The 67249-nt window shown below is 56.8% G+C and overlaps 6 protein-coding genes across 9 annotated transcripts; 3 read left to right on the forward strand and 3 right to left on the reverse strand.

Moving 5' to 3' along the window:
- The first annotated feature begins 17961 nt into the window (after nt 1-17961).
- On the forward strand, nt 17962-20395 carry METTL27 (methyltransferase like 27). Of its 2 annotated transcripts, XM_061375781.1 has the most exons (5): nt 17962-18104; nt 18180-18308; nt 18403-18538; nt 18611-18703; nt 19092-20395. In XM_061375781.1, exons 1-5 carry the CDS (start codon nt 17997-17999, stop codon nt 19328-19330), a joined length of 705 nt encoding a protein of 234 aa, XP_061231765.1. In that variant the 5' UTR covers nt 17962-17996; the 3' UTR covers nt 19331-20395. The 2 variants fall into 2 exon arrangements, with proteins under 2 accessions (XP_061231765.1, XP_061231764.1); XM_061375780.1 differs by having other exon boundaries at nt 17962-18308.
- A 327-nt stretch (nt 20396-20722) lies between these two features.
- LOC133224342 (claudin-4-like) lies at nt 20723-24889 on the reverse strand. The gene is made up of 2 exons (XM_061375782.1): nt 24764-24889; nt 20723-21525 (listed from the first exon to the last, which is right to left on the reverse strand). Exon 2 carries the CDS (start codon nt 21517-21519, stop codon nt 20875-20877), a length of 645 nt encoding a protein of 214 aa, XP_061231766.1. The 5' UTR covers nt 21520-21525; nt 24764-24889; the 3' UTR covers nt 20723-20874.
- On the reverse strand, nt 24288-26114 carry LOC133224344 (claudin-4-like). The gene has a single exon (XM_061375783.1). The coding sequence runs from the start codon at nt 25745-25747 to the stop codon at nt 25118-25120; it is 630 nt and encodes a 209-aa protein (XP_061231767.1). The 5' UTR covers nt 25748-26114; the 3' UTR covers nt 24288-25117.
- Nucleotides 26115-32305: 6191 nt separating this feature from the next.
- Nucleotides 32306-33581, forward strand: LOC133224316 (claudin-3-like). Its single transcript, XM_061375745.1, has one exon. It carries the CDS (start codon nt 32677-32679, stop codon nt 33319-33321), a length of 645 nt encoding a protein of 214 aa, XP_061231729.1. The 5' UTR covers nt 32306-32676; the 3' UTR covers nt 33322-33581.
- Nucleotides 33582-33812: 231 nt separating this feature from the next.
- ABHD11 (abhydrolase domain containing 11) lies at nt 33813-37047 on the forward strand. Of its 2 annotated transcripts, none has more exons than XM_061375748.1 (6): nt 33813-33831; nt 34782-34917; nt 34993-35166; nt 35505-35675; nt 36045-36226; nt 36530-37047. In XM_061375748.1, the coding sequence occupies exons 3-6, from the start codon at nt 35044-35046 to the stop codon at nt 36666-36668; spliced, it is 615 nt and encodes a 204-aa protein (XP_061231732.1). In that variant the 5' UTR covers nt 33813-33831; nt 34782-34917; nt 34993-35043; the 3' UTR covers nt 36669-37047. The 2 variants fall into 2 exon arrangements, with proteins under 2 accessions (XP_061231732.1, XP_061231731.1); XM_061375747.1 differs by lacking the exon at nt 33813-33831 and adding an exon at nt 34527-34627.
- Nucleotides 37048-37672: 625 nt separating this feature from the next.
- LOC133224306 (caspase-1-like) lies at nt 37673-41777 on the reverse strand. 2 transcript variants are annotated; one of them, XM_061375723.1, is made up of 9 exons: nt 41537-41777; nt 40813-41088; nt 40370-40488; nt 39938-40114; nt 39542-39776; nt 39293-39445; nt 38589-38695; nt 38153-38258; nt 37673-37877 (listed from the first exon to the last, which is right to left on the reverse strand). In XM_061375723.1, the coding sequence occupies exons 1-8, from the start codon at nt 41541-41543 to the stop codon at nt 38166-38168; spliced, it is 1167 nt and encodes a 388-aa protein (XP_061231707.1). In that variant the 5' UTR covers nt 41544-41777; the 3' UTR covers nt 37673-37877; nt 38153-38165. The 2 variants fall into 2 exon arrangements, with proteins under 2 accessions (XP_061231707.1, XP_061231708.1); XM_061375724.1 differs by lacking the exon at nt 37673-37877 and having other exon boundaries at nt 37900-38258; nt 40813-41085.
- Nucleotides 41778-67249: the final 25472 nt, after the last annotated feature.

Genomic DNA, 67249 nt, shown 5'->3' on the forward strand with positions numbered 1-67249 from the left:
AGCCTCAAAATCAGGGGGTGGGAGCAGGGCCAGGACAGGCACAAGGTTAGCAGGGTGGGGGACCAGGTGGGCAGCTTGCAGCAGGGCAGAGGCTGGGGGTGGAGGCAGCTTTGTGGGTTCAGAGACAGGCCCTGGCAAAGGGAGTCAGCAGGGAGAGGTGATGGACCTTCTCAGTGGTGTTGAACAACTGCCCCAGGGCCATCAGGAGAGGTCCAGGAGCAAGAGAGGCCTTGAGGGCTGCTGGCAGAGGGAAGGAGATGCACCAAGGAGGAGAGGAGATGATACAAGAGTATAAATGCGCCTAAAGAGGTGCAAATAAGGACAGCAAAGCCCAGACAAAGTCTCAGGAGAAATTCCCAGACAGTGAGATAGAGCAGGCAGTGGACACCTCTCCCCAGGGCTGGAATGGGCTGGATGGGAGCTGTGGAGCTGCTCCCCAGGGAGGTCAGTGGGATGGAACCGAGCACAGCCCTGCTGGGCTGGGCACCAGGTGGTGGAAGCCACCAGCCGAGCCCTGGGGAGCCAGGCAGGGACATCCCAGCACCACCGTCAACAGAACCATCCCCAGGTCCCAAGCCAGGCTGAGTGGCACGGTGGGGGAGCACAGCCCCAGGCAGGGAAACAGGCACTGTGGGAGGCTGCACCCACAGCTGTGAGCCGGCGTGGTGCTACCACTGCCCTGGGAGCCCTGCTACAACCCAGAGCAGTGATGTGAGAAAGGAGACTTTTCCCAGCACATTTCCCCTGGGTCCACCACCTAGTTTGTCTGGAGGAGAGGCACTGCTGCAGGGTCACAGTCCCACTCCCAGCTGTTCCTGTGCTGCCAGGACATATTCCCAGCAGCAGGGCAAAGCTTTCAGAGCAGCAGGTACCGTCCCCTGGCACTGGAGGCTCAGCTGGTCCCATCCTTGATGGAAACTGGGAATAGGTCCCGTTATCCCACTTGCTGGGGTGATTCAGTGACAGCCAGTGATCCAGTGCAGTGAGCTTCCTATAACAGTGCCATACAGGGCTCAAGTACATTGGTGGATGTTCCAGGGAAAGAGATGCACCGAGTGCCTGATCCTGCCTGTGCCATCTTTTGGGCACCCCTGACACACAAGTGGATGGAGACTGCCTTTCACACCAAGTGAGATCCTTTTGCAGATACACCGGTGGGGCTCAGCACCACCAACTGTACCCTCATCCCTAGCACTGTCTGCTGCTTATCTGAATTACTGTGTTTGGTGGCTTGTATCTCTATCCCATAGCATCCTCCATTACTCTGCACTGTCTTCTCCATCACCTGCATCATTTCCAGTTTCCACCACCATCCTGGTTTCATGGTCCTCTGGGTAGCCTGTGGCCCAAGCAGCTCTTTGCTGCTGGATCTGGACTTGGACCTACTCTCCTTCTGAGCTCCTTCTGAGCAGTGTGACTCTTCGCTTAGCTGGATACCCCCTACCAAAGCTTAAAGCCCTTTTCCCCACATCAAAACTGCTCAATCCCCTCTTGGTAGCCTGTCCTTACCAGGGAGTTTAGGAACACGAGCAGGCACTTGTTCCTGCTCTGAGAATCTTCTCCATGCATGCTCTTGCTGGTCCTCTTGGACAACCTGGAGTGTCTCTCAGTGATGTGATGCTGCTGTGGCTTGTAAGCAGACACCGTGCCTCCCTCTCCGGTGCAGCGTGTAGCCTTGCAGTGACCTGGCTGAGGCACTCCCATGTCTTCTACCCTGCTGCTGCCTGGAACCCTAAGGCTGATGAGAAATCTGTGCAGACCATGAGCACACCAGCCAGATCCCCACAAGGGTTATGGAGGAACAGGATGAACACCATGATTTGATCCTTGTCAGTAAAGGTTACCTGGAGGATTTCTCCTACAAAATGGACCGAAGCCTGCCTTGCAGGAAGACCTTGTGGTGCAGCACCAAAGCTCCAGGCAACAATGAATACTCCCAGCATCTAAAAATCTCCCCTGGTGCATGACAACCCTCGAGGAGTAGGAAACTGCAGCTTGTTTCGAGGCTGAATTTGTCTAAATTAGGTTTCCAGCCACTGGACCATAGCATGCATTTGTAAACATTCCCAAAGCCTCCCCCACCAGGAAGCATCTTTATGCGTAAGTACCTATAAAAATGATCACGTCACCTCCCAGGCTTCTCTGAGTGAGAGCAATAAACTGAGCCTTGTATCCTGCAGCTCATTTCCCAGCCCATGGGATCAGGGTCCACAATGAGTGGACACTACACTTGGTTGCACACCCCCTCCCCTGCCTGGGCCATCAAGCCCTGGCTCCTGGCAGGTCTCCATCTCTCAGTATCGCCCTGTCTTTCCAAGGCTTGTTCATTGTCAGCGTCAGCATTTCAGGGACTCTTCCAGCAGCTCATTCCTAGCTCGAGGGTGTAAGTTAATCTTCCCTGTTGGTCTGTGCTTGCACAGCCTCCTCCATTGCAGATGCTAATTTCTTAAACCCCCACAAGGATTGAATATGTCTCTGTGTTTTGACTCAGGCACAGACTGAATACTTACAGGTTTGCTTGTTACAATTAGACTCCATTTGTTTTGCACAGGGCTGGGACTGAGGGTTTAGCTTATTCTAAATCCAAATTTTCAAAGACTTTTCCCTGCCATTAGCTAGTGACAGTTCATTTATTTATTTGGCTTCCCTTTTTACCATCAGCAGTTCTTCATGTGGCTTCTGACATCCCTTTTCACCAACCTCCCTGGGGTGCTCCACCTTCTCCAGCCCATGGGTTGGACACTGGGTTTTGATACATCCCAGGCTCTCAGCAGGAAGCATTTTCCATGTAAGAGTTGTCTCCTGCCTCTCAGCACGAGATGGCAGCACATATGGGAGCGGGTTTATCTAGCTTATCCCGTGGACCAAAGGGTCTTTGCTTGAAATGCTAACCCTGGGTATTTCATCACCATACCTACAACGATCATCTGTCAACAACCTTCCCAAGCTGGATGGAGCAGACCAGCCAGGCAGCTGGTGGCTCTGCTGGGTCTAAGGGCAGGCTCTTTCCAAGGTCTTCACTAGCTGCCATCGTCCTGTTGTCCCATGAGATGCCATAAAGGTCTCTTTTCTCATCTGATGACCACTCATTCCAGATCACTAGCCATCCCATCATCTGGCTCTGCCTGGTCAGCATGAGTCACCCCTCCAAATGCATGGTTGAAGCAGAAGGAAGATGAGGAAGAGGGGAAGGCACACTGCCTGCTCCAAGGTAGTGCTCAGCCTTTGTTCAGCTTCCTTCCCGCTACCCAAGATGCTGGCCAGGCTCCTGCCTGTTTCCCACCTGCTGCATCACTGGGGGCAGAGTGATCCTTCCACACATGCAAACCACCTCCAGCAGCTTCTGCCCTTGGAGAATCATTTTGGTCTATGAAATCATGGCTTTGGGGGCACTGCTGGGATATCCTTGAACAAATCCCAGTTTTTGGTAAGAGCCCCCACTCTCAGTTTAGAGACCCAGCTGGTCATGCCAGTGATTGTTTTGCATTTAAGCAAACTGGTCTTTCAGATGGCCAAATAAACACGATGCACACTGTGCATTGGTACCCAAGGTGAGCGCACCTACAGACCCCCCATGCCTGAGCCCAGCAATCAGCACATCATTAGCAAGGCAGAGCTGCTTGATCCTCACCCTGACAGTGTCCAGAGCTTTCCCTAATGACCACCTCTAATCTGTGACTTTCAGAAGCTCCCAAACAAGAAGTTATGTTTCTGGCTGCACATGACATGCATTCAGACCCTACCAAGCATCTCCAGGTAAAGACCTCTCTCCCTCCACGAGCCTTTTCTGTAAGCCGCAATCACATTCCCTCTGAACAACCCCGTGTCTCAGGAAGGAAGCTAGGCTGTGTGCAGGGCTGTGTGCAGATGCCAGAGCCGTCAGCAGCAGTGTCTGCTCCTCTTCTGCCCCTTGGCTGAGCCAGAACATCTCCCCGCAGCCACTGTGTGCTCAGGGTCACGGTGCTCATCAAGCCTTTTTATCAGCTGTTCCCCTGCTTGAACAGCCCCTCCTGGCAACAGCGCTTCATTCATTCTTCATCCCATTTTTCCCTCCCTGTGAGGCAGTAAATACCTTTGGGTTTTGTTTTCTTTGTTATTCACCACAGACAGTTCTGAAAACACCCTGAGTTCAGACTCGTCCTTTGTCACATATTGGGAATCCCAGAGGACCAAGTCTCTCCCAAGCCACCTTTGTTCAGAAAGAGCTGGTTTGTTTGCCATAACTCCCACTATTTCTGGCAATAGTTTCACTCAACTGACTGCTGCCACTATATTTGTATCCAGTGTTGGGTAATAGTATGAGAAGACTTCATGTTTCTAAAACCAGCTATTTTTGGGACACGTGTGTAGTGATGCTGCAGCTGAGGTCAGACACCAGCCACGTGCATACACTGACCTCCTGGAGACTCCCTTGCCCCATCCCACCTCATGGGACATGCTCTGGCACCCCAAACCTGTGCCAAGGGGCTCAGATCTCTCACAGTGGGGACCATACAGCAGCATCCACCCCAAGGTCCTGTGCACCTGGCTCCCCTCACTCATGCATATGGTCCATGCCAAGCTCCCAGGACCTCCTTGATCTCCCAGGTGGTGGGACCATCTGCAGAAGGAATGTTGGCAAGGTTTGGGTGCCAGATTTCTGAGGTCTCCACAAGCAGTTGGGCACTGGACATGCTTTATTAGGCATTGGAGATGATGTGGGTAATGCTTTCTTGTTGGTCACACGAAGAACCACTGCTCAAGGAGGTGCCCATCCTGTCTCCCATCCTCATGTTACCAAACACAACATGTCACTCCATCAGCAGTGCTCTAACCTGTCTCCAAGTACAAACTGCATTGACCGTTCCCTCTCAGCGCTCATCTGGGGTGTCTAGATGCCTTTGTGGGGATCAGCCAGGACAAGGGGATGGTCACCTCCTTCCTCATGTAGCCACATCTCCACCATGACGGTCTACATCAGGCCAAAACTTCTGCATCATGCAGGAGAGCCACCCACCACACCAAAATGGACCCTGCTGACAGATGTTCCCACAGGTGGAAGGAAAAGACGCTATGACATCCCTTGGATCTCTTTCCCACCCACACAGAAGGGATGGGAAATGCCACTGGCTCCAGCACAGTGCTGGCCTCTTTCAGGAGAGACCTTGCCCCACAGGACAGACCTTGAAGATCTGCAGCAGGTGCTCTGAGGGCTGGAGCAGCTCTGCTCTGGAGCCAGGCTGAGAGAGCTGGGCTGGTTCAGCCTGGAGAAGAGAAGGCTCCTGAAGGGGAGACCTTAGAGCAGCTCCAGTGCCTAAAGGGGCTGCAGGAAACCTGGAGAGGGGCTTGGGACAAGGGCCTGTAGGGACAGGCCAAGGGGAATGGCTTGAACCTGCCCGAGGGGAGACTGAGCTGAGCTCTTAGGCAGAAGCTCTTCCCTGTGAGGGTGCTGAGGCGCTGGCACAGGGTGCCCAGAGAAGCTGTGGCTGCGCCATCCCTGGCAGTGCTCAAGGCCAGGTTGGACACAGGGGCTTGGAGCAAGCTGCTCCAGTGGAAGGGGTCCCTGCCCGTGGCAGGGGTTGGGGCTGGATGAGCTTTAAGAACCCTTCCAGTCCAGACCAGTCTGCAATTCTATGTCACACTCTCAGACTCAGGACTCTGGCAGGATGACCCAGGTCCAAAGGTGGTGAGTGCTGTTAAGGCTGTTGCTGGCAGCGGAGATGCCCAGGAGGTCTCGTCAATCCTGGCAGACACTGGTGCCCATGTCCCCATGGGTGTGGAGCAGCGCTGCTCCGGGTGTCCATGGCACATCCAATGTGGAGCAGTCCCTGGGCCACCACGCAGGGTTTTGGAGGAGCCGTCAGCAGCAGTGCAGGCGTTGGTGACTCATGGAGTGAGAACAGGCAGTTCTACAGGACTGGGGAGCCCGGGGAGACAACAACAGTCTGAGATTTATTCCACAAAGCAGCCTGAAAACAAACCCAAGGAATGTTTATTATTTTTCCTATGTGGCAGGGAAATAAAAGCACAATTGTCTCTCGCCTGGAAATGCTGGCATCCCCACAGACAGCTCCTCCGCTGAGATAGCGGCCGCAGCTGGACACTCCCAGCATTGAGTCAGGGCTGCCTCGCTATGGTCTGCGCTGCGGAGGAAGGGAGATTTATGGAGTGACCGAATCCCTGGGATGGAGCCCACCGGGAAAGGTCATCCCAAGCCACAGGAACACCTGCCAGGGGGTTTGTTTCCCTCTGGCATAGCCCCTAGGCTAAGAGTGATGGGTGTGAATCAAGGAGGGATGCCATCATCCCAGTTCCCAGGGCTGCTTCCCCCCTGACCAAGAAAATGGTGTGATGGCACGTGAGGGCTGGGACCTGCTGTGGGGCTGCTGCATTGGGATGCTCCTGTCAACCCCACAACTTGTGCACCAGCTTCATCCCCACAGCCCGCTACCTCTCCTCCCTGGACCTGGACGCACACACCCTCCTCGCTCCAGCAAAGGCCAAGCAAGGTAACACCTGGGACATCACCACTCAAACAGCACCCACCCCAGCCCAGGTCCTCTGCAAGGAGCAGACAGCAGTGCTGGAGGCACTGGGCAAGATGTTAGAGACTGTGCTGTCTAGGGCACATCCAGCTCTAGTGCCCAGACACCACACAGACAGCACAAATTCACCCCAAACTCCAGCTGGTCTCGCCCTACACCACATCCCATCCAGATGCTCTCTCTGAATCTGTTAACACACCACTTCCAAGGGACACAAGCCTTTACATCCCTCCCTGGGTGCTGTTCCCCAGCAATGCAAGTGCAGCACCCTCCTGGGGTGCCTTTCCCCAAACTTCCCTTTCTCAGGATGATCTAGTAGCACTGAGGCTGGTATCGATGGGGTGTATGTGGGCATGTGGTGGATACACGGCCCTGGGAAGGGCAGGGATTGGCAGCACTCAGATTAGCAACCCATCTGGATGCTCTAACACATCTGTGTGCAGCCTCACCAGGCACCCAGGCTGGGAAAACAGAGGACAGACTGTCCCGAAAGATGAACTGAACCCACTGGAAGAAGATGGCAGGAACGGTGGGGAGACAAAGGACTATGAGCCCACCAGCAGCACTGCTGCTGTATGATTCCCAGAGGTGGACAAGGACGAAGAGAACCAAGGCTGTGGGCAGTGCGGCTCTTGCAAGTCCTTGCAGCTTTGACCCCAGTCCTGCTGCAGTACAGGCGGGCTCGGCAGGCTCAGGAGGGCTGGAGCCAGCCCTGCTCCCGGCCCTTCACCGATGGAGAGTGTTTGTTGAAAACAATCAAAACCAAACAAACACCGAAAAGAGCCACACGTAGAGCTAGGGAAGCAAACGGACACGAGTGTGATCCTGAGCTTCAAAAGGGCAGGCAGAACCGGGCTGTGCCTCATAAAATAATGAGTGACTATTAGGAAAAGATCCTTAAATACCACAGATAAAAAAAAGCAAAAGCATCTGGCACAGACCATTTGCAAAGAACATCTCTTGCCTGAGAAACTTAATTGTTTTGTCAGGAAGAATTACTGGAAGAGGCCAATTAGAGCTGGATTTTGGTCCCATGCCTGGTCTGATGGCCCTGAAGATTAGCAGCCACACGCATCTCAGTGTCCCGAGCTGTGTCACACCAGCACTGGCCCAGCATATGGAGTAATGCGGGGGACTGCCAGGGGGCAGAGATGTGTCCTGGTTTATGTGGCCAACAGCTGCCCCGGAATGGGGTCAGGGTCCGTTCCTGAGCCCAAGGGCCACCAGGTCCAGAGAGGCAGGACTGCTGCTGCACAGGGAGATGTAAGAGCAGAAAAGCAAAGCCCTTGAACGCTGGGATCCCATAGCTGGTCATCCTCTGAAGGGTCTGAAAAACTGAGATGTGGACATTGGAGAGCTGGAGAGTTCAGTGTGGAAAGAAGTTTGCAGTGTGATGGAGAAGCAGGATCCTCCCTGGGGCACAGGCCACATCCACAAGCAGCCCATCACGACCTGGGAGAGGATGTGCAACTCCAGCAGCAGACCTGTGCTGAAGGGTCAGAACCATCCAGGTGCCAGAGCCAGTGGGAACATCACATCCCAGGCAAGTACACTGGAAAAACAGCTTTAACCAGTCTGCATTGAACAGCCCAGGGCTGGGTAATGAGGTCCGGGTCCCAGGGCACCCACAAGGAGCAGCCCCCATCCTACTTCATCTCTGCACCTTGTTTGCAAACCTCCTTCATGGTTTGCCCCTTTTTCGGCAGCCCCGTTGGCCGCCGGCCCTCAGTGCCGTCAGCCCCCCTGGCACAAGTGTCTGCTGGACCAGCATCCCTCTGCACTACCAGAAAATTACAGAGTGACTGAAGCTAAGGGGCTTGTGGAGGTGCCCAGTCCAGCCCCACTGCCCCCAGCATGGTAGGTCCAACAGGATGATGTTGGCTGGGGCCACATCCAGTGAAGACCTGAACATCTCCAGGAGTGAGTGTCCCACCAACCACTGTTCCCGTTTTTGACCACCTTTTGGTGCGAAGGAAATTTGCATCAGGAAGAATTCTGAGGATTCCCCATGTTGCAACCAGTAGAGCCATCCGCTCTGGTCATCCTGCTGCACAACAGCAGGATGGGAGGCTACCACATCATGGAATGGTGTAGCTTCTGGCACCCATTCCTGCCTGCTCCTCTCCTCCTCCTCATCCTCATCCTCATGGGCCTGCTACACGCCTTTGCCAGGGCATGGGTGGCTGGTGAGGACCACTAGGTCCAGGTCTGCAGGTCCATGCTTCCTGGGAGCCTTTACCCTGCCTGCACTGCTGGGGCTGTTGGCTCAGCACCGAAGGGAGCACAGAGGTCTGTGAGGGCAGCACATGAAGTGGGAAAAGGCAGAGACAGGGAAAGCTTTGGAACAGCCCTTGCTAACAGAGACATCCATTCAGCAACCAAAAGCATGAGTGAAACCAGACCCTGGCAGAGAGATAACAGCACAATTACAGTGAAACTGGAATGCAAACCACAGCTTGCTCTTGTCGGGGGTGAAAGAGCAGACAAAATAACAAAAGACCTACCACACACATAGGGCCTCAGGCACCATCCCCTGCCCCCTGGACACTGCCCCAGAGAGCCAGGAGCCAGGGCCAGGGTCATGCCCATAGTTGAATAGGGCTGGTAGCACCTGAGGATGCTTCCATGGACCTCTGCAGAGCACTGCCAGCCTGGGGCTGGGTGAGCATCCTACCCCACCCCAGGGCTGTGCCCCAGTGCCCCACAGGCTGTGGGAAAGAGGGGTCTGAGACCTCTCACACTTTCCCAGCATTGCCCCTGCAATGGTGCCCAAGTCTTTGGTATTTAATTAATGCCTGGGGTTGTTTTGCAAACTGGCTGCAGTGATGGAGTCTGACCCTGCCAAGACACAGCCCTTTTGCTGCACAGCTCTGGCCACGGCGGGTGACCTGGGGCAATTCACCCTTTCAGGTTGCACCCCATAACTGTACAAATCACTGCTCTGCCTTCTGCACAACCAGGATGCTGAGGGCCAAGCCAGGGGATCCAGGGTGGGCCCTGAGCAGGAGCACAGGGGCAAGCAGCCAGGGCTGGCAGAGTGGGAGCTGAAGGCACATGGATGACAGAGCCTCAGAGCATCCAGGGATGCAGCTCTGAGCTCAAGCCTGCCTTGGCCTTCCCACTGTCTCAAGCCGGGATGGATGTTTGGCAGGGCTGGTGGGAAATCAGCTGCTCACACCCAAAGCCCCATCAGAGAGCTCACAACATTGTCAGCCCCAGTGACCATCAGGTCTCCAGGACTTACTCCCCACCACCCTGCCATTGTGTCCTTTCCCCCACCAATACCAGCCATGCTTGCAGAGGGCAACCAGGGACAAGCATGAGGACAGCATGAGGACTCATTGACTCATTGACTTTGCTCTGAGAGAGATGCATTGACCCGAGCTGTACATCACTGGCACATTCAGGCTCTCGTGACACCATTCAAGGACACGTGTCTGTGCCTACCAGCCCCACACCCCTGCCCAGCACCCTCATAGCAAAGGTCCTGGGATACAGCCCTAACCCCCCCCCCCCCCCCCCATCCCAGCAGTGACAAACCCTGCAGAGAGCTGTACATCAAGGATGGGTTTCCCTGCCTGGGCAGGTTTCTGCTCTGGGAAGCACTCATCACACCAGCCTTGGAACCGGGCAGTAAGGAGGCTGCAAATGTGGGATTATGGGGTAGGATTATGGGGTGGGATATCAGACCCCCGGCACTCTCCTCACAGGACAGAAAGAATAAATTAGACCCTGAAAAAATACATTGAAGAGGGGGCTCCTCATCACCCCTGAACCCCAGGCTCTCAGGGCTGGCAGGAGGCTGCCCATGAGCATTGGCAAGGGGGTGAGGCAGCTCTATGGGACACTGTTGGCTCCAGCCGGCACGAGGTCCCCGCTGCCGCTCAGTGCAGAAGTGCACTGTCCCAGGATGTGCTTGTCAGGAGGGGGAAAGCAGACTATAAATCACTGCAGCAGTGACGGGAGCTGGGTTCAGGCCATGACCGTGGCAGCCCCTCCTGCTCCCCTTGCCAAAGGGAACAAGCAGGGCACTGGGGTGCTGGCTGTGCTGCCATGAGACGCAATCTGTCTGCAATGCCGCTTGTCCAGCCAGGGGGCCGGGCAGCTGCAGTGTGTATTTATATCAAACTGGACTGGGTTACTTATTTTTTTTTAGTACAGCAGGAAATAGCTGGGATAGTTCCATACCTGGCGAGATGGTCAAGGAAGCAGGGGCCAAGAAACAGATTTGGCATCACTCAGCGCATCTGTGCTGCGCTCAGCTTGCAAGCTGTGTGTGTATCTGCATGCCTGACAGGGGAGGAATGGGTCACAGCAAGGACCCCCATGGATGGCCAACACTTTGGGAATCGGTGCTGGGTGGCTTGAGGTGAAACACCGAGCTCCATCCACCCAGCAAGGAAGCTCAGCTCTCTAACAAGCTGCAAGGAAGCACACAGAGCACAGCTACATTCTCACCCTGGGGCAAGGCTCAGACACGTCCTCAGCATCTGCTGACCCACACCCCAGCAAGGGACAGGGCTCCTCTGGAGCCCATGGGGACTGTCAGAGAGAGGTCCAAACCAGGAGCTGCCCTTGTGCTCCTTCCTGTCCCAGCCAGGAGCTAGGGCACTGCCAGTTCACTGCTCCTGCTGACCACAGCCCACCAAGCCCCAGCACAGAGCCTGGTATCAGGCTGGCCTCTGGTGCTGGCAGTAGTTGAGTTCAGACTAGGGACCTCCTGGGGTCTCTTCCACCCAGCTCTGCCGTGGTTTATGTCAGAGCCGAGGCACATGAAGCTCAGCGGTCCTGAGCACCCCATGGTGCACCCCAGGCCAGACATCCTTCTCCAAGGCCCGGCAGAGACTCACTGTTTGCAACCAGACCTGGTGAGGGTCACTTGGCTGTAACACCAAGGGTTGACCTCCCTGTCTGAGCCTCCTGGCAGGAGAGCTGCAGCAGAGAGCAAACATGAGTACTTGTTCTGGAAGGGGAGGGCTGTCTCTGGCTTGGCCAGGTATGTGATGCCAAGTGAGCTGTGCGAGAACAACCCTCAAAAGCAGGGATAGGGCAAACATGGAGACATTCTCCTAGGGCTTTGGGCACAGCAGTGTCCTCTGACACTGGTACTTCCTGCTTGTCATCTTGACTCCCAGATTTAAGTCCTGCCAGAAGAGCAACTGCCCTTCACTTGATGAGGCTGATCAGAGCAGGTCCTTCCCAATGCAGCTCTCCAGCCCTGCTCCGTTCCAGCACGAGCAGCCCAGCTACATCTCTTCTTGTCTGGGAGTTCCCTTCATAGCATCTCCCTTAATGAGGTGGGTCATGGGGTTAATATTTTTGGAGGATCATTTCTTCCACGCATCAGGACTATTCTGAGCTCTGAGTTGGTCCTTCAAGGCTTCTCAAAGGGCTGTGAAGTCCACAGATGCATGGTCTTCATTCATGGGGTGTTGAGGCTTGCTCTTTGGGAACCACATCTGCACAGAGGTCATAATAGTCCTGGGTGATTCAATGTGAAACAGCATCAAATGCCTTCCTGCAGCCAAGGATCAGCCATGGGGATTTCCACACGCCTTGTCCCTGGCTGCAGAAGGAGGTGTGTTCATAGAGAAAGAACACTGCGGTGCCCCAGGTGCTGCATCACCAGTGGAGGTGAACAGCAGAAGCACAGGACCCACACAGGGTGACACATCCTCACATGCTTTCCCAGCTTACATCAGTTCATGGACCTCCTGAGCCAGAGCTGAGCCCTTCCGTGTGATAATCCCTGCTGGATTTTTCCTCCATGAACTTGAGCTGAACCCACTCTTTGAACCCATGTGAGCTCCTACTTTGCTTGTTCTCAAAGGTAATCCACAGGCGTGGATTTAGTGTTCAGAGTGCTTTAAGACAAAAGCCCACCATCCAGCATCTGAGAATATGGGCTTTATCCCAAGGCCCTTTGCCCAGAGCTCCAGACTGAGCCCTCAGCCCTGCCACCATGGTGCCAGCTGCGTTCCCCAAACAACGCCTAAGCAGAAGAGAAAAGGAACCAACCAGCCATCCCAGAGCCGTGGTCACACCTCCCCAGGACCACTGGGACCATCAGGGACCACCTTCACCTTCCCTGCAGAGCCTTGGAATGCATGAGCCATCTCCAGCAGGTCATGTTGCATCTGCCCATGCACTCATGTTCCTCTGTCTCTAATGATTCAATGCTGTTTCCGCTGTCTCGCCCCCTCCTCCTTGTTGTTCAGATAATTGCAGAGATTTTCACTTTGACAGATTCCTAGCCTCTCCCTTAAAGCTATTTCTAAAGGACCAGGCAGCTGGGCTGCCCCAGGGGTTATTACATAGCAGTTCTCAGTCCATAGACTTCATTTTGCTGCTCTCCTTCCTTCCTTTTCCAAGACATTAATTGCACATCCTTTTCCAGCTGCAACTAAGTTAGGATAGACTCACCACTAGACTGCCTAACTAGGTCATTTGGATCAGCATGGACTGGAGAGCATTCAGACAAGTAGCCCAAGCCAGGAAATCCAAAGATGCAATCCTGAGGCAAACCCCTCCAAACCTGAGATCCTTCAGCAAGGGGAGGGCAAAACTCCACAGCCAGGAGTGTTTGGTTGACATCGTTTCGACCCTAAGAGAACGTGTCACCAAGCTCTAGGACAAACAAGCTCTCAGTCCATGGTCACCATCATCCAAAACTTCTGAGCCCATTGCTCTGCTGGTCAGTCCAGGCTCAAAGACACTTCTTTATTTTCTGTGCATGCTTTCCCTGACTGTGATACATGGGCTGTGTGTTGTGACTTCGTTCCAGTTGGAATTGGTAAAGTTCAGCTCCGGTTCAGCCCAGTACAAGAAAAAATAATGGTTTGACCTACTTGGCTCCACTCCCCAAGCAACCCCACAGTCCTCATCGGCCAGGATGGGCAGGGGTTGAAGCGACCAAGGGATCCTTGTCCCTCCTACCAAAGGCGAGCTTGTGGGCTCGCAGCAGAACTGGAATTCACATACCCCCCTGCCTTGGCTTCAGGAGATAATGCAAGAGCCTGGGGATAAAATAAATAGGGGCAATTGGGTGCAGCAGATCTTCCTCCTTCCTGAGTATCTGTAGATACCACCACTGAGTGCTGGTGGAGGGAATTACAGAGTTCTTTTTAAGATTCAGATACTCAAATGCCACCTAAGTACTGGTGCAGGCAGAGCTGAAGTGGCTTGACTTCACCAAACGCCCAGAAGTGCTTCAGGATCATCGAGATGGACCTCAACAGACTCAGCAGGGCTCACCACGCTGCGTGCTTGGGCTACAGCCAGCCCCACCAAAAGCACTGAGTCATCCCTTAAAGTCACAAGAAATCCTTTGTTTATTTATGGCCACTAATCCTCTCATTAACTCCTGCCTCAGCGAAAGTTTGCACCTTATTACTGAGCTGAGCTTTACTGACTCCCACCTCCAGCCCCTGGATCTCCTCCAGCCTGTGCCTGGTGCTTCCCAGGAGGTGGCAGTCACTTCCTGAGATACAGGGGCAAAGCAGGGAAGTCAGCGGTGAGATCCTGTGGTCCCCTGAGCCAGGAGCTGCCAGAACCCAAACCTGTCAAGCATCTCTCCCCCTGCCTGACACCCCGGCCCCCCCAGGGAAAATGTCCACCCCATCGCCGGACCAAGGGGCTGGAAAACACCCAAGTGCCAGGCTCTGAGTACCCACGGGTGCGCGTATTTTCTTCCCACCCCGTCGTAGTGTCTGAAGGCTACACGCAGAAGCATGCAGTTCACTCTCAAGTGCTGATGGAGGCAGCATTGTGCTACTCTAGGGGGCTCTTTTGGTCATCGTGGTACCCAGGACCTGCCAGGCCCTTTGTTCCAAGAGGCTGTGTGGGGCAGAGCATCTCCAGGGCAGGGTGATGCACCAGGCTGTGGTGCTGGGATGAGGGAGGCAGGTGGGAGGCACCTGGGAGGGCTGGCAAAGTACAAGCTGAAGGGGTCTGATTGCTCCATAAACTCTGGGGATGGATGTGGGTGCCAAGGCAGCCCTGGCAGAGGAGCAACTGGGCTAGGGCTGGTGCCTCTATGGCTCCTGTGAGCTCCCAGCAGCCAATGCCAGCAGGAGCTGCTCAGAGCAGGAGCTGGACACCCACAAGGAGCTAACAAGGATGCTCATTGCAGCCTCCAGCCATGTCCCATCCCTCACCCCACAAGCAGAGCCATCACTGATACTGATGGCCCAGGATGCAGGGGCATATGTGATATGGATATCATCTCAGACCACCTGGACATATCAGGGTGCCCACAAAAACACAAGCCTCGTGCACATGCCTCCCTCTGTGGTCTTGCTTGGAACCTGCTGTCCATCTCAAGTGATGCCACTGGGCTTATGTGTGGCTGCGTGGACAACCCAGCAAGTCTCTGGGGCACGCAAGATCATGGGACCCAGCATCCTGTGGCTCCGGAATGAAGAGCCTTAAGGACTTCCCTCCATAGAATCATAGAATCACAGTCAACCAGGTTGGAAAAGACCTTTAAGCTCATCAAGTCCAACCACTTCCCAGCACTGCCAAGGCTGCCACTAACCCGTGGCACTGAGGGTCTTGTCTACAAAGTATGTGAACACTTCCAGGGACAGTGATTCCACCACTGACTTGTGCAGCATGTTCCAATGCCTGAGCACCCTCTAGGGAAGGAATTGTTCCTAATATCCAAAACAAGCATTGGTTTGCCCAGCAGCAGCATTAGGCCCACCCTGAAGGCTAGGGGTGCCCTGCACAAGCCCTGAGTAATGCAAGCACAACCACACATGCCAGGTGCACCAACTGCCACCCCACATCTTCCCCAGGGGTCCACCATGGCGGGGATGTGGGTCCGCAGGCAGGGGAGAAGGCAGACAACGTTGCTAGAGCTGGCAGAGCCCAACCTGGAGATGCTTGGCCCCACAGAGGACACAAACTCAGCTCAGACCTGCTGTTTCCCATCCCCTGTCCCAGCTGAGTGGCAGGTTCAAGGGCAAGAGACCTGCCTAAACTGCCCTTCCACCTCTGCTGAGCGGTAATGGGAGCACCCCATCAGAGTGGTGGCACTGGCCCAGCCCCAGCTCCAGGGTCCCAGCAAGACACGGCAATGCACCCCACACAGCTGGCACAGCCAGGGCACACCCAGACCCGCTGCCCCCAGGTACGGGACAAAGCACCCCAAGAAACTGCACCATGGCAGCAGGGTGGCACGTGCCCGAGCAGGAGCAGGGCCACATGCCAGGATAAAGTCCAGTCTCAGCACTGGCACTGGCCACAGGGAAGTTCCAACCCGATGCAACCTGCTGCCAGCCCTTGCAGGGGTCCACACCGCCCTTGCCCTGCATCCTCAGGGGACACTCCAAACCCAGGCTGGCCAGCGCTGGTTCCAAGCCAGCCCAAAGCTGCTGTGACATTGGGTGAAGCTGTTTGTACAGCTGCGCACTGAACGGCTGAGCCAGCCCTGGGAAGGTGATGTTTGGAAAAGCACCAGCTTATCTGGGACTGGGTATGTGCAGATTGAGGCTCGGGGAAGACACGGCCCAGGGGCAGCCTGATGGGCAGGGGAGCCCGGGCAGGGGGATGCTGGCCGTGTATCCTGCCTCTAGTTTATTTTGTGAATGAAGGTTGGACTCCAATTAGTGGTAGAGACCATCCTGGGAGTCTGAAAGCCATTACCAGAGGCCCAACCCAGCCGTCTGGTGGTCACCGCCATGCCAGAGAAGGGGATGCCCCCAAGCTCGGGGATGGGGGGGGGGAATCCTGAGTGCCTGTGGCCGCAGAGGGGACAAAGTGCCCATGAAGGTGGCAGGAGCTGCCGCGGGGCGTCCGCCCCTCACAGGCACGGTCCGGGAGTCCCCCGTGTGTCCTCGGCATGCTTCCGTGAGTCCGACCCCCGCCCGCAGCCCCTCGCATCCCCCCTGCCGCCCCCCCGAGCCATGCTCGGATGGCACCGAAGGCAGCGCGGGGCCGCGCCGGGGTCCCGGCAGAGGTACGCGGAGGCGCGGGCGGAGAGCTCCCTCTCGAGGGCCCGGCCAGCACTGCCGGGCCCGGGCAGCGCCCCCGATACGGGGCCGTGGACCGGTCCGCGCAGGACTCGCGGCCGTGAAGCGGCCACGGTAGGGGATGGCAGAGGAGCAGCAACGAGCTGCCCCAAGGGGTGGTGAGAGCCGTCGGAGCTGCCGCGGCAGCCTCCGGCTCCTTCAGGTCACCCCCCTTTTCTTCCTGTCATTGGTCAGAGCCAGGTTTGGCTGCTTCGCTCCTGGAAGAAGCCAAAAACCAAGTGATGGGTCATAGCAGCTGAGGGGTGGCCCCCACACCAGAGCTTGCCCCTAAATCAATCGACGGTTGATTTAGCAGAAGATGAGAGTGACTCCCAATGTGGCTGAGACTCACCCAGCAGTAAGTGTGCGGCCTCCCATGGAGGCACCTCCAGCTGGCATCCTGTCTGCCCCAGAGCTAACAAACATCTCCTTTCAATCATCTGGGTACAGTATGTTGTGAATGCTGGGCACCTGGTCAGGCATTCTACAGGATGACCCAGAGAAGACATCTTACCCATGCATCATGTTGGCACGCACTGACGTTTCTTGTCCTGCTTCCCATGAGCAGAACTCAAACTTGATCTAACCAAGATGTTCCTCCACCTTCCCAGCCCGAGGTCCACACTCCTGTCCTCTGTCTCTGACCTTGCATCTTCTCCCTGGGCAAGGGGCAGCACAGGACAAGCACCCACGGGAGCAGTTGGGTGGCTGGAGCTAGACAGATGGAGCAGGACATGAAGGACCAGTGGTGGGTGCCCTCTTCCCCAGGGGATGGAAAGCTGCTCAGTGTCATGATGTCACTTTCACACATGGCGGGACAGGATTGTCCAGGTGGTGGCAGAGGAGCTCAGTCACCACTCAGCACCGGGTGAGGGTCGGAGCGTCTGGAGAAGACACAGATGGGAGCACAGAGGTGACAGCACAGCACCACGGAGCAGTGACCCTGCCCAGGACAGCAGTGACCCCCACCCATGACAGAGCAGCAGAACTTGAGCAGCAGTGGGGTGGGACAAGGCCAGACGACACTTCAGGCAGCAGGTGGTGGCCATGGCGCGCTCGGTGCCATAGTCACAAACACTCGATCATCCCCCAGGGCACTTGGTGATACCGCCACGGCACCAGCTCATTCCCTCGTGCACTCAATCCACCTTGGGACCCTTGGTGCTGCCTCCCCCAGGACACTCGGTGCTGTCACCCCCGGGGCACTGCTGCTGACCCCGCTTGGGGCACTTTGTGGACCTCCGGCGCACTTGGGGGCGGTGGCCAAAGGGCGCTGGGGGGCGTGGCAGGCGCGGGTACACGGAGCCAATAGAGCGCGGGGGGAGTATCCGGCACGGAAGAGGTTGCGGAGCCAATAGGGCGCGGCGGGCGGGGCAACGGAGCCAATGGTGTGCTGAGGGCGGGGTCAGGGCGGGGTCGGAGGGCCAATGGGGGTTGCGGGGCGTGCCACGCGCGCGGGATGCGACTGCCGGCGGCGGTGCGGGAGCGGGTGGCTGCGGTGCACGGCGGCGCGGGGCTGTCCGAGCGCTTGCGGTTGTACGACGGCTGGGCCGCCTGCTACGAGCAGGTACCGGGCCGGAGGGCCGGGAGGATGCTCCGCTTCCCTCCCCTCCCCGGCGCCTCTGACCGCCGTGTCCCGCAGGATGTGGCGGCTCTGGAGTACCGGGCACCGCACCTGGCCGCCGCTTCGCTCGCCTTCGCCTTCCCCGCGCCGCCCGCAGAGGCGCGACTGCTCGACGTGGCCTGTGGCACCGGGGTTGTAGCGCGGGAGGTACCGGCAGGAATGGGGATGGGGATGGGGATGGGGATGGGGGGGGGCAGTGCGGTGCGGCGATGGGAGATAACGGAGCCGTCTGTCACCGCAGCTCCACCGCCGCGGCTTCCGATGCCTGCACGGCGTGGACGGCAGCGCGGGGATGCTGGAGCGGGCGCGGAGCACGGGGCTCTACCAGGAGCTACGGCAGTGCGTCCTGGGCAGGGAGCCCCTGCCCGCGCCCGCAGGTAACGGGACCGCACCGGTGGGAACAGGATGCCCCGGAGGGCCCCCCCGGTGATCCACGCTTGTCCCCCCAGAGCACTACGACGCCGTGACCGTGGTGGGGGCCCTGGGCGAGGGGCAGGTGCCGAGCGCGGCCGTGCCAGAGCTGTTGCGTGTCACCAAGGCGGGTGAGGGGGTGTCCCCCATTGTCCTCTCCCGGCCGGGACCCCACGACAGGGACACGAGTCCCGGTGGATCCTGGTCCCCGGCTGGGCGCTGGCCCCCATGCGCAGCCAGGACGTGCAGCCAGGACGTGGCCTTGTCCCTGCGGCCGGGGACAGGCAGGGACTTGCAGTGGCACCCTGGCCCTGCCTGCTGGCAGGGGGACGCAGCAGGAGGCGGAGGTGGCACTGCTGGGCAGAGCGGCCTGGGCTCAGGCCTGGCGTCCCGCCTGCCCCCTGCCCGCAGGCCTGGCAGGGTCTCGCTGCCTCCCCGTGCTCCCCATTTCCGAGGGGAGCCATACCCAGCAGGGAACACCCGGCGCCAGCGTCATTCACCCGTCCCCTCTCTCTGCAGGAGGCTTTCTGTGCCTGACAACCAGGAGCAACCCCTCGAACCTGCGGTACAAGGCAGAGCTGGAGGCGGTGCTGGAGGAGCTGGAGAGGCAGGGAGCCTGGCAGAAGGTGCTGGCGCAGGAGGTGGAGCGCTGGGAGAAGGCCACCTCCGAGGAGGAGAGCACCCAGGGCACCGGCTACATCTCTGGGGTGGTCTATGTCTATCGGAAATGCCCCGTGCCCCCCCCCGAGGAGGGCTGAGAGCCAACGGCCTCTGGGCTAGGGGTGAGCACTTGGCCCCTTGTGAAACCCAGTCCTGGAGCAGGGCAGCTGCTGGGTTTGACAGCGGTTTTGGGGAGTCCCCACATCCCCTTCCCTGGCTCCTTCCCCCAGAGGTCTGGGCCCTGGGGACCTTGCCTGCTTTTCAGCATGGAGAGGGTCTCCCAGGCTCTGACATTCAGGTGCTGTCCCCAACACCCTGATGTCTCACAGACCCACCTGGATGTCCAGAACCAGCTCCAGTTCAGGATGTCTTCTCCCGCATGTCCACCTCTCAGCCCTCGTGGTCAAAATCTGGATCCTTCTTCATCTTACCCACCCCAGACCCCTGTGGTCTTTACCTGGGGACTGCTGGAGGAGGGCCCTGTGGTTTCCCATCCTTGTACCCCCAGGAGTTAATCCAGCACCCAGGAGAACTCCACACCCAGACAAGGAGCTGCTGTGCCAAGATGACACCCAGCCAGAGAACCTTTCAAAGTGCCACATCGGCCTTTCATCCTACAGCAGTTGCTTAAGTTTCTCATTTTCCTACAGCTTTGTAGTTAATGATCTGGGTGGGAAATCAGGCTGGAAGGGACTTGAGGAGCCGCCCAGCATCTCCTGCCCAGCCTGTTTCCCAAGCCCCTCACCATGCTGCCTCCACTCTTCCTCCTCCACTGCTCCCTTGGGAAGTTTTTTACCCAAATCTCTTGATGGGAGATTTCTTTTTTCCCTTGTCTGTTCCTCCAGACCTGTTCCTGCTCGTCTGGTTCCCATGGCCCTGGGGAACAGGTTACTTCCTTCCCCTCACAAGCTCTTGTGCCTGTATCTATCCCCATCTGCCACCCAGAGCATCCCAACCTCCCAAACTCATGCTGCCTGTGGCTCTTGTCATTCCTCCACATTGCCCCCCCCTCCCCCCCCAACCAAGTCTTGGGGTCCCCTTCACGGGTAGCTGCCTTGCTTCCCTCTCCCCCCTCTTTGTCCCCAGCACTGTCCCCTGGGCGTCTGGGTGTTGTGGCTGTCCCCATCCCTGCACTTGGCTGTTTAATAAACCCCTTGTCTGCCACTGCACATTGTTCCTGGAGCAATGGGGCTGTGGACCCTGTGGGGAGGGCAGCCAGGAGCCAGGGAGGCAGGGGTTGGCCTTTCCCGGGGGTCCCCTCCCAGTCTCTGGGGGCCGAAAGGATGGAGCTGTGGGAGCCTGGTGTCCCTCCATCCCCCTTTTGGCTCTCAGCACCCTCTCCCTGCCTCAGTTTCCCTGCTGGGAGCATGCAGGGAGCTCTCTGTCTGACTGGTGTCATGTCCTCCCGCATTGCGCCGCTTCAGAACCAGCCCAGGCAGCCTCAGTGGCACCAAGATGTTTATTGCCCGTGGAAAGCACAGCCCCTGCAAGCCAGGGTAGGGCACCCATGGGAAGGACTGTGCTGGGGGTGCAGCAGCATGGGGATGGGCAGGAGGAGGCAGATCATGGGCAGGGGTTGGGGTGTGTATGCAGGATGGGGATGGTGGTGCTGTCCCTTGGGCAGGTACCCAGGCACGGTGGCTCACACGTAGTCTTTCATGGCATAGCCCATTGGAGTGCAGGTTTTCACAGCTCTGTACTTCTTCTGGTAGGGGTCCTGCTGGGACGGGGGTCCTGTACAGCACAGGATGCCCCCACCAAAGAGCTGCAGGGCACTGGAAGCCCAGCCAATGTAGAGGGCAGCTCCCAACTCTCTCTTGAGGGCCTGAGGCACCATGGGGTTATAGAAGTTGCTGACAATGCTGTTGGCAGACCAGGAGACAGGGATGAGGAGCAGGATGCTGGCCAGGACAAAGGTGGCACCTGCCACCACAGAGATCTTGGTCTTGGTGCTCTTGTCATCCACACAGCGGGTGCAGTCCGCTCCTGAGATGGAGGTGAGGAAGGCAAAGAAGGCCACGAAGATGGAGGTGACCACCAAGGCGCGAGCCGCTTGCAGGTCAGAGGTGAGCTCCAGGAGGGAATCATAGCCCTTGCACTGCATCTGCCCCGTGCTTTCATACACGCAGTTCATCCACAGCCCTTCCCAGAAGACCTGGGCCACTACGATGTTGGAGCCGATGAAGGCCGTCACCTTCCACATGGGCAGTGCGCAAGCGAGGATGGAGCCGAGCCAGCCCAGCACAGCCAGCATCAGCCCAGCCAACTGCATCGTCACTGTTGCCATCAGCACCTGTGGGGACAGTCACAGCCGTCACTTGCACGGCCACAGTCAGGGGCTTCCCAAATAGAGGGGGTGTCCTGCTGGGTGCATCCTGTACCCATCTGCACGGGAACGGCTGAAGACCAGCATGAGGACGTGTGTGGCATGGGGGATTGATGGCAGGTCATGTTGACCTGCCTGGGGACACCGTGGCATGGGGGATTGATGGCAGGTCATGTTGACCTGCCTGGGGACACCATGGCATGGGGGATTGATGGCAGGTCATGTTGACCTGCCTGGGGACACCGTGGCATGGGGGATTGATGGCAGGTCATGTTGACCTGCCTGGGGACACCATGGCATGGGGGATTGATGGCAGGTCATGTTGACCTGCCTGGGGACACCGTGGCATGGGGGATTGATGGCAGGTCATGTTGACCTGCCTGGGGACACCGTGGCATGGGGGATTGATGGCAGGTCATGTTGACCTGCCTGGGGACACCTGTGGGGTGTGGGTGTTGTGTGGGGGTGGCATGGGGGATTGATGGCAGGTCATGTTGACCTGCCTGGGGACACCATGGCATGGGGGATTGATGGCAGGTCATGTTGACCTGCCTGGGGACACCGTGGCATGGGGGATTGATGGCAGGTCATGTTGACCTGCCTGGGGACACCGTGGCATGGGGGATTGATGGCAGGTCATGTTGACCTGCCTGGGGACACCGTGGCATGGGGAATTGCTGCAGGATGGCACGAGGACACCATGGGGTGTTGCTGCAGGTCAATATGGGGACACCTGTGGCAGTAAGCACCCAGGTCCTGAGGAGGCCGAGATGCAGGAGCCCCCATGTGTCATGGAGCCCATACAATATCCCCACAGCTCAGGGCAGCCCTTTGCCATTGCCCCATCCCCGACAGGACAAGTGCATGTCCGGTGTCAGGGACAGGATGGCTTACAGGGAGTGGAATGATGGGCTCATTGTGTCCATCCTGGCATGCTCTCACCCCATATCCTGCTATGCGCAGCCCCTGCCCTGCTCCACCACTGGTGCTTCAGCTTTCTTGGCCATGACAAGGACATGGTATATTACATAAAAATAGACATTATGAAGAAGCTCTTCCCTGGGAGGGTGCTGAGGCGCTGGCACAGGGTGCCCAGAGAAGCTGTGGCTGCCCCATCCCTGGCAGTGCTCAAGGCCAGGTTGGACACAGGGGCTTGGAGCAAGCTGCTCCAGTGGAAGGGGTCCCTGCCCATCACAGGGGTTGGAACTGGATGAGCTTTAAGGTCCCTTCTGACCCAAACCAGTTTGTGTTTGTATGACTCTATGAGCATCACGCTGAGGGCCACAGGCAGCCCCTGCCCTCACTGCAACACCGTCTGCTCCCTGTTCAGGGGCAGGTTTTGCTTTGCCCTTGGCAGCCACGCTGCAGCACCCTTTGGACCTGGGATTTCCTCTGTGGGGTGCTGGAAATGGGTCAGAGGTCAGGCCTGCCTCTCAGCCTGGCTGTGGTGCTCAGCACTTTCAGCGATACCTGAATCCTTTATACCAGGAGCAGCACCAAGAGCCCCAGGAAGAGGCTGCAGAGCCAAGGGTCATGCAGGCATCACCCCTGTAAGAGGGGTGGCCAGTACAGGAAGGGGGGATACACTGGACACAACAATAGCTCCAGCACAGTCACACACAGGCACCATGGACCCTGGCTCAGCCCAAATCCCGGTTCAGTCCCACATGGAGCGGAGCCCAGTGCTGCCATGGGGCAAAGTGCACCCTGCGCCCATGGGTGCTCGCGCCCGCTCCTGGCAGCTGCAGCCAGCGGAGTTTTTATGAGCCCCAAGCATCAGTGGGGTATCGGCTGAGCCTGGCACACCCTGCGGCACACATGGCAGGTTTCACCCTCCTTTCCCTGATCCCAGCTTCGGTTTCTCCCATGTCTCCTTCCTTATTGCAGCACCGCTCCTTCCCCAGTGCCTTCCATCCCTTGGCATCCTGATGGATACCCAGTATTGGGACTGTCTCTGCTGGTCCATGAAAGCCCCTTTGGACCAAAACTAAACTCACTCTCCCCAAGAAAGGGAGACCAGCCTCCAGGCAGGCCAGGGGGCCAGGATGACAGGAAGCCATCCCAGGCATCCTTCCCCAGCCAGCTGGACTTGGACCGCAAGAGACACCCAAAATGGGGTGCACTGTCCCTCTGGATCCTGGCAGGGATGCTCGCAGGAGCATCACAGTGACATTTCCACCCAGCCACCAGCACCATTCCCATTCCAGGGATAGGGGAGCTGGGAGTCCTCCAGCCCCCACACCCAGATGAGACGCCCAGAGCCAGGCAGCCAACATTGCCCCACATTCCAACATCCCCCAATGCAGAAGGAAGATGTTCCCAAGCCTGCACCCCAGCACAGCTTGCAGTGCTGGGAGCGAGATAGGCAAAACACCCAGCGTTGCCCACGCCGGCCCCAGGGTGCTCCCAGCCAGGGCCACTGGATGGCCCAAGGGCCAGTGCTTCCCAATCCGCCCTCACCAGTGCCCATCACCTTCTTCCTGCTCGTCAGGAAGATCCTGCCGGGACAAGCATGCGGCAGCCACAACGGGCACCACCATGGCACTGTGCCACAGAGGCACTCATTGACTTGAGGAGGGGAGCAGTGGGTGATGGCAGGGCTGGAGCAGGGGTCAGCACTGTGGGAGACTCCAGGGAGCGGATTTGGGGATCTCAGAGGGATGGGGATCCGTGGCACCATCACCAAGGTGGGTTTGGAGAGGGTAAAGAAAACGAAGCACAGTGAGGTGTGAGCAGCTGCCGTTTAATGTGGGAAGGGATAGAGGGCAGCAGGGACGGGGAGCATCATGAGCCACCCACACCTGGCCCGAGCACCCCACTTGGGGAATGCCAAGTGGGGCCATGGGGCTGGGTGCACCCCACAGGACTGGGTTGGGTTGGGGAGTCTTCCCACTCTGTGCGGGTGCACAGCCCTGCTTCACTCCCTGACCGGTTCTCCCAGCCCAGCCACTGCCTTCCCACTCCCAGGATAATAATGCTCCCACCCCAGGGAGCTGCTGCGAAAATCCCATCAGTAGAGCCACTGCAAGCCCTAAAAGTAGGTCAGTCACAACACAGGGTACTGGCAGGAGAGAGCCTCTGCTGCCCCTCAAAACCCTGCTGGGGTTTGCAGAGCCACCATGTCCCCACGACCACCGGGACGGGTTTCCTGCCCCACCACCACCGCCACCCCGCCACGAGGGATGCATCCCAGGGGAGGTTTTACCCGTTGAGAGTCCTGTGCCACCCGCAGGACTGGCCCCGGGAGCTGCGTCACCACGCGGCACACCCCGATACCGGGAGATGCTCCAGGGAGGGGATCGGGTGGTGCCTCGGAGAAGATGCCGCGCTGGGTGCTGTGTGGGGAGCGGGACCCCCACCGAGGTGGGCAACCAGGGCAGGGTCTCCTTGTTCCCCGACTCCACTGAGATTAAAGAACCAGCTTCAATCCCCCGTGGAACAAAGGCAGCTCTGCCTGCCCGTCCTCACGGCAGCGCGGCTCCCCGCCAGTCCCCAGCCCGGCCAGGAGGGTCCCAGCTCCCTGGTGCAACTCGGCGGGTCCAGGCAGGCGCAGCGGCTCCTAGACATAGTTGCTGGTTGGCAGCGAGCGGGCGGCTGTGAACTTGGCAGAGTAGGGCTTCTCTCCACGGGGCGGGCAGGAGCAGCAGAGGATCCCCCCCCCCAGCAGCAGCAGCGCGGAGGCTGCCCAGCCCACGTAGAGGGACGACCCCAGGTCCCGCTTCTGTGAGTTGGTGACCAACGGGTTGTAGAAGTCCCGGATGATGCTGTTGGCTGACCAAGAGATGGGGATGAGGATGAGGATGCCGGATATGATGAAGATGATGCCAGAGAGGACCATGACCCTGGCTTTGGCGGTGTCGTCCTCCACGCAGTTGGTGCACTTGCCACCAGTGACGGCGAGCAGGGTGCCCAGAATGGCCAAGATGATAGACACCACCACCATGGCACGGGCAGCTTGCAGGTCCTGCGGCAGCGCCAGCATGGACTCATAGACCTTGCACTGCATCTGCCCCGTGCTCTGCACCACGCAGCTCATCCACAGCCCTTCCCAGATGATCTGCGCTACCACAATGTTGTTGCCGATGAAGGCCGTCTCCCGCCACATGGGCAGCGCGCAGCAGAGGATGGAGGCCAACCAGCCGATGACGGAGAGGGCAATGCCCAGCACCTGCAGCCCCATGGAGGCCATCGCTTGCTGCCTGCACCCCTGCCCGCCTCCTACAGCGCAGTGCCGGCTGTGGGACCACAGCAGGCATTATATGCCTTTGCCGAGGGAGGAGCACCACCACTGCCGCCGTCCTGCCGCCGGCACCGGACAGAGGGGTAAAACCAGTTTCCCAGGATTCCTCCGCTTGCATTTCTCCCTGCAGCAATGACACTTAATATCCCGGCTGCTCCCATGGAGGAGGATGCCAGGGACTGGGATCAGGCCACCCAGGCAGGGGAACATGTCCCACTGCTGCCCGCGGGTGGGCAGGAGATGCCAAGGGCAGCCACCAGGGCTCAGCCTGGGGTGCTGAAGGAGAAACGCTGGTGTCCAGGCACCAGGATGTCTCTGCCATCACTGCCAGCCCCTCCTGCCCCACCACTTGGATAGGGTCTCTTCATGCTTTTGTGCCTCAGTTTCCCCCCAGCTCGTGGGGCACCTGCTCCAGCAGCAATCCCATCTCCGGCCCCCCATGTCCCCGTGCTAGGAAGCAGCATGCTCTCCCGGCCCCACTGCCGGGCTCCATGCCCAGGCAGGACACAAGCAGCTCTTGTTTGTTGCTTGGCGTCTGCACCAGTGCTTCCCATCCCTCCGTCAGGCCTCGGGCAGGAGATGTCACCGCCCAGACCCACAAACCGGTTGGAGCAGCTGCGGGCTTCCCACAGAGGAGAGACAGCGCTGCCCGGGGCCATGGGGGGCCAGACCCCAAAACGCATCCTGCCTCATGCTGTGCTGCACACACCCACGGTGGCAGGGCTGCAGCACCCCTCTGCCTGCACTGCCTGGGCTGCCAGCCAGGCCTGAGGGTCAGGGCTGCAGGGGACAGAGGCGGCTTTAAGGTAGAATGGTCTGGTTTGGAAGGGACCTTAAAGCTCATCCAGTTCCAACCCCTGTCACAGGCAGGGACCCCTTCCACTGGAGCAGCTTGCTCCAAGCCCCTGTGTCCAGCCTTGCCTTGAACACTGCCAGGGATGGGGCACCCTGTTGTGTTGGTACATTTGGGTACAACCAGCCATACCCGCTGGCCAGGTTGTCCTGATGCCAACTCTGACACCAATACTGGTGCCAATGTTTCGGCACTGCCCAACCTCTCCTCCTTTAAACCATCCCACTGCACATCCCTGCCCTGCTCTCTCTGAAGCCCCTCCAGCACCAACATAAACACAGAATGAGGCTAGACACACTGCAAAGGCGGACATTGCACTGTTTCACCAGCCCAGCTTAACCCTGGCCTCTGGAAAAGATAAGAGGGCCTGAGATTATCTCAGTTCTCCTGAGCACTGGCGTTACTGATAGGATCCACTTGCCGTGCTATTTGCAGCTGCTGCTGCTCGAACCAGGATGTCCCTGGGCAATGTGCCCCAGCGGGATGAGCCAGGTGGTCCAGGCACTGCAGTGCTGTGAGGATGCCAGTGCCCAGTGCAGTGGGAGCAGGCATGGCAGAGCCCAGGCACTCGGGGACACTCGGGTCTCACTGCAGACCCTGACTCATGGGGACGAGGCAGGGTCCTGCCTGACCTGTGCGGGAGCAGCCACCCAGGCACCAGGCCACACTGGGATGCTCCATCCATCTGTCCTTCTGGAGCACCTGCATTGCTTGCATTCCAGCATTCCCACCCCAGGGCCAGAGCCTCCTGGTCAAGGGCTCCTTTTAATCTGCAGGCTCCAGCGGGGCCTGAGGCTGAGCATGGCTTTCACCTCCCATCACTGCCATAACCACCACGTTATTTGGGGCTGAAGAGGCACGCGCCCTCATGGTGGGTGTGTGTGCAGCGTGCATGGGCCATGTCCCCACAGGCACATGGGGACATGCCTCTGGGCTGGGGACAAATAGCAAGGTGGGGACAGGGACTTCCCCGCATGCAGGGCATCAAAGGTCTGAGCTGCTCCTGCTCCCTTTCAGAGCCAGGGCAGGCGCCAGCAGGGCCCTTCAACATCCCATTACTGTAATTAAAGCCAGAACGTGACATATATTCAAACTGGCGTCTGCCACCCAGAAATAGTCCCCACTCCTTTCCGCATGTCCCCTGGTGATGCACTCACCAGCCAGCACAGCTGGCCCCACGTCACCAGCAGGACAGATGGACGCAAGCCTGGAGGGGGACAGAGGCAACAGCCAACCCTTGGGGCAGCATCCCATGCCCAGCGCCAGCACCTTGTCCCCAGCACCCACCAAGCCAGAGGATGCAGCGCTGGTGGGACCAGGCACCACACAGCCACTGGGGCCATCACTGTGTGGGCACCAGCCCCACAGCCCCATCCCGGCTGCCTGTGCCTGGTGCATTGTGCAGGACATTCACCCCAGCTTTGTCCAGAGGCACCTACAAGGAGACACGGCACACGCATGTGTTCTGATGGAGTACAGCCCCCTGCTCAGAGGGGATCTCCTACACCCCAGAACGGAGTGCTCATCCCATACCAAGCCTTTGTGATACAGTGCCTGCCCCAGCACCCATCTGGTTGCCCACCCTGCCCCAAATCCAACAGGATTTGTAGGATGAAGGGGTTCCGAGCTCCCATCCCTTCTCCACTGCACACTAATGGGTTTAGTGACAACAGAGCTCCAGTCATGGCACATCAGCCACCAGCCCTTTGTGGCCAAGAAATGCCTTCCACTGATGGGCTCTGCTTCACTGGGATGGGGACGTGCTGCAGCCCCATGGCTGGGCAGGGACGCCATCCCCAGGCAGGGAGGTGGCATTAAACCCAGCATCACTGGGCGCACGGCACAGGCTGCACCACCCTGACCTTGCTCAGGGCAGAGGACACGCCACAGGGAATGGGTTCTGGGGCACATATCCTCTGCCAATAGGCTTGGGGACATCCCCACCCAGGACACAGGGGACGTTCCCACCTCACCCGTGCCCAGCTCTGGCTCAGACCCATGCTTTGCCCAGAGCCACTCACTCGCCAGCACCCACACATGGATTCTCTGCCCCGGCTACCTTGAGGTCCCGAAAAGGCGGCTGACGCTCACCAGCAGCAGTGATCCGCCAGGATCCTGGGTTTCACATCAGCCAAGTGAGGCACGGCCACCACCCCTCCCCCTCTGCCAGCAGCTGGGGATCAGTTACCTGCAGCCCGGAGCCTCAATGTTCCCAGAACATAGTCCTTGCCCAACACCCCCCCCCCGACCAGCTCAAATCTGTGGAGTCAGGTTGTTTCCCACTATGGGAAAGCAGAGTCTTATCGGCGGGGCAGGAGAGGAGCTGCGGGGTCCCTGGGAGGACGCTGCTGCAAGAGATGGGACCTTCAACCTGACGTCACTTCGAAAATCAGAGCCCAGCCCAATTTGCTGAGCAACAAGTGGCTCTGAATGGCAAAAATACACCCGAGTGCTGCCACGGTGGTTGTCAAAGGGGTGGGGGAGACAACGGCCATGGCTCAGGACAGGGGATGCGAGCGGTGCCATGCGGGTTCCCCTGCAGGCGATGCTCAGAAGAAGCAGGATGCTGTGGCAATGATCTGAAGCCATAGGGGTGCACAGGCCCCCGGCACACTGAGGTTCCAGGTAATCCAGCATATCATGGGCGAGTGGCCACCCCCCTGCCATATCCCGCCAGACCACAGCCCCCACCACCCTCAGCTCCATCCCCACCCCGCCAGCAGACAGAGCCACCATTGATGGTCGGAGTCTCCTTACCTGCTCCTCGCTGCCGCCAAAGGGGCTTCAACAATGGGCTCCTTGTGTGCCCTGGCCGGGGCAGAGCCAGCAGCCCCACGCCTGAAATATAAGCAGCCAAGGCAGCACTTACCGCCCCTGCCCTGCTCCCTGGGGGCAACATGCCGTCACTGCCCAGACCACAGGGGAGCGGGAACACCCCAAACTCTGTGCCGATTCTGGGTGCACGTGAGCGGGACGCAGCCCCACAGTGCCCGGGGCAGTTTCTGCTGTCACCTCCTGCTCATGCTGGGGTGCTGGGTACACGGTGGGGATGGGGGTGCCTGCACTGAGGTGTCTTCCCCCGCCAGTGCCTGTGTCCTTCCCACAGCACAGGTCCACCAAACCAGTGATGCTTCTGTGACCTTTGGGTCTGAGCTTCATCCATGAAGCTTCATCATGAGGGTCAAACCTGTTGTCATGCAGTCACCTCACCTTGTCCCCATGCTGGGGTACCTGTTGTGGGTGAAACTCCCCATCCCCTCCCAGCTGTGGGAGAAAAGCAGAGGGGCTTCACTGGGGCGGGGGATGCTGCAGCAGGAGGGATGGGGATGCTCCAGGACCCCCGCAGGGATGCTGGCCTCGCTCCATTGCTGTCGGTAAACACCGGCAGGCGGGTTTCCTCGCCACAGGAATGCGAGCTGAAGCGTGCCGGTGCTGACACCCCGAAAGAGGGTGATTGGCCCCTTCCTCAGCTGTGAGTCAGGTGACAGCCACTGCCCCCGGCAGCTGCAGTCTGTACTTTGGGCAATTTGGGATGCCAGAGCCAGGACGCGGCGTGTGGGGCTCTGATTGCAGGGTCGGGGGCTGCGGTGCTTCGCCCGCCCTTTCTCATCCCCTCCCTGCGCAAGTAGCCCCTATGCCAGGGGTATCCCCACTGCCCCATGCACCTGCCTGTGGTATTGCCCTCTTCCCCTGCTCCACAGCAGTACCCACTGGTATTGCCCCTGCCCCACAGCCCTGTCTGGGGTATCCCATTGCCCCACAGCCCTACCCGCAGTATCCCCCTGTACCACACACTCGTGCCTGAGACTGCCCTCCTCCCATTGCCCCCCAGCCCCTACAGCCGTGCATGTCCATGCAGCGGTTGGGTGCATGTGCTGGTGTACCGTGTGCGTGCCGGGGGGTGTGCGTGTGTACACTCGTACCGCTGCTGTGCGCCTGTTCACCTGTCTGTGTGTCTGTGTGCTGAGGTGTCCCTGCCGGCAGAGGGGGTGTGTGTGCGGGGGTGTGTGTGTGTGCGTGCGTGTGTGAGTGTGTGTGTGTGTGTGTGAATGTGTGTGTGTATGGGTGTGTGTCTGTGTGTGTGTGTGTATGGGTGTGTGTGTATGGGGGTGTGTGTATGTGTGTGTGTGTATGGGTGTGTGTCTGTGTGTGTGTGTATGGGTGTGTGTGTATGGGGGTGTGTGTATGTGTGTGTGTGTGTGTATGTGTGTGTGTGTGTGTGTATGTGTGTGTGTGTGTGTGTATGGGTGTGTATGTGTGTGTGTGAATGCGTGTATGTGGGTGTGTGTGTGTGTGTGAATGTGTGTGTGTGTTGTGAGCGTGTGTGTGTGCATGTGTATGTGTGTGTGTATGTGTGTGTGTGCATGCGTGTGTGTGTGTGTGTGTGTATGGAGGGGGGGGTGGATGCTGCACCTGTGCACAACTCACACCCCGGGCTGCTGCCCACACAGCTGCCTGCAGACCTGGTGGCCCTCAGCCACTCAGAGCACACTCAGTTTGGGGGGGATGGAGCTGATATATCCACCATCACCTGCTGGCAGCACCAGCATCATGGGCACCCCAAGATGCCCCCCGAGGGCCAGGACCCCCAGCACCCCCCGAATAACAAGGGCACAAGGCCCTTGGGTGCTGCTTGCATGGGCTCTGCTTCAGCAGCACATATGGGTACCCCCCCAGCCACCAGCCCTGGCTAGCTGGGGGGGGACTTCGGATGCCCTTGGGAGGTGATTAGGGTACAAACAGGTGGCAGAAGCCCACCTGGCCAGAAAAAGGGTGGTTTTGGGTTGCCATGGGCTGGCAGAGGCTAACCTGACTGGACATGGAGTCACAGGATGGTGTAAGTCAGATACAGGTTGCTGCAAGGGGATGAATACAGGGCGCTTGGGTGACATGGGGTGACAACAGCTGACCCAGCCAGATATGGGATTTTAAGGCTCTGTGGGGCATCCAAAGCCAAGCCCCCTGGCTGTGGAGTGCTGTGGGGTACAGATAAGCAGACGTGGGGCTCTCCCATCGGTGCCTGAGAAGAGAGGGCTGCCAGCATCCCACCATGCTCTTGAGTAGTTAATAAGTTGTAGGAGAGATTTTAGTGCAAGCAGGAGCAAGCCCACGTCCAGCAACCACATTCCTTGGGGGCAGGGAGTGTTGGGAATACCATCACTGCCACCAACACACAAGACTGGGGGGGGCCGTTGATGGGGGACACGCATGCTCCCCTGAGCCATAGTTGGAGTGTGACTGCGCAGCCTTGCCTGCACCTGCCCTGTGGGTTTTGATTCCCTTCCTGCTCAGGGTGACGCTGCCGGGGCAGTTACGTGCTTTATCAGCTTCCTTCAAGGCCATGAGATGTGAGCAGGATGAGTAAAGATGTTTATCATCTGCCTGGGGATTCCCATCAGCACTCCCTGCCAAGGCAGGGTGGGAGCTGGAGGGGGGCTGGACGGGGGGGACACCCTCCAGCTCCCACCCTGCCTTGACAAGAAGCACCCATGGGTGCTCCTGTCCTGAAAGGCAAAGAGGCTGCACTTTGCACAGCCATGCTGTTAAACGTGAGCGCTGATAAGAAAGCCCCAGAAATAAGCCAAACCATGACCCACCACTACCTCCCTGGGGAAGGGGGGAATGCCAAAGCTGAAGGATTTCCAGATCCCTAAGGAAGGGGTTTCAGAGGGTCAGAATGAGCAGTGCCATCGCCCTGAAACCACGGGGATAGCCGTGGCTGGTGGCGTCTCTGCCCCCCCCCGCCTTTCTCCAGTATAACCTGGCGCCATCTCTGCAAACAAAGGGGAGGGTGTGGGACACGCAGGTGATGGTGACGATGACGGAGAAGCAGGAGAGGAGCGTCCAGCAGTGAAACCCCACCCGGGGCGGGCGCTGGAGCTGGCCCCGCCAGCCCGTATAAGTGCAGGTGCACCCAGGTGAAAGCTGATCCCCCACCGCGAGCAGCAACCGGAGAGCAGTGCGGTTGCGGTCCGTGGGTTCTCCTCCGCCATCGTCCGGCGCACGGCAGCGAAACCAATCCACCATGTCGATGGCTTTGGAGATCAGCGGTGTGGCCTTGTCAGTGCTGGGTTGGTTGTGCAGCATCATCTGCTGCGCGCTGCCCATGTGGAGGGTGACGGCCTTCATCGGCAACAACATTGTGACGGCCCAGATCATCTGGGAAGGGCTGTGGATGAACTGCGTGGTGCAGAGCACGGGGCAGATGCAGTGCAAGGTCTACGACTCCATGCTCGCCCTGCCACAGGACCTGCAAGCCGCCCGCGCCCTCCTGGTGGTGGCCATCGTTTTGGCGGTCCTCGGTTTACTGGTGGCCATCGTGGGCGCCCAGTGCACCCGCTGCGTAGAAGACGAGAGCACCAAAGCCAAGATCACCATCGCCTCCGGTGTCATATTCATCCTCTCCGGCATCATGACTCTCATCCCTGCCTCCTGGTCGGCCAACACCATCATTCGGGATTTCTACAACCCGTTGGTGCTCGACGCGCAGAAGCGGGAGCTGGGCGCCTCGCTCTACGTGGGCTGGGCAGCCTCTGCCCTCCTGCTGCTGGGGGGGTCCCTGCTGTGCTGCTCCTGCCCCCCCAAAGACGACAGGTACACCACTGGCAAGGTGGCCTACTCCGCCCCGCGCTCCGCTGTCACCAGCTACGACAAGAGGAACTATGTCTGAGACCCCTCGGGACCCCTCTAAATTCCCCACCCCTCTCCCCGGGACCCTCATCACCCTCCGTGGGGACAGGAAACAGAGGCACGGGGGGGGGGGGGGGGCCCGAAGGCGGGGACGGGGACGGCCGCGGGGTCAGGGCCGGGCTGTGTAAATAGAGACGGTTTCGGTTAAACAAGAGGCAGTTTCGGGTTGGCCGGAAAAATGGCGCCCGGTGTGCCCCTGCCCACACCTACGGGACATGATAGGGACGGGGATAGGGATGGGAACGGTGCTCCCCCCCCCCTCCTTTGGTATCTCTCCCCCCTTCCTGCTGCCGTCCGGACACCGTTTGTCCCTGTTACGTGTTGTTCTGTACCGGTTACATTTGTCAATAAACGTGTTCTCTTTTGGTAGCCCGAGTATCCCTGGGGACTGAGGGGGCAAGATCCCACCTGGTGCGGGAGGGGGACCGGGATCCCGTCCCCCAGGAGCCACTCCGCACCCTCTGGCACCGCAGCTCCCCTGCGGCACCGGGTTTGGGGACGGGGCTTTCCTCCCGGCTCGGGGGTCTCTGCTCCCCCACGCCCGTTCGGGGCAGCTTTCCGGCAGCCATCGGGGCGGGAGGGGAACGGGCAGCGGCACTCCCTGCCTGCGCGGTCCAAAGTCTGGCAGCACAGACGGCACACGGGGTGCTCTCCCCTCCCCTCCAGGAGCCCCGGCGGGGCGAGGCCGCTTGTGTACAACCGCTCCCACCGCCCGGTCCGGCCGCGGCCCCGCAACGCTCCAGCGGGCAGGGACAAAGGGGAAGGAGAGACGCAGGTGCACGGGCAGGGCCAGGGCCCGAGCAGGCAGCGGGGCCCGGTACGCAGGCCCCGAGCGGCTGCCGCCGCCCGCCCTGCGCCCGCCCGGGGGCTCGGAGCGGCTCTCGGGGAAGCACTGCCCGCGGGCGCGGAGGGAAGATTTGCTGCCCCCGGCCCTGCACGGCCTCGCCGGCGGTAGCGAGCGGGAAAAGGCGGGAACAGGCAGGAGCGGGCAACGGTACCCGCGTCCCCTCCCCTGGGGGTCCCGCCCGGTTCCCGTTCGCGAGGCCCCCTCGCCCGCTGCCCGGCGGCAATGGGGATCGGCGGAGCGGGGTCACGGCGTGTGGAGCCCTCTCGCCACCAGGGGGCGCCCGGCGGCGGGGCGGGGCCACCCGCACGCACAGCGTCACGGCCTGCGCGCCGGCCGCCATGCTGCTCCGCAGGCTGCCGCGAGCTCCGGCCCCGCCGCGGCGGCTGCGGCCCCGCCCTCCTCCCGCCGCCGCCGCCGCCGCCGCCCGCTCCGTGGTGACGTAAGCGCCCGGTCGCGCGCGGGGCAGGGGACTGGGAGGGCTCTGGAGGGGCGAGGCCGAACTCACCAGGGATGGGCCCCGCCCCCCGCGCAGGGCCGGGGCTCCCGCGTGGCGCCGTGGCTCCGGGCCAGCCCCCAGCGCGCTCTCCCCGCAGCTCCGTGCCGCTGTCCCACGGGGAGGAGCGGGGCCGCGCGGACCGGGCGCCCCTCGTGCTGCTCCACGGGCTCTTCGGCAGCCGCGCCAACCTGCACGCGGTGGCCAAGGCGCTGGTGCGCGGCGGCAGCGGCACGGTGAGGAGGGGGCCGCGCTGGGCGGTGCGCGGGGGTGGCGCGGTGACAGCGGTGACCGTGCCCCTGCCCAGGCAGGTGCTGACGCTGGACGCCCGGAACCACGGCAGCAGCCCCCACAGCCCGCTGATGACCTATGAAGCGATGAGCCTGGACGTGCAGCACCTCCTGACTCGCCTGGGCATCACCAAGTGCATCCTGCTGGGACACAGCATGGGGGGCAAGACGGCCATGACCCTGGCCTTGCAGCGGGTCGGCAGGAGCAGGGCGCCCGGGGCTGGGGACAGCGGGGCTGGGGGCTGTAGGAAGGGGGGCTGGCAGCGGGGGGGGGGGGCTCTACTTGTCCACAGAGGCAGTTTTTCTCTGTCAGGGTCAGGGTGCTGTCCTGCTCAGAGCTGTAAGCCCGGCTGCAGGAGCTTGGAGATCCCCCACGCTGAGACACAGGGAATCAGGGAAGGGCATGCGGAGCTCTCTGCCAAGGCAGGAGGGAGCTAAGAGCCTCCCCTGAGTCAGGCTGGGAGCAGAGCCCTGTGCCCCATCCCACTGGGGAGCTCCCAGCTGGCACCTATCTGCCCTGCTTGTGTCCCCAGCCAGACCTGGTGGAGCGCTTCATCTCTGTCGACATTGGTCCCACCTCAACCGCACTCGTCTCTGAGTTCTCTGCCTACATCTCTGCCATGAAGTCAGTGAAGATCCCAGATGGTCTGTCCCGCTCTGCAGCCCGCCAGCTGGCTGACCATCACCTGCGTCCAGTGGTCCAGGTAGGAAATCCTATTCCATGGATGGGGTTTCTACTCCCAGCCCATCTCTGGGGCCAGAGCACAAGGCTTTAGGGCCACAAGACTCCATCATAGAATAGTTCGGGTTGGAAAGGACCTTAAGATCATCCAGTTCCAATGCCCCTGCCATGGGCAGGGACACCTCACACTAAACCATGTCACCCAAGGCTCTGATAGAATCATAGAATCATGACAGAATCATGGGCAGCTGGAGGACATCTTACCAGGGCTGTGGGGCCACAGGGGAATGACAGCATGGGAGAAGGCAGTGGAGGGCAGGATGGAGGGTGGCAGAACAGCTTGAGGGCTTTTTTCTTTCACTGGAGAGTGTGTGATCCCTTTCTGTGGCAGCATGCGCAGCTGAGGCAGTTCTTGCTCACCAACCTGGTAGAGGAGGAGGGCCACTATGTCTGGCGGGTGAACCTGGATGCTATTTCCCAGCACATGGTAGATATCATGAATTTCCCCATCTTCCACAAGCCGTATCCTGGCCCTGCACTCTTCCTGGGAGGATCTGAGTCACGTTATATCAGGTGAGGCTGGAGAGAAGCAGTTTGAGGTCAGTGGTTCCACGCTGTGTGCTCTTCTGCAGCTGCCAAGGGCGGGAGAAAGCCCCTGAGATGGGGAAGGTTCTGGAGTGAGCTCTGTGCCTCCAGCAGCCAGTGACAACAGAAATGCACTGGAGAGTGAGAGGGAACCTGAGGGCAGCTCCAGGCTTTCCCGGCACAGAGTGGGACATGGTCAGACCTGGGACCGCTCTGCCTAGGGAGGGGAAGGGCAGATACCTGGGTGGGCTGCTCACCACACTTCCCATGGGATGTTCTCTTGTCTTGCAGGTCCCAAGACTACCCAGAGATCCAGCGCCTCTTCCCCAAAGCTGATATCCAGTACATTGCAGGGGCAGGCCACATAGTCCATCAGGATAAATTTGGGGAATTCATCACTGCTGTCCTCAATTTCCTGCCACCACCGTAGCGCTGGGACCAGATTCCTGCAAGCCCCATGTGGGTCCTGAGATGCTCCAGGCAGTGCTGCAGGGCTCTGGGCTCTGCGAGGAGGGATTCAGCCTGTGCTGGCTGCCCACCTGCAGCCCAGTCCTTTGCCTGAACTTGGAACAGAGAGGCACATCCATGCCACTGAGCTCTCCTGTCACCTTGCAGGGACAGGGGGTGACACAGGCCAGGGACACTGCCCTGCCTGCGCAGCTTGTCCTGTCTGCACTGGCTTCACTGGGGTACCTCAAGCACTGGGCAGGGGCAGGAGAACCCTCTTGTACTGCTGCCAGACCACTGGTGATCTGGCTGTTGACTTTGCAGAACATGCAATAAAGCTGAATCCGTGCCAAGGCAGAAAATGGTTTGGATCTGGCTGTGGAAGAGGGGGAGTATTTGGTGGGCACAGGAAGTGGCTCTTGTGTCCCAGCAAGATGGGGTGATGCTTCTGGGAGATGACAGCTGGGCTGGGCCTGTAACACCACAAGCTGTGGGAGCAGCACGTGTAAGACATGAGTTTGAGGGTTTCTTGCCTTCCAGGGGGAATTGCATCCTCCCTCCTCATGGGAGTAGCGGGAGGATGGAGGAGTGGGGGAAGCTGCCTCCTGAGCAGGGAGATGCTGTGAGCCTGCAATGGGGAAGCATGAAAATTCCCCTGGAGCACATCTGCCTCCCTGAGCTCCCTCCGATTTCCCACCTCCTGCTTGCTCTGTGTTCCCAGGAAGGCAACATAAAAGCAGCCACTGCTGGCCAGAACAATCATCCACCGCGGGCTGTAGGCAGCAGTGCAGAGCCAACTGCTGTGAAACCCCTTTGTTAGGTGATGGGGCAGAGGCAGCTCCGGGGATGATGGGTCATCTCTGTTGGAACTGGGGACAGGCTTTGGGGCCAGTTAAGGGAAACACTGACCAGCCTTGTGTTCAGTGCTCCACAGCCAGGTGTCTGATGCTCCCTGCTTAGTTTGGAGGCCACAAAAGGAAGGGAGGATGGGAGACCAATGATGATTTTATTCCAGGTCTGTTTGCAATTGCCTAGCAAAGGGGCACGAGTAGCTGGTTTAGAGATTTCCTCTTTCTGGACTTTCCCTCTGGTCCTTCCTTTTCTGAAGAAGTGCCTCTCTGGAGCAGAGCCTTGAGCTCTCTGCTGTTACCTCCAAGTTCAAACACTTGCTGTCCGTGTATTGATTTTTCACCTGTGAAGAACATTAGACTGAGAAAGCTCCTGAGACACAGGCTAACGTAAGGAATTCCTTCAGAACTCCTCTCCTATGGCCAGCTGGGAGATGGGGATGGAGTCAGGCTGCTGCCTGGCCCCAGCTACTGGCACACAAATCCTTTGGGTATCCAGCCATGAGCTCTGGAGCCCAGGAGCAATGGGGAATTCCTCCCCCTCCTCCATGCTGGCTGGGTACTGGGTGTGGGGCACACTCAAAAGAGTGCCACAGATGTGTGAGGTGAAGAGACTCACCATAGTCAGGAGATCAGTGGCCTGGGAAGAGGTAAAACTTCCTGAGCATTGTAGTTCGCTCTTTCGCTGGCAACTGCCGAGGGAATTTTCCAAAGGAATATTGGACCTGGGATGAGAATGACAGTGGGAAGAAATGAGAGAAGGTCTGTTCCAGGCATGGGATGCGTGAAGGGTGTCAGGAGGCACCTCCAGGAACATGTGTGGTGGTTCAAGGGATGCCAAGGGCTGCACCAGCACACAAGGCTCATGCGTTCCCACCATGGGGCAGATGCTGATGCCTCCAGAGATCCAGCTGACTTTCCTGGCCAAACCAGACATGCTGTGGACAGAGCCTGTTCCCCAGGGCCGAGGAATGGCCTGGCCTGAGCTCTGCTCCCAGCAGCATTCCTGGTGGCTGGCACAGCTGCATGTGCCAGCACTCCTGCAGTTACCTCACCTTTCGGAATAGCTCCTCCACGTCGCTGTTATAGGCATGGTTTCGGAACTGCTCTATCAGGTGCTGGATGAAAATGGACCCTGTTAATGATCTCCAGGAGACAGTATCTAGGGAGACAGGAGATGCCCAAGTGTGACTTCACTGGTATCTCTTGCTGCAACCGTGATTATCATTGGGAGCCAGAGCAGGAGACAGGTGCCTTCTCCAAGATCATTATATTTGGCTCACCCAACCCACAGCATGGAAAAGGACAGGGCAGCCCAGGGAAGACAGAATGATGTATTTTCTTCCAGCCTCTGCCCTCCCATACTCCCAGCCGCACCAGCTGCTCAGCTGGGATGGCCTGGAGCCATCTGTTAACCACCAGGAGCAGACAGTTTCCCCTGGGCAGCCACTGTGGTAAGATCAATCAGCTGGGGAAGGAGCAGAGCTGATGGGGAGGGATGGAGCCAGGGCAAGTGAAGGCAGGCAGGGCACAAAGCTCTGGCCCTGGTGGCTCTAAGAGGGATCTTTGGGTGTCCTGGAGCAGCTGCATACCCCAGCACTGGAGGACACTGCCCTCTCCAGAGGCTGTTGGAGCATGCCCAAGCAGTCACTGGATGGAGGCCCAAGGAGGAAGACATGTGGAGGAGACCCATGGCATCAGGAGTAGGAATCCCCACTTCCCTCGCCTGTCCCGAGGCAGGGCACCAGGAGCTGCTCACCAGGTGTGGAGGAATGTAAAGTGGCAAAATCACTCTCCAGGTGGACTTCACAGGTGGCGTCATCCTCCAGTGCCACAAGGGCGGTGTGAGCAGAGCTGGAGGCAGGCACAGAGAGGTCTGCAGCATCACTCACCAGCACAGAGCCTGCCTTGCCTGGGAAGGTAGGGCCAGATATCAGCAATGATGGGGTGTCCCGGCCCTGTCCCCTTCTCGGGGCTCACATGGTGGCACCTTGTGGTGGGGACTCACCTCCACGGCAGGACTGGATGATGACCACTTTGGGTTTGCCCAGCAGCGCCTGGCAGTGCTGGTTGTTGAACTTCTCATAGATGGTACTGAGGGAGAGGATGTCTGTGGCCTCGTCCCTGCTCTTGGTCCCACAGATCCCAGCCTTGACCCCATGGGACATGAAGACCAGGAAGGTGCTGTCAGAGGTGTGGTGCTCTTTGCAACTTGCAAAATCAGTCATGATGGTAGCCATCTCCTACAAACCAGCACAAGGAAGGAACGTCAGGAGAGCCAGCCATCAGCTCTGGGCAGGAGCCACTGCCACCAGGTCCCCATGTGCCCCAGCACCAGCACACCCAAGGAGGGTCCCTGGGCCACTCCTGGGGCCAGTGGCAGCTGCTTTGTGCAGCCCTTTACCTCGGAAGATAAGTTGCGGTGGACGTCCACCACGTAGCCCAGCCCTTCGAGCAGCTTTGTCATCCCCTGCACATCCACTTCAGCCCCATCCCGCCGGCGCAGGTGCTCAAACTCAATGTTGCAGATGAGCAGGGCCCTGCGGGTTCGCACCTCCAGCGGCAGATAGAGGGGATAGATCTGTGGGAATGGAGGGAGGTGGCACTCAGCAGCAGGTGGGTGGGTGCAGGGGGCTTTCCTTGAGAGGCAGCTAAAGCAGAGAAGGTCCAGTGCTGCAGCATCCACGTCTCCCCATCCCTGGGGCATCTCCCCACATCTCCTGCCCTGCTCCTGAGTCAGCAGAGACCCTGGCTCCTCTCGGTAAGCCCTTGCTTACTCCAGCAGGATGGCTGGGCCCCCCTCCAGCACTCATCTCATCTCCTCTGCCCACAGCACCTGGTCTCCCTCTCTGGCCCTGATGTGCTGGTACTCGCTTAGGGAACACTGCCGGATCCACTGCTGGCCCTGGATGGCAATGAGGGGGCTGGTGGAAGCCAGGTGCGCACTGGAGGGCCCTGCAAACAAAAAGCCCTCCAGTTACACTGGGAAGAGCCTGCAGCAAGAGGGGCCTGTGCCAGGCCATGCACAGGCAAGCAGAGCCAGGCACTGCCCCCTGGGGGTCCTTTTCAGCCCCACTGGGGATGGCCACCCCTGACAGCCCTGTCCTGACTGCAGGCAAGGGGACTCAGTGCCACAGAGCAGTGACACTGGGGGTGCGCAGGTGCCCCTTGTCTTCAGGCCTTGGACACTCGCCAGGGCCAGGCCTCCTCCAGCATCCTGCTGGAGGCAATGGGAGCCCCAGCATGGTCAGAGACAGACCACGGCCCCTCAACACTCACCCACACCAGTGGCCAGTTCCAGCTGCTCTGCCAAGGCACCATCACGCTTCCAGAGGCTGTCGATGAAGATCTGGCTTGCACGGGGGCCCTTCAGGCGCACGCAGTCGATGAGGCAGCGGGCCTTGTCTGTGCGCACCGTGTACCTCTCCTGCACTTCCTCCACCTCCTCTTGGTTCAGCACGCCCCGGGCCATCAGCTCATCCAGCAGCCCGGAGATGAGCGGCTTGCTCGCACGCCCCACGAAGGCCAGCCGCATGTTCTCGAGCACCTTGTCTGCTGGGTGGACCCATCAGCGCCCAGAGCCCCCCACAAACCCTCCCAGTGCCCGCTGCCCTGCCGCCTGCTGGGGGTGCTTCATCTTCCCTATTGCCCCTCCCAGGTGCTGATCCCCTCCTCAGCACCCCTCCTGCTGCCCCCCTTTCCCCATTGCCTCCCCCAGGGGCTGCTCCCTCCCAGCTGCTGATCCCTCCCCTGCCATTGCCCTGGGTGATTCCCCTCCTTCCCCTGCCATCTCCCATCTCCCTCTTTTCCCACACACCCACAGAAAGCTCCTCGGGGGGTATTTGCTACTCGGGGATGCCATGTGCCGGACTTCAGCCTATGCACCATGCTGTGTGTATGTGCATTGGGCCAGCCTGGGTGAGAAGGTGATGAGCAGCACCCTGGCAGTGCTCGGTCAGGACCCCATCCCACCACCAGCTGCAGCACCGGTGGTCGCACCCACCTGCCATCACCCCCAGACAGGAGAAGCTGCCCCGGCTTCTTTAAGGAAGACTTGGAAGGAGTCCGTTTCTGCTGGGGTGGGGAGGGAGAAAAGTGAAAGCAAAAGTCCAGAGCTTCACTTCCCGTTTCCTTGCGGCTGGGGCCTTGCCCCTGGGCTGCCACCATATCCCACCAAGCCCCTGTAGCCCTGTGAGCCCACTGTGCCTGGGGCCAGAGCCCCCCTGTCCTTTGCAGCCACGCTCAGACCTCCTCCCAGGGTGCTCAGCTCACACTGGGGCACCCAAACAGTGACTGTCCCCAGCCCAGCAGCACCCAGCTCCTGCAGGGCAAGGAGGGGGCTCCCAGCCCTCATGCACCCCTCAGAGCCAGGCACGGTGCAGCTCCACTCGCAGCCCACAGTCCCAGACCCGAGCAGAGGTGGCCAAGGTCGAACATCCCCTTCATCCTCACCAGGCCTCTCTGAGGCTAAGCTTGGCTCATCCTTTCCTCTTGCCCTGTCTAGGCACTGGTGGCAACACCCCACCTTGGGCAGCAGAGTCCGGGTCCACCCTCCAGCCCTGTCCCCACACAGGCTGCCTACCCAAACCCTAACATCTGAACTATGAACGCCTGCGGTTGCCCCATAGCTGTATGAGCAGGGCTGTGCGAGCAGGGCTGAGCGTGGGGTGAGGCCTGGGTGGGAACGAGAGAGTAACACCCGCGACAGTGAGCCGCAGGGACGAGCAGCTGGGACACGCGGAAGGGGGGCGAGTGGCAGCCGGCCATGGCTGAACGCAAGGCTCCTGCGGTGCACCCCGCGGGACGCCGCGGCCTGTGCGGGGACCGGGCTCCCCGGGCTGCCAGTGAAGCGCAACCGGCCGCCGCTGGGGACCGGGCTCCCCGGGCTGCCAGGGAAGCGCAACCGGCCGCCGCTGGGGACCGGGACCGAGGCCGCGCCCCGCCGAGACCGGTTCCTGCCGCCCGCGGGCCCGGACGGCGGCGCAGGGGTGGCTGCGGGTGCCGATCCGGTCACGTGGTGGTCATTTTACCCCGGGTTATTGTCGCCCACCCTTTTCTGACGAGAACGGAGAAGCGGCCGCCGATTGGCTGCGGCGGGACGCGCTGTGATTTCTCATTGGGCTCCGGGCGCCGCGTCCCGCCCCGCGCCGCGCCGCGCGTAGCGCCGGGTCACGGGATAGGCTTACGGGAGTGCCCTGTCTGCCCGAGGCTCTGGGCGGGGACGCGTTCTCTATGTTCATTGGCCTGCGGTGCCGGCGGCGCCGGGCGCTGATTGGTTGCGCCGCGCGGGTCGGTGGGAGGGGGGGAAGGCGCGGATCTGCACGCGGTAGAGGCGGGAGTGGCGCGGCCGCAGCCAGGTGAGACCCTGCCGGTGCCCCCTCCCGTCCGCCCCGCCCCCGCCCCCCCTCCCCGCTCCCCGTCCCCCCGCCGGTCCCCGGCCCCGAACTCCTCTTCTGCCCCTGCCCGACCCTGCTTGCGCACCCCTTAGGCTTCTCCCGCCGCCCGGCCGGGCTGGGCCCCGCTCCTCCCCGTCGCCGCCCGGTGACCGGGGACTCCCGGGGTCTGTCTGCACGGGGCGGCTGCCGGCCCGGTGGCGGCACCGCTCAGCCGGCGGCCTCAGCCCGCAGCCTTACCCCGGTTGCGCGGGCGGTGGCTGAGGGCCCGCGCCGGCCTGCACTGCCCCCCGCTGCGGAGCGGGGTGGCCGGTGACGGCCCCGAGGTGTTTCCTGGGGGTATGGGCTGGATCGCGTTAAAGAGAAGGAACGGGCCTCGGAGCTTCCGCCGGCCAGGCCGGAGCGGAGGCAGCCTGCCCGCTGGGCCTTCCCCCGCTGTACCGGGAACTGCAGTGGGCGTCCCCTGGGCCCGGTAAACGGTGCCCGCCGGCGGGACACCCGGGCGCGGCGGGGAGCTGCGGGCCCGGCTCGCCTCTCCTGGCCGCGGGAGGGGAGCTGCGGCGGCCCGCACGCCCCTTCTGCCAAGGGCCACCTAGGCTGGGCTGCGGAGACCCCGCCGGGGACTGCCGGGGCCTCCCGCCAGTACTCGTTCCCCCGCCCTAGGCCAGGCACCGGTGACGCCAGGGAGGGTGCCTCCCCTGCGCCGCGGCTCAGAGTCGTCCCTGCGGCACCTCGGAACTGCAGGTGGCTGGGGTCGGTGGTTGGTGTATGGAGACTGTGTTGCAGCTTTGACGTTTATTTACAATAACCCTCGGCACCCACGTGTTGTGCACACCGGTTCCCTAAAGCAGCAGCTACAATGCCTTTGGCTTTTCCTGCTGAGTTAAGTGCAAGGGGATGAGCTCAAGATAACCCCTGTCATGTTGGTAGCTCCCAGGATATTTTGGGGGACATGATGTTAATGGTCTCACAAAGATCCTACCACTGATCTTGTCAATGACCCAGAGAAAGTTTGCAGCCAGAAGTTGATGAAGTGCAGAAGCAGCCCATAGTGCTGTGTGGAAAACTGGAGATGAGGCTGCGATATTGTGGTCTGGTTAGTTTGGCCTTGTACTTCTGGTGAGGCCACACATCTATCAGAGAAAGCAAACTGCTCAGGAGCAGTCTGTTATGTGAACAGGGAAACAAGGAAGAAGGGTGTGAGGTCTGTCCTAGGTGGGTTTTGCCTGGTTTCATGAATATGTTGAACAGAAGAAGCAGGGCTGGAGGCAAGCAGGAGAAGTTGGTCTCTGGTACCTCCCTGAGGAGGAGGAGGTACCGGTTAGCTGAGCTCCCGCGCTAGTGCCTCTGCGTGATGTGAAGATTGTTTGAAAGCTGGGCAGTTCAGAGGCATTGTACGAGGGTGGGATTCAAGGTGCAAAAAGCTGCCTTGTGGTGAGCAGAGCTCCATCCTGCGGGAAGCCTAGAGGGGATTTGTCAGTCTGCCTGTACCTGGGGAGGGCAGAGGCTGCACTGTGGGCACTCATGCGGTGGGTGATGGTGTGCAGGTGTGCACCTCAAAACCAGAGCCTGTATTTGGAGTGATAACGATTCAAGCATGAGAACAAACCTCCCCGAGTCAGCCATGACTCTGCATTAGCTGCCAACTTTAACATGAAGTCTCAATGCTTTTCTTTTTTCAGTAAAAGCAAGGGCAAGTGCTGCTGCTCAGCTGCCAGCTAGGGGAGCTGTGTAGGAACAGCTTGAGAGCTTGCAGGGTACCATGGCACCTTTCAGGATGCTCACTGGAAGAGGAATATGCCAGGAAATGGGGACTAGGAAATAAATGTTAAAGTTTTACTTATAGCTGTTGATTTCTAGGAGCACATGGATCCACCTTCCCTTTGCTGCATTCACAGGAGGGTGTTCACGCTGGCAGTGACAGAGAGCTGATATTTTCTGAGTGAGCCTGAAAAGGAACATTTCCTCGGAGGTATCATTGCTGTTGGCTTTGTGGCAGTGCCCTTCTGGGCCTCACTGGGCTGTCTGGCCATCAGAGTCACTTGGACCTCTCTGGAGCAAGCTAAAAGGGAAAAAAGCCAGACTCAAGGGAAGCTTTGGGACTGTATTTTACCATGGTACAGCAGCTTTGGAGAATGCTGCTGTGCAGCTGTTGCTCTATCTGAATCTACCAGGAGATGCATTGCCTTGCTTTTGCCTTTGGTTCATGTGGGGTTTTCAGCGCCGTCCTTGTCCTGGCTCTGGTGGGAGCAGAGGCGGTGGGTGCAGTGGCTCCCCCTCCCATGGCCTGCAGCTGGCTGAGCATTGCTCACCTGGAGGCAGCACAAGGCCTCCCTCACGCTTGTGAGGATTGTGCCAGGAGCTGGGCCACCTCCTCGAGATGTCGCTTTAGTCTGTGCTGGTGGGGACGCAGCTGTTGCTGCTCCTGCTCTGTATCCTCAGCTTGGCTTTGGAGACCGCTGTCATCTGCAGGAGACAGTTGTTTCACAGGAGGCTGGAGAGAAAATGAGATTGTTTCTTGGGGATTATGTGGTTGTGTTGGAAAGGACTGAGCTTTGTTTTACATGCAAATCAAGCTATATAATCTAACCCCAATTATTTCTATCAGGACAAAATGTGAACAGGAGGAAAAAAAAAATCAGTGATGCATAGCTGCTCGTCATGCTCAGCTTCCCAGGACAGGAAAGTTCCCTCAGGAATTAATAACTAGCAGGCAATTATGGAAGCAATTTCTCTTCCATCCTTGCTTGTCCACTCCCCAAGGCAGCTCCATCCAGCCATGGTTCTCTGCTGGTTGGTGTGTTCCTGGATCTCTGTGCCAGCTCTTTATCATGAGACTCCCTATTGCTGCTCACAGGAAAATGCCAACATTTGCAGAAGTAGACTGGAGTCCTTTTTAGAGATTGATGAATGGAGAAGAAAGCTGTTTAAAAAATTACTTTGCTCTTGGCAAATTACCATAACAGATTAATCCCTGCTCATAATCCCTGGCTTGCTCTCCAGGAAGATGCCTGCACTGCTATGGAGCAGGGAGGAATTTTTGTCCCAGTGCTTTGGGTAAGCTCCTCGCCGATGTCATTGCTTCCCTTCTGTTCCTCCCTCACAGTCCTGCAGAGACTGTGCAGTTACACAAGGATAGGATTTCCCTTGGGAGGAATCAGATAATTGGCTTATAAATAGTAAATGCTTCTTCAGGCCTACTTCTGAGTACATGTTGGTTGGTTGCTGTGTTTGGTTGCTGTCTTGCTCTCTGCCTTTGCAACAAGTACAACTGCACCTGCACCTCGCAGCCCAGAACCCAATTCAAGGAAATCATGTGTGTTTCCCACCAGAGAGGGGGAATTCTGGTGAGGAAGGAAGCGCCCTGGTGCAAGGTGCTGCAGCTTTGGAGCCAGAGCTTCAGACCTTGCAATGGATTTGCACAGCTCCGGCATCTGTAACACGCTGTGCTGCTGTGTGTGCTGGAGCGGTGCCTGGTTCCCTGTCTGTGTAGGAAAATCAGCTCTTTTAACTGGGAATGTGAGCAGAAATGAAACTGAATCACATTCAGTGGTTAAATCCTGTTTGAAATGAGCCTGTTTATGTAGAATCATAGAATAGTTTGGGTTAGAAGGGACCTTTTTAAAGATCATCCAGTTCCAATCCCCTGCCAAGGGCAGGGACCCCTTCCACTGGAGCAGCTTGCTCCAAGCCCCTGTGTCCAACCTGGCCTTGAGCACTGCCAGGGATGGGGCAGCCACAGCTTCTCTGGGCACCCTGTGCCAGCGCCTCAGCACCCTCACAGGGAAGAGCTTCTGCCTAAGAGCTCAGCTCAGTCTCCCCTCTGGCAGGTTCAAGCCATTCCCCCTTGGCCTGTCCCTACAGGCCCTTGTCCCAAGCCCCTCTCCTGGTTTCCTGCAGCCCCTTTAGGCACTGGAGCTGCTCTAAGGTCTCCCCTTCAGGAGCCTTCTCTTCTCCAGGCTGCCCCAGCCCAGCTCTCTCAGCCTGGCTCCAGAGCAGAGCTGCTCCAGCCCTCGCAGCAGATCCGTGGCCTCCTCTGGCCTCGCTTCAACAACTCCACGTCCCTCTTGTGCTGCTGCCCCAGAGCTGGATCAGGGCTGCAGGGGGGTATCCCCAGGGCACAGCAGAGCGGCAGGATCCCCTCCCTGAGCTGCTGCTCATGCTGTGGGGGTGCAGCCCAGCACACAGTTTTCCTGCCAGAGACCACGCACTGGTAACAGGGAGCCTCCTCCTGAAGCCTGAACTCTCAGAGCCCTTTCTGGGCTGTGTGCACACAGCCCCCCTCTTACCTCCATCCATTTCCCTCCATCTCTGCTTCACTTACCTCTGGGTTGGTCAGTCTCACGGCTGCTCAGAGGCTTTGATGCCTGTGGATGTTTAGGATCTGTTCAGACTCCTTCCAATGCAGCTCCATGACAGTTCTCCCACTGTGTTTGTGCTCAGCCTCCCTCACCCTGAGGTTTTGATGCAGAGCCTCCATTTACTTTGAGATTCTTGGTTTGCCTCTGAGCTGGAGCTGCTCCTTCCCTTTCTCCAGGGCCCTGTGCTTTGCTGGGAATGGGATTGAATTGTGGGAATGGTTCTGCACAGGATTGGTTTTGTAGCATCTTTCAGAGACCTGAGATGGTGGAGTTTAAAACAGTGTCTTGCCTTCCCTAGAGGAGATAACATTAATGGGACATAGCAGCAACAAACCAAACAGATGGTTCCTGCTCTTAGCAGTGGTAATGACTTTGTTGTTACTTGTTTTGATTCCGTTGCTCTCGCTCAATTGAGAGATGCCCTCAGATTTCTTCTTCAAGCAGGAGCAGCCTGCCCAGCGTCTGTCCCAGAAGAGGAGCATTACATGTCTCTGTATTCTGTAAGCACATATCAAGTTTCTGACTGCGGAGGCTTCCTTTTACGTTGTGTGTTTTTGTAGTGCCTGTTCCTTTTAGTGTCTGATACAAAGCAATACCATCCTTCCTTCCCTCGTGCATCGTACTGCTTATCTTCTAGGTGGAGTGTTTGCTCAACAGTGTGCTGGATACAGCTGATCTCAGGCACTACAGACCCATTGAGGTTGTCTCTCCTGGGTGTACATGACAGAGTGTTGCTTTTCCCAGCAGGTGTTTTCTTGGGGGTGGAAATACCATGCTGCCTCCTGTGAGGATGTGGGTCTCCTCACACTGGGGAGGACGGGTACAGCATTCACAGGAGGGATGTGGTTTACCTGAGCCTTGGGAAGGGAGTTAGAGAGAGATGAGGCACATGGGACTGTTTGGATAGCAAAGTACAGGCTGGATATTGGGGACCTCTGGCTGAGACCTAGCAAGAAGCCGAGCCTGATGACTTCTGCAGGGGCTACTTCTGCATCAGCTCCACCCCTCTGGAGGAGTCCATCCTGGCAGCAGAGTCAGAGGTAGCCACAGATCACAAGTTATCTGCTCAGGGGCAAAGTCTTCTATCTGAACTTAAGCCCACATTCATGGCAGGGTACTCTCTAGAGCTCAGCGTTCTTCCATTTCATGGCTCAGACAGCACTGACTGGAAAGCGGAGTCATTGTTCGTTTTGCAACCTGACCAGTTCTTCATTGCAAAATGAGACTGTGGGATTGTTCTCTCTGGCAGAACGTGCTTGGACATGGTACTGTTTGTGAGTGACAGCTTTATGGTAAGGACCCTCAAAGCATTTCTACTTCACAGTCAGTTCAACTGCTTAGACTGCCAGTCTTTCTCTGAACATCTCTGTTGCAAGCGAGCACTGCTCAGAGCACAGGGTGCAGTTTGCATTGTTCTTTCTGGAAGCTTCAGAAGGGGTTTTGTTTTGTTGTAGAAACTTGTTGAAGTAGCCAGCTTTCCCCGAGTGGATGAGTGCCTTGTGGCAACCCAACATAAATCTGTTCAGTCGCCTCTGTTATTTCAACTGTGCTGCTTGGGTTCACAATAAATTTCTCTTTAAACCTTTTAAAGTCTCTTGTGGAAGTGCACTCTGGCTGGAGAATGGCTGGCACATAGCTCTTGGTGCCACAGCACGCAGTGGGGCAGAGCCAGGTGGAGCTCTGTCTTGCTGTTTAAAACGAGCCTGGGAAGCTGTTGTTCTTTCAGGATTTCATGGGTGAGGCCCCTGTACCTGGGTTGAGAACATCACATGAGGGTACTCGGCTGCCAGCTCCGAGCTTGGGTCAGTGTCTGCACTTCCTCACCCGGTGGGCTCCTGGTGACCTGGGCTGTTTATGCAGAGTTGGGAGAATGTGAGAAGCCCTGGAGCCATTGCTTCTCACCCCGGTCAGCACCGTTTGGCCTTGTACTTCTGCTTTCTGGCCAGGCTGCAGAGCCCCCTCCTGCCTCCCTCCAGGTCAGGGCTGCAGCTGCCCCAGTGCCAGAGGCACTTCTGCATTTCTTCCCTAATGATAGACTGGATTTCCCAATGGCTGAAGTGCTTTATTCTTTCTGAAATCTGGAGCAAGCCCGTGGCATCTGGCTGCAAACCAAGAAACCTGTGCTGCCCTGAAGGTCAGACCTGGGTGAGTGGAAGAGAGTCTCTTCAGGCCCAAGGCTTGGGGAGGCTGATGTGAAGTGGGGCAGCCGGTGTGTAATGGGGCAGAAAGCAGATGGGGGAAATACAGCTGTAACGTACTGGGGGGGTGGTGGGGGGGGGGGAGATGCACAGTAAAGTGGGATTTGGTGAGCTCCTCTGGAAGCATCAGAGGTGCTTTTAAGTTGCTTTACATAGCACCAATGATGCCGTGTCTGCTGTGTGTTGCTGTGTTAAATTTTCCCTCTGGCTGTGCTGAAGTACAGCTCATGTTTCAGAGTCCTGTTGTCAGCTCTCCTGCAGCCTTGGGGAGGTCTGGCCTCTGGTCAGCTCCTCATTCCCCCTGCAGTGCTCCTCCAGTGTGATGAGCGGTGACTCCAGGGTTTATCACGGCCTGATACTTCTAACTTCCTCTGTATGTGGAAGCTATTTCCTTTGATGCTTTTACTATTATTTTGAAAGCTGAGGCCCTCGTGAGCTGGGAGCTGCAGCTGAGGTCTGGTGCAGGGAGGATCTGCCTGCCTCTATCTGCCGTGCTCCTGGGCAGCCATTTCCCTGCAGTCCCAGTGGGTTACACAGCAAATGGCTGGAATCCCTGCAGGGGGATTAACTCTGCCTCCTCTTCCTGGGGTATCAGCTTTTCTTTCTGTGTATTCAGATCCTCTGTGCCTCTACACAGTGTGCTTGGTTCTTCTCAGTCCTCTGCAAACAGATCTCACCTGCCTGGGGCTGTTCACCACCTGCCTAGTATGGGGGAAGAGATCTGCTTCTGGAAAGTGCCAGTGCTTAATAGTCAGAGGAGCTTCTGGCTTGTGGTTTTCATAGCCACATCCTTCCCAAGCAGCTGACAAGAAGCAACTGCTCTAGGAAAGGAAAGCTCCCAGTGCCCCCAGTTCCTGCACGCTTTCTCTGGCAACCTGATGTTACCCAGAGGTAACCCTGCCTGTGGATGTGTGTGCGAGCCCCGCAGGCAGCTGTGGATACAGAAGGAGCCTGAGCAAAAGGAAATTGCATCTTGCTTGCAGCAGGGAAACCTCTCTGTCTGGACATGGTTTCCATGAGGCTTCAGGAGCTGTGTGTGCTGCCTCTTTCCCTATTTCAGGAAGCGGGAATAACAGTGTGTCCAGGGAAGGGAACAGAGCTGAGGTCAGCAGTGGCTCTTTGCAGAGAAGCGGTAGCCTCACTGAACTGATGGACTGTTAACCAAGTGACTGAGTTTTGGTACTGCTGCCCGCTCTGGCGCTCCTAGGCTCATGTTGGTACTAGAGCTCGTGCAGTACAGTGCCTTTATAAAGTAGTTTTATTACCAGATTTAGGGAGTTATGCCAGGATAAACCACTGCTGTATGTCTGTCCTGTTCCTGCTCCAGCACCCACACTGCTGCCTTGCCCAGGGCCTTGTTATCTCTTAACTCAGGCAGGAGAAATGCGTATTGGGCATCTGAATGTCTGTTATTGTATGCTGGGCTTTCATGTTTGGATTTAACTGCCTGTGGGAAGAGAAATTTCCTTGATTTCAATAGAGAAGTGCTTGTTTAAGCTGTGAAGTCCCTATTTTCCAGGGGGTTTTGAGCCCATAGTGTGGTGTCACAGTGGCAGTTGTTACTAAAGGACACATGATAACAAGATACACAGTCTTTTTGTTACTTCTGTGGTGAGGGCAGAGGCCGTGTAGGAGGCTCCCAGGTATTGGAGGTTTGTGCAGGAAACCCCGAGGGGACCCAGGAGCAGGTTCCAGACTTTCCCTGTAGCTTTGCCAGATTGCACCATCTTATGGGGCAGTGTTAAGTGCTCCTCTGTCTGGAGTGGACACGGGACCTTCAGCAGAGCTACTGCAGCAGCTTTGCTCTCATCCTTCTGATGGCTGTGATAGCTTTGTTCCTGTTCCCCAGCCAAGCAGTCGTGATCCTTCCAGTGGGCATCTGCAGTGCCTGGAGAGAACACGGGTGGGAGCTGGGGGGCAGCATCTCTCAGAGAGGTGACCCCGGCAAAAGTAATCTTCACCTTAAACATTAAGTGATGCTGTTGGCTCTGTTCCTTAATAGTGTGATACCACGTTTTACCAGGGCACCAACCCTAGAAGAGCAGATGCTTTCTTTTTGCAGCACAGCTGGTTGGTAGCATGAAGAGCCATGTTGGGGCTTTTCTGCTGGCTGAAGGTGAGGGATGACTTGGTGAAGGAAGTGATAATTAATGGAGTTGCTTCAGGCTGAGATCTGATGGACTTAAAGAGGAGCAAGGCCTGCAGGGAAGCCCTTTAAGGGAAGCCCCTTATCTTAAAAGATGAATAAATGATCAGAAGAAATTAATGGACTGGCATGGTTTTGTCTGAAGAATGGGTGATGTCCTTTCTTGTGCCTGTGGCTGACTCGCTGCATTGGCTGCTCCCATTAGAAGAGCTGGTACCCTCTAGCATCCAAGACACTGTGCTGCATCTAGGGCAGCCTGGAGACACACTGTGGGCAGCTACAGGGGGAATGTCGTGTTACCGGCAGGCAGCCAGCATGGGCGGATGCAGACCCACAGAGGGAGTGGATGCCAGGGCTGGGACGTGCCAGTGAGTTGTACCCTTCGCTCGTGTCCTTTGCACTTCTCGGACTGGCATAACATTGCTTCGTGCCTCCTCTGTTCTTTGCTCTGTCCCCTTTCTGGAACTTTAAAAGTGAACGTATTGTGTTTGCTCATACTGCTCCCTGGGGAATGCCACCCCTGACCATGGCAGCCAACAGACGGGTACCTTCCTGCTGCCTGCCCTGCACTCGAGCGGGAAGAGGGTAGCCAAGCACTTTTGGATGCTGGATAAGATGATCTTAGACAGAGCCTGTTTGTTCAGCAAGGAGAGTAAATTGAGATTTTAATTTAATATAAAACACTTGAATGTGGGCGTTCTGTGCAGATCTAACTGCCTCATTAGGAAACAGTGTGCAGAGCTTCCATTGCCATTGCTAAATGGGGCAAAAGAGGAAGCAAAGAGTTTTCATCCTGTGAAGTGGGCTAGCAGTTTTGGTTTATAATAAAACACAGGCTTGATGAGAAGTGAAACCCCCTTCTTCTCCCCCCTCCACATCTGCCCTTCTTCAGTAGGTGTTTCTACTAGAGGAATTTCCAGAGGTATGCACGAAGCTGTCGCACCTGTGGGCTTGGCTTCTTTCATTGAAATACAGGAGGAAGTTACTTAGACTTCTCAGAAAGGATTCAGTAGGGTTCGTAGCAGAGGAAGTCATATTTTCAGCATGTTTTACTGATGACAAAGTAGACAAAATTGAGGCTTGAACAAGCAGCTGGTTCATGTGTCAGGTTCCCTGTGAGCAGGGAGCATAGTGGGCAACATCCCACTGTGCTTGTGCTGTGGGTACCTGTGCCGCTTCCTCCCACCCCCAAGCACTGCAGAGCAAAGGGGTGTTATGGAGTGATGGAAGACGGGGAGTCAGATGCCTTGTCGAGTGCTGGCAGGAGGAAGGTGGCCATCTGGTACTTCAGCAAAGATGATGGAGACTGAGCTGAGCTCTTAGGCAGAAGCTCTTCCCTGTGAGGGTGCTGAGGCGCTGGCACAGGGTGCCCAGAGAAGCTGTGGCTGCCCCATCCCTGGCAGTGCTCAAGGCCAGGTTGGACACAGGGGCTTGGAGCAAGCTGCTCCAGTGGAAGGGGTCCCTGCCCATGGCAGGGGTTGGAACTGGATGAGCTTTAAGGTCCCTTCCAACCCAAACCAGTCTGTGATAAAAGTCCCCTTGCTCCTTGAGATTTGTCCTTGGGTTTAGATACAGTACGTCAGATGCATTTCGGTTTTTCCTAAACATTTCAGAGGCAGGGCTTTGATCTTTAACGAGTTTTAATACAGTCAGTCATTAGAGGTAAGAAGTCCCAGGCTGTGCTCCTGGCACTGAACAAGTTTCTGTGAATGACAACAGATGAGTATAAATCCTCAGGCTCCTTTTAGTCACGTGCCTGTCTTCATAGCCTGGCCTGGTGGAAGCTGCCAGCAGGGAAGGGACAGCGCGTGTGGGTTTGTGGAGCTCTCACTGCTCAATAAGCAGGGCACATGCTATATATATCGAATTGCCTTCTCTTTCCTTTTATTGATTGCTGGGGATTTCCCTTTCTAAGAGTGCCTTTAGAGAGGATGTCATGCGCAGCGCTGCTTTCAGCACCAGCTAAGCTCATGTTGGAGGGCAGTTAAGCTCACCTGAACTTGCTGTCCTGTTGCTTGAGGTGAGTTTATTAATGAAAGCAGGTCAGTGTGCAAGGCAGTCCCTTCACGTGATTTTCCCTTGCTAAAGTGCAAAGCAGTTTTGAAGGCTTTGGATACCAAGAGATTAAAGACCAGAGGTTCCAGTTTAACCTTCTTAAACCAGAGTTTCTGGGGGCTTGGGGTGGGAAAGGGGAATTGTTAATGGCCAGGTTAGGTATTGCTTCCTATTGGGAGAGATACAACCCCCAGGAAAAGCCTCAGGAAGGGCAAGCTTCCCAGCCCACTGCTATATGTGCCTGGCTGGGAAGAGCAGTGCTGTCAACGTGAAGCCCTGAGAGGGCTCCTGTCTGCTGTGGCACAGGGCAGGAGGACGTCCAGGCTGTTGTCACTGGGCACCGTGCACAGAAGCTTCCCCTCGGACGTGGTGCTCCCACAGGAGCTGACAGCTCCGACCAGCGGCTGCCTGTGCTCAGCAAACAGCGAGGTTTTGAGTACACTGACTAATCACAAGTGAGCTCTTAACTTACTAATAACAGCTCCTGAGGGTTTTCCTCTCACGCTGTGGTCTCCTGTCTGCCTGTAGCTTGATGGTAGAACCCCTGAGCAGATGTTCATCGCTCTGCTGTAGAGCTGTCTTCCCGTGGCAGGTGGAGTTGTGTGCTTCACTGGATAATAGTGCACTTATTGCCAGTTTTAGAGAGAAACTGGGTTTCCAGAAGCAGGGAGGAGCATCTAGCAGAGACCTGTGTTCACAGCTGTGTTTCAAGCGGTCAGATGTTGAAGACAGTGCTGCAGACCCTGGTGCAGCATCCTCCTCGCCGGTGCAAGCTGGTTGTGGGGAAGCTGGGCCAAGTTTTAGCCAAGCCAAGGCTGAGTCAAGAGAAGAAGTCTTGATACTTGGTTATCCTCTCGGACCTGCTCTAGTTTTGGTCATAGCTTTTTCTTGTGCATGTTTATGTGGGTAGCTGAAAAAGGCTTCATTTTATTCCCATTGGAAGAAAACTACCCTTGGAGACAGCAGGAGGCCTGGCGGAGCCGTGGCTGTGCGGAGCCGTCACACCCCTGAGGAATGTGATCACCTGCAATAACAGCAGCTTTTTTCTGTTTCTTTGAGACACTGTTTCTATTGACTGTCTGTCCCAGGGGTGGATTCAGGTACTTGCAGGCAGGTACCGGTTTAGTCTAGTACCTGTCGGGAAGTCAGGCATCCTGCCCAGCCTTCAACTCCCTTTACTGGGGATATAGTTTCCCCATTGGTCATGTCCTCTGTCCGGCTGCAGGCAGATGCCTTAGACACCTTCAGGCTTCTAGAATAGCACCAAATGAATACATTTACAGACCTCTATAGAGAATCATCACAGACCGATTGGTGTTGGAAGGGACCTTAAAGCTCACCCAGTCCCAACCCCTGCCACGGGCAGGGACCCCTTCCACTGGAGCAGCTTGCTCCAAGCCCCTGTGTCCGACCTGGCCTTAAACACTGCCAGGGATGGGGCAGCCACAGCTTCTCTGGGCACCCTGTGCCAGCGCCTCAGCACCCTCACAGGGAAGAGCTTCTGCCTAAGAGCTCAGCTCAGTCTCCCCTCGGGCAGGTTCAAGCCATTCCCCTTGGCCTGTCCCTACAGGCCCTTGTCCCAACTCTCCAGGTTTCCTGCAGCCCCTTTAGGCACTGGAGCTGCTCTAAGGTCTCCCCTTCAGGAGCCTTCTCTTCTCCAGGCTGCCCCAGCCCAGCTCTCTCAGCCTGGCTCCAGAGCAGAGCTGCTCCAGCCCTCACAGCATCTCTGTGGCCCTTACTGGATTCAGTCCAACAGCTCCACATCTCTCTTGTGTAAAAGAATAATAGAAGTGATATTTGTAATAGCAACGGGGCTGAAATTGTGTTGCTGCTGTTTGTTTGAAGTTGTTTAAAATACCCAGATGGTGATTATAAGCATATGGCAGGTGGGTGCTCTGGAGGCCCTGAGCCAAGCTGGGAGGGCTGGTGAAAGGTAGAGAGCCGGAGCAATGGTTCAGGGCTTTATCTTTTGATTTCTGAGCTTTCTGGTGCATTTGGGTCATGTATTTGAGACACTTTTCTGCAGCCACAAAGTCTGCCTTTCAAAGAAAACCGCAGTTGTCAGAGACTCTGCAAGTTGATGAGAATCAAAAGGCAAACGTTCCTGATGGGTAAGGAGTGTTTGCACAAAGACCAGGTCAGACTGAGCTGCTCCAGCCTGGACACTTGGGATGTGACCTCAGTAGCACAGGCCCCATTTTCGTGAAGCCGTTGTTGCTTCCTTCCTGAGACTGAGTTAAAATGTGGTGTAGAGAGGGGCAGTGGCAGAGCAGGAGGGAGCCCAGCACCCACTTCCCTCAGGCTGCCAGTGGAGGACTCGGGGAGCAGACAAGAGCCTGGAGTGCAGCTGGGATGGGTCCCTCTGCTCTGCTTTGGGTAGGGACCAGGCGATTGTACTTGAATAAAGGCTTAATTGTGAATCCCAGTGTCCCAACTGCCTCTTTTATTTTTGTTTGTTTGGTTTGTTTTGTTTTTTTGTTTGGTTTAAGAAAAGCAAACAAATCTGGAGAGCTCTGGGCTGGAGTTCCAGGGGCTTTGGAAATGTTTGCCAGAGCTGTGCTTCCTGGCTCCCTCAGTCCAGTGGTTACGAAGTTCAGCTTGGATCCCTCCTCTGCCAGCTCAGGATGAAAGGCCGGGAGGGTGGGGGAGTTCAGGGGCAGATCTTTAAGTCCAGGGTTGCACCAGTGCCTTTGAGATGAATGAGGGTCTGTCTTGCTCTCTGCTGGTGCTGCAGCTTCTCGCTGGCCAGGATGGGAAGTGACTCAGAGCATCCATGGCAGCGCCTTTGCCAGGCCTGTTCTCTGCCAGTGCTGGAGGAAGAGGAAGGCAAGAACATCCCTGGGTGCTGCTGCCACCTGGTGCCACCAGCCCCTGGGTGCTTCACCCTCAGAGTTGTGTATTTCACTGCCATGGCCCTGGTAAGAGAAAGGAGGTGATTGTGAGTAACACACATCAGTGGTCCTCAGTGCAGTACCTGGGGCTTCCTTCACAGTTTCCCCCTTGAAATTCTGATTTCGCTGTCAGAGAGGAGCCAGCTGGCAGGCAAGCAGGCTGCTGCAGTTCGTGATGCTTGCAGTAGCTGTGGTGGTGGATAGCAGTGTGCATTAGGGGCCTGGGCTCTGTGCTCTTCCCTCGTAATCCTCCACAATGTAGGGACATCGGGCTGGCACTGCTGAAGCTGGAGTCCATCAGTGTCTCCCTGCCCGTGCACTGGCATCTTGGCCCTGGTTCCTCTGTGTATCCATCTCTCTTGACTGCTGGCTGAACAAGGTGTGGCAGAGGGAAAGATGGGAGAGATGAAATGGTGCTGGAAAAGCAGTCTTGCAGTTTAGGTTGCCCCATAAGGGTCTCTCACTTCCCTGGTTTTTCATTCTTCTGCAAAACAGGTTGTTCTTAGACTGCTTTGGTTGTGACCCCAGGCTAAGCTCTTCCCTGGGCCTGCAGCAGAGGTGGGTGCTAGGCTGTCGCTGCCTGTGCATCTCAGGCCCATCCCGTCCAGTTCGGCATCTTTCATATTTGGGTGGAATCTTTTTCCCCCAGCTCTAGTCTTGTTTGTCCATTTCCCCTCTGGCTCTGTCCACACGCGCTTCTACATTCCCAGATCCTTCCTGGTTCTTCCACCCTCAGCAGTCCTCATTTCTACAGCGCTCACCAGCATGAACCCTCAAACTGCCTGTGCCCCGGTGCCAAGCAGAGTCTGTTTCCTGTTGCCACCAGCATGTCTGCCCTCAGACTCTGCACTGCTCTTCCCAGGCTTTGCCATCTCCAGCCCATCTCTCCTGGCATGTACTCACTGTTCCAAGACTTCTCAGGTTCATTCCTGCTTTGGCAGTGGTGCTTCCATGGCAGAGCTCTGGACCAGTCCTGCCGCCGTGCTTCGGGCTCAAGGCTTGGGTTGGATCTGCTGTAGTCTTCCCTAAGCGGGAGCTTTTGTCAACATCAAGCCTATGGCTGCTCTGGGCACACCTCCGACTTCTCCAGTCTTCTTTTGCCTCACTTTTCACTGTAGAGGAGGGAAAAGGACAAAACACCATGTTGACATCCCCTCCTGCCTCGGTGATTCTTCCAGAGCTCTTCTTCCCCTGCTTCAGGCACAAGTTCTGCTTTGTTTTCTTGCCCCTTACCCTGTGCTGCCTCTTCCTCCCTGTTGCACCATTCCCCTTCCCCCTTATTCTCAATTTCTCACCAACTCCAAATCCTTCCCTGTGCTGTGCAGTATCTCCCTTGTAGAGGCAAAGCTCCCTCTGCTCCTGCTCCCTTCCTGTGCCTGGCTTTTTTTCCCACTCCCCTGGAAAGTCCTCTCTGCATAGGCCATTCAGACTGAGGTCCTCCATCCTCTCAACCTGCCTTGCCCACTGCACTGGAACTGCTGCTACAAGCACCTGGAGCTTGGCAAAATCTCCCAATTATTCTGAGCCCCTTCACTGTTGAGGAGGGTTGACTCCAGGCAGCTGTGCATCTGAAATGCCTTCCATGAACTCGCTCTGCTGCTCCTTCAGCACTTCCATAGGGATCTGCTATCCCAGCGTGGCTCTGGTTCCCATCCTCCTTTTGCTCTGAGCTCTGTATGCTTACCTGGGCACACACTCCTCTGCAGCTGGCACATGCAGGTGCTGTTTCCCTCCTTGATGCCAGGCTGTCAGCGCAGCAGGGCTGAGTGATCTGTCCTGGTCTTACCCACATGACTCCAGGACTGATAATGGTGCTGGCTTAGACGTGGCCTCTGGCATCTTCACTGTACATTCTGAGAAAGTGCCACCACATCACAGAACCCCAGGTTGTTTTGTGTTGGAAGGGACCTTAAAGCTCATCCAGCTCCAACCCCTGCCACGGGCAGGGACCTCTTCCACTGGAGCAGCTTGCTCCAAGCCCCTGTGTCCAACCTGCCCTTGAGCACTGCCAGGGATGGGGCAGCCACAGCTTCTCTGGGCACCCTGTGCCAGCGCCTCAGCACCCTCACAGGGAAGAGCTTCTGCCTAAGAGCTCAGCTCAGTCTCCCCTCGGGCAGGTTCAAGCCATTCCCCTTGGCCTGTCCCTACAGGCCCTTGTCCCAAGCCCCTCTCCAGGTTCCCTGCAGCCCCTTTAGGCACTGGAGCTGCTCTAAGGTCTCCCCTTCAGGAGCCTTCTTTTCTCCAGGCTGACCCAGCCCAGCTCTCTCAGCCTGTTTTTTTGAGGGTCTTTCACCTCTGGTATGGTGCTGTGTAGTCAGGAGTGTTTCTGGCCACAGCAGTTCTCCCAGTCTCTCTGCAGTCCTGCTAAGGAGCTGCTTTCTGTGTCCTGCTCTGTGCTCTTGAGTGCAGTCCCATGTTTGAAACCTGGATGTTCCTGTTTGAAACACAAGAAGATCCTGATCAGTCTTCAGAGAGAACTTGGTCATTTTCCAATATGAAGGAAAACACTCTTGAGGGCAGGTGAGCCAGGGTGACTCCACTCTTGGGCAGTGTGTGGTTCTGTATTGCGGGTTCAGAGAGGTGATGGCTGTGTCTTGCTACTTGTTGGTGTGGGACCATGCCTTGGTACTCAGGGTGGGTAGCGCACATGCAGTGCCATGGCAGATGTTCCCCTGGAAGAACGTCTCTTGTACCCTCACTGCCCCTCACAGGCAGGTTGGCTTTGAGCATGAGATTCGGTGTGTGCTCCCGAATCTCCGACCTCCTCAGGAAGGTGTAGGCTGTGCTGAGGGCATCACCAGCTCTGCGTGCCCAGGGGTGTGTGGGGATTTGTGAGTTCAGACGTGGACAGGAAGAAATCACCCAGGATCTGATTCATTGAAGTTGTCTGAACAGTAAAAAGGATAGCTGTTTTCATAGGCTTGGTGGAATTTATCTAATTCTGAAACTTCATCTGCTGGTAATTGGATTGAGCTATATCCGTGTCAGCAGAGTTACCCAGAGCTGACTGTACTTTGCATAAATACTTAAACATATTGAACATGTCTTGTCTTTATTTATAGATGTATTTGTTAGGCTGCATATGGGAGCTTGTTTTCCCTTGGATCACCGGGTGGGTTTTGCCTCTCTGCTTCAGACTTGCTGTCTTAGCACTGGCCGCCGGAGGCAGCTGTAGGTATGGCCCTAGCCTGCTGAGGACAGCATTCGCCATCTCATTGCAGTAGACTTCTTGCCTGCTCCATGTCCGGCAGCTCCAGCAGAGGTGGTTGTGGGGTCTTCCAAGGTGCGTTTCCAGCAGCCCTTCACCTGTGGGTCATCCTGGACCTCTGAATTCACACCTTGCCCCCAATTACACCCCAGTGCAGTTACATTAGGATCACTCGGTGCTGCAGAGCAATTTGAGTACTTTGGCAATTTGTCATCATCATCTGCTATTGCTGTGACGTTCCCAAGCTCTGGTAGCCCAGTCTTTTCTTGTTAATAGTTACTCAGCAGTAAAAGTTTTGTTGTTGTTGTTGAAGACCAGCTGGTAGCTGCCTTCATTAGAGACAGCCCTTGGACCTGTAATTGTGCTTAAAATAACAAAGACCATCCCATACAATCAGCTTTGCACATAACTGTGTGCCTGACTATTACATTTTCAGCCTGTAATTAGCTGAGAAGCTTGAGATGGTTATTCTGTTTCATCTGGGATCAAACTAAGGCTAGTCAGGTTCCTGATTGTTTCTCCTAACACCCCCAGTTTGATACTGGGATGTGTTTTTCCCCAGGAAGCCCATCAGGTCTAACTCTACCATTTGAGCTGAAATTAAACCAAACTCTCAGCCTGGGGCGGGCACTGAGCACAGGAACCTCCCTCCAACTGCACACAATTGGCAAAGGTTTATGAGCAATTAAAATGAAGCCTGGCACTGCTGGAGGGGCCACACACCTCACCCGGGGCACGCACCGAAACCCACGTCACAGCAGAGCCAGCAGGGCTGGAGCTGCAAGCCTCGTTTGCTGCTTGTCCCACCTTCCCAAAACTCCACATGCCCTAATGAGCATCCTCCTTCCTGCCGTCCCTTCTTCCCTTCCTCCCTCCCTCCCTCCCAGGTGCGTGCAGGGAGCACCCGCGCCTTTCCCTGTAATTCGGTGTTTCCTGGCTTCTTGTTGTTAATCGAACTGTGCTCAAGGCCATTAAGCTTTTCACAGGCTTGTCTATGAGGCTGCTGTCGGCACAGGCTGGTGAAGCAGCAGTGCGCTTCCATGGCACCTCTGCGAGACTGATTTTTCACAGCCTAATGTTTGCTTGGACAGTCAGGTTTTCCAGCACATGCTCAGTTTTATCCCACCCTGACTGGCTTTGCAGCTGAGACACAAACTGGTGTTTGAGTCCAGAGCTGCAGTTCAGAAAATGGAGAACAGTCTCTGCTTGTCTGTGAAGTGTCAGGCTCAGGTGGAGGCTGACCATGCTGGAGAAGGATGGGTGCAGCTCTGCAGGCTGCTCAGTCCTTCCATCCAGGCTCTTCTCGCAGCCCCTGCGTCTCTTCCAGCATCTGCAGCAACTGGGGACAGAGGGGTCAAGACAGCCTCTGCCTCCGTCCCTGCCAGTTTGCTCAGCACTGGGAGAGGCAAAGATCCCTGAAGGGAATAACGTGGTTGTGCAACAAAGTGAACGATAACGCCCAAGTCACAGACAAGTGGCCATGGGAGAGCACATCAAGAGTTTTATGAGCGTTCTCAACTCTGACACTTATTATGAGAGGGCTTGGCTCAGAGAGAAACAGTTCCAGGGTAGGATCCAGGGTATAAACATGCTCAAGTGAAGTGAGTTGTTCCGCTGCTTCCCCAGCCCAGCTGTGTCAGGCAGCATCCCCCCATGGCCCAGCACTGCTAGTGCTGCCTGTGCCTCCTGCCAGCCTGGCAATGGGCCCCAGCCATGGGGCATGAGGCCCATGTTCTGCCCATGTTTATGCTCCCCAGAACAGCACAAGGCCCTGGGCCATGGTTGCCACCCATGTGTGGAAATGCATCGTGCTCTTTTTATCTCTTCAGTTTCATCCTTTTTGTTTTGCTGAGATCTGGTCCCCTCTTCACCTTCTGTCTTGGCTGCACATAGCAGGGAGCCAGCTCTAGCCTCTTTCCCGTGACCAAGATTTTAGGGGAGCTTCTGACCTGGATTTTGGGGGACTCCAACTTCCTGCATGTGAAACAGCTCCTCGAGCAGCTGCAGAAGCATGTGGGTGACTTCAGCAGGAGCAGTGGTAGATGCCAGCCTGGAGCGGTGTTTGGGCAGTGGTGCTGGGTGCACTGGGCAGCTGCCATCCTTCTTCCTGAGGGCTGGAGACTGGATGGAAGCTACAGCAGCAGAGCCATCAGCTTTTGGAAGGAGCAGCACCATAGCCTGTCCTGAAACACGGGGATACATTTGGGATGCAGCAGAGGAGCACACGGAGCTGCACAAGTACGAGAGGAAAGTTAACCGCAGATGGGTGTGCTGGGCTGGGTGTAATGTGGGTACTGCTGGAGACACATGGCTCTCCTCGGTCCTAGTAGCAGCACTTGGGTTTCTATGGTATTTCCTGGCTTCCTTCACCCCATAAATCCTCAGGAGCCCCTTCAGCTTCATCCTTGCCGGACCAGGAGGAGGAAACCCTTGGAGGCAGAGGAGGGGCAGCATTCCTTTGGGATGAGCTAATGGGGCTGCGGGAGTCCCGGCTGCCTTCCTCTTGAGCAACTGGCTTTCCAGAAGAGCTTGGGGGATGGGAGTGAGCAGGAACATCCTCAAACATGACGTAGGCAGAGAGCTGCAGCTGCTACTGATAACTGACTTCTACAGGAAGGAAGGGAGAAACGGAAGTAGCCATTATCAATGATTTAATGAATTAGTACAAAGTGTACTGCAGGAGAAATACTCGTGTGGCATCCAGGGTTATCAATAATTCAGATGGCTCCAGAGCAGTGAGCAAAGCTTGCTGAACGTTTTACTTCCCCTGCTAATTGTGCTTTTCACCTCATTTGGGAAAGTTAGTTGGCAGCGACTCTTGCTGGTGACATCTTAATCTGCTGCGAGGTTATTTCCTCCCTGTGAAGCCTGATATGTGGTCATTGTGCTAAATAATGGGGAAAAGGGTTTTATAGTGGAAAAGAGATAGGCTGGGTCTGGCTTTGAAGGGAGATACTGCAGTATTTGTCTTTTTCTGTTCTCCTAGGAAAAAAAGTTTATTCCCATTGTGGGTTTTTTTCATGTTTTCCTGGAACTTGGTGATCTGCTTTTAAACGTAAGGCGATACAGTGTACAAGTGATGAATCTTTCTGAAATCCCATTCCTTTCTCCAGTACTTTCTCACCGAGTGCATGGCAGGACATGAGACATGACCTGAAAGCACAAGAGTAACTAACTGTTGTTACCTGGGTGCTGCTGGAGCAGGATGGGTGCGGAGGGACTTGCCTGCTGCTTGCTCACTGTGAGGATTACGTTTCAGAAATGACTCCTCAGTGCTGGCATTCAGCCTGGCTGCTGTCGTGTGTTGTCCAACCTCATTTAATTTGGGGCTGGGAGAGAAACCCCTGAGTGGAAGAAAAAGCCTTGAGGAGGAATTCAGAAACTCTTCTATAGGCAGCCCTGTTCGTCAGTGGCAGCAGCAGGAGTGATTCTCAGCTGGGGTATGTTACGCGAGAGTCAGTCTCCAGTTCCACATTTGTGACGTTTGTACTTCATCCTTGGAGGAACAAGGTTAAAAATAAATGGTGGCAAAACTTCCCAAAGACCTTGAGCATTCCTGGAGCTTTGGCTTGTGCTGGCCACTGGCAGGAAGCAGGTTTAGTTGAGGAGCTCTAAGCCACCTTCAGGCTACGCTGAGATCCTGAGCATCCCCACTGAAAACACTGTTACGCTGTTATATACTGTGACACACATGCTGCTTGTGTGCACAGTGAAGGGGCTGTGTGCAGCCGGGTGAGCAGCGCTGAGGCTGCCAGCCCATTCCCCATGGTGATGCTTAATGGTGTGTGACTCAGTCCCTGGTGTGGGGCTGGAAGGGCAGAGCAGAGGGCAGAATGTGGACAGGTGAGAGAGCTGTTGGTGATCAAGTGATCCCATATTGGAGAGATCTGAAAACCTTGAGGAATGGTCTCTTCCTCCATGGAAATCCCAGGGTCAGCTGTGGGACCACCCAGTGCTATCGGAGTCCTTCTCAGAGCAGGACCTTACACAAGTCTTGATGCTTGGCTTTTACTGTCCTGTGAAACACCTCCTGTGACCAGTCCCCCTGCCAGTGGGGCAGAAGCTGCAGAAGGGGCTGCAGTCCTTGTGTCCTGCCCTACCTCCTTGGTAGGACAAGATGTGATTTTAGAGGTGAGCTCCTCCTAGGACCACAGCAATCTTCTCCCAGCACTCGAGTTTCATGTGAAGGATCCTCCCCAGGTCCTTGAACCATAATGCCAAGGTCTCTCTTCCTTCAGCTCCCTCTTATGCTCCCCCGAGGTGTGTTGTCTGTACCTCAGGGGTACTGGCTGCTCTGTGCTGGTGGATCCAGCATGCCTTGAGTTGCGGCTGACCAAATGGACTCGGCGTCTTCCCTGGGACACTGAGCTGACTTCCAGCAGCTCCTGAAAAGGACACTGAATGGAGGTTAGCAGGGAGAGGTTCAGGGTGCTGGCTTCTTGGGCTCTTGATTTTTGGGGAGTTTTTCCCTCTGTGTTTGTACCGAACAATCATGACTGTTGATGTAAACTTCTGCTCTGGGCTGTCTCTTCTTTGCTGCAGGTGAGACTAGTGAAAGAACAAGAAAAGGCTGAGCTGTGATTGAACCAGGAGATTTTGGACTGTATCTGAGGATGGTGAGTATATGTTCTGGTTTGCCTCTGTGAGTGGTTTTCTGCTTTCTTTGTCCAAGTCTTGTTCTGCTGCTAAATGTATGAGGCTAAATACAAGAATGGGAAAGAAGAGTGCTACAGTATTGAGCATTATATATAATAATAGAGTTTTTATTACTGTCACCTAGATGCTGTTGACAGGATGTTTACCCCTAAACTTTTTATTAGAATATCCCCTTCTGCCTCCTTGGACTACTGACATAGTCGTCCAGTTCTTGTGGCTTACTGATTTATTTTGACTTTAAAACTCAGTGCTGGGTTTCTCATTCTGTTCCTCTGCCACCTCTCAGTGAAGATTTAACACTGTGTTAATCATGTGCTCTGCTGCTGCCAGGGTAGCAGAAATATCACAATAGTTAGTCACAGAAGAACGTGGTATAAAGAATCTGGAAAGACTGAAACACAGCCAGATTGTTGATGAACTCGGGTAAATGCCTCTGATGCCTCCAACAAGAAGTACCCCCAGATGTGTGTGATCTGATGAGAGGAAGAAAGCTGAGAGCAGCGATGTTGGCAGCTGTGCTGGAGTGTTGTCAGGGAGTTTGAAGGCAACAGGGTGATCTGCATATTGGGCTGTGGGTGGCAGGGAGCCGGAGCAGAGCTGCAGTGACATGGTTTTGTCATCAGCGTCGTGCCCACCCCTGCCAGAAGCAATCCGTATGTTGGAAGGAGCACAGAGGAGAATGGCAGGAACAGTCCAAGGGCTGGGAATTCAAATTGAGCACATGAAAATTTAGGTTAAATATGTTAAAAAAATAAATAATTAAGCTGGCAGACTGCCTGAGGAAATAGTGACATCTCCCATGGGATTGTCCCCCATGGAATCTGTTAACAGCTGGAATAGAAAAGGAAATGTGCTCTCTGCATTGATTGAACTGTCAGCTCTAGTAGTTATGCTGCAGGACTTCTGATATGGTTCCTATCTTCATACTGCCTCATTTTACCTCAAGATCTTATGTGCTGTTGGAAGAGCTTCTTGCAACTTCAGGTTGAGGATCTTGCTGTAAGGTGGAGAGATGAAAGTATGCCCTTGTAACCTGATAAAGTGTACACAGTTCAAGTTGGAGTTACTCTAGTGTCAGCTGGGAATTGTAAAGCCCAACAACTTCTTGGTGTAGAATTGAGATGAGAGTGGTGCAGGTGCTGAGGCGCTGGCACAGGGTGCCCAGAGGAGCTGTGGCTGCCTCACCCCTGGCAGTGTTCAAGGCCAGGCTGGACAGGGTTTGGAGCAACCTTGGTCTACCAAGGGCTCATAAAACAACATTGAATTGTTTCTGACTTACCGGGTCCCGGAGCTGCAGATCCTGACAGGTGAGAGCACACACCACGGAGATGCTTCCCCCATATTCTCCTTGCGGCGTTCACCAGTGCCCCCTCATCACTGCATATCTGTCTTTGATGGACCCAGCCAGGCCTTTTCCACATTACCTGGAGGGATTTTTCAATACATTTTCCTTGTGTTAATTCACTATTTAATCATTATATCTGGATACATGGAATCCCAGACTGGTTTTGGTGTGAAGCGATCTTAAAGCTCCTCCAGCTCCGACCCCTGCCACGGGCAGGGACCCCTTCCACTGGAGCAGCTTGCTCCAAGCCCCTGTGTCCAACCTGGCCTTGAGCACTGCCAGGGATGGGGCAGCCACAGCTTCTCTGGGCACCCTGTGCCAGCGCCTCAGCACCCTCCCAGGGAAGAGCTTCTGCCTAAGAGCTCAGCTCAGTCTCCCCTCAGGCAGGTTCAAGCCATTCCCCTTGGCCTGTCCCTACAGGCCCTTGTCCCAAGCCTCTCTCTAGGTTTCTTACTGTTTTCACTGTGCTTCTTCCCAGTGTATAGACAGATACTTATCCTGACCTGGCCTTGATCTGCCCTTAGTTGTAACCACAGATGGTTTGGTTTCTTCTAGACAAGAGAGTCTTCTGCTTCTTATTTAATACCTGAAGATGACTTTACAGTTTCAAAAGACCTTCTGAAAGAGATACATGGGGATGTTATATTTTATTAAAATGTTCCTTTGATTTTTTTTTTATATAATTTTTTCCTTTTGGAAAACAAAAACCAAAACACAAACCAAAACAAAAACCCCACCCCACTCGCCCACTGTTTTGGGAAGGGTGTAGGCTTTTTTTCTCCCATGCCAAGGGTAAGAAGGCAGCTTGTAATTGTGAGCTGTAGAAATAAGCATTTACCTCCTCCTACTTACTGTCAGCAGCTGAAGGTAGGGAGCTGATGTGAACTCCTGATAACCTCCTCTGAGGCCTTTTGTGACCTCCCTGGAAGGTTGTAACTGGAGTTAGAGGCAGGGCTGCAGGGAGGGATGGAGGTAGGTTGCTGGTTAATGGGTGTTTTGTTGCTGGTTAATTTGAGCTTCAGGCAGCTGCTGGGAGGGTTGGCTGGAAAACCCATTCCCTGCAGGCATGTGGAGTGCTTAGTTACTGCCCCCTGATCACCACAGAGGGCACAGCAACAATGCCCTCTGCTTAGCAGGGGCATGCCCCAAAGCTTCTGCATTACCCCGCAGCACCCCAAATGTGGATCTCAAGCTGTGTTCCCCTTTCTGCTCCTACAGAAAGTGCTGGTTTCTTTCTTTTTCGGTCTAGTGCTGGTTAAGAGCTTTGTTTGCTTTGATTGTAAGACTTCTCCTTTCTTTCACAAAGGGTAGCTTCTGATGAAAATGACCTTCAAGATAGTGCTAGTGGTGGTTTAATCCTTAACTGGCTAATGGCAGTCGTAATGAGAACGCACTACCGTAATACGTTACCTGAGACTCACCTGGCTTGTGAGTGCAAGCTGCTGCACTGCTCTGCCAGCACC

This window comes from Neopsephotus bourkii, unplaced genomic scaffold, assembly GCF_033783945.1.
Source record: "Neopsephotus bourkii isolate Nb327-2 ecotype Australia unplaced genomic scaffold, CSIRO-AGI_Nbou_v1 NB_1675, whole genome shotgun sequence".
NCBI classification, from domain to species: domain Eukaryota; kingdom Metazoa; phylum Chordata; class Aves; order Psittaciformes; family Psittacidae; genus Neopsephotus; species Neopsephotus bourkii.

Bases quoted from the DNA above. Each gene is read 5' to 3' on its own strand.
- METTL27 (XM_061375780.1), top strand. From the start codon at position 17,997: ATGCGACTGCCGGCGGCGGTGCGGGAGCGGGTGGCTGCGGTGCACGGC. The intron at 18,309-18,402 runs GTACCGGCAGGA...CTGTCACCGCAG, and splicing joins CCGGGGTTGTAGCGCGGGAG to CTCCACCGCCGCGGCTTCCG. The intron at 18,539-18,610 runs GTAACGGGACCG...TTGTCCCCCCAG, and splicing joins GCCCCTGCCCGCGCCCGCAG to AGCACTACGACGCCGTGACC.
- LOC133224342 (XM_061375782.1), bottom strand. From the start codon at position 21,519: ATGGCAACAGTGACGATGCAGTTGGCTGGGCTGATGCTGGCTGTGCTG.
- LOC133224344 (XM_061375783.1), bottom strand. From the start codon at position 25,747: ATGGCCTCCATGGGGCTGCAGGTGCTGGGCATTGCCCTCTCCGTCATC.
- LOC133224316 (XM_061375745.1), top strand. From the start codon at position 32,677: ATGTCGATGGCTTTGGAGATCAGCGGTGTGGCCTTGTCAGTGCTGGGT.
- ABHD11 (XM_061375747.1), top strand. From the start codon at position 34,527: ATGCTGCTCCGCAGGCTGCCGCGAGCTCCGGCCCCGCCGCGGCGGCTG. The intron at 34,628-34,781 runs GTAAGCGCCCGG...CTCTCCCCGCAG, and splicing joins GCCGCCCGCTCCGTGGTGAC to CTCCGTGCCGCTGTCCCACG. The intron at 35,676-36,044 runs GTAGGAAATCCT...TTTCTGTGGCAG, and splicing joins ACCTGCGTCCAGTGGTCCAG to CATGCGCAGCTGAGGCAGTT.
- LOC133224306 (XM_061375723.1), bottom strand. The intron at 39,777-39,937 runs GTAAAGGGCTGC...GCTGGTTTGTAG, and splicing joins ACCGCAACTTATCTTCCGAG to GAGATGGCTACCATCATGAC. The intron at 38,696-39,292 runs GTGAGCAGCTCC...CTGTCTCCCTAG, and splicing joins TTTACATTCCTCCACACCTG to ATACTGTCTCCTGGAGATCA.